Raw genomic sequence first — 72,089 nt, forward strand, 5'->3', positions numbered from 1 at the left:
GTGTGATAAGATATGAGGGTTTAAAATTAGTAATAACAAAAAGAGATGTAACCATGTCTTATCATTCATGTAATCCAAGGAAAGAGAACACATTAATTTATACAATACAATAAAATTGAGACTTTTCATTCATTAAATTGTGACGCTCTTAGATGAAAAAATTGGTTTTAGATGAAGATCAACACTCAAAAGTAAAGGAATAAATATGAGTTCTTCAAGATGTATGCCAAGGCCTTTGATGAGAAGATCTTAGCAGTTTAAAGTACTCAAGTCCTAAATTGACTGGTAAGCTGTTAGTAAAATTCAATTTTAATTGGGGGTAAATATATTTTAAACCATGGGAAGATCTCAGACTAGCTTAGTAGTTCAAAAAATTAAGATAAAATATTATTGGATTATAATGGATGAAGTAATCAGTATCTGCATTCTTGGATTGTAAAACCAAAGGCATGATTTTGGTACCTCCATCATCATTGGTTTTACATCAATCAGACCTTTTTTAATGAGCCAAACATCTCAAACCTCATTTCACATGAGCACTTCATGCCTTCTTACCCTCTAGCTCCGATTGGCTTGATAACAATCCACTACTTATACTATTCTCAACCCATCTCCTTAAATTACTACTACCTCTATCGTGATTGCTTTCTTCACCTATTTACTACCTTGTACATTGTACATAATCCTTCTCCCCTTCTCAAATTCACCTGATAGAGAGAGCTCTTTCCCTAATATCCATACCTTGTGGAGACAACCCTTGCCCAATACTAACTCATTAAATTATTTTATGAGTAAAAGTTCATAAACATTATTGATTAAATCCAATTTCACGATGACCTAATTTTTACCCTAGTTTTGAGGTTATCAATCCTCTATTGATGAGTCATTATTATTAAAGCTTTTAGTATAGGAGAAACAAACTAGAGACATCACTCATCAATGTCTTACATTTTTACTCTCTTTTTTTTGGCAAAAACATGGTGCCAAGTATGTCCAACCCAAGGGTTGTGCTCGTCGACCGATCAAGTTGTGCCCTAGATGCCACCTAGGGGGGTTTTATATATTAAGTGAAGTATTTATAAGCGTTTATAGGCATGAAGTGAGCATAAATGTCCCAATTACACATGGACCCTACTCGCCTACACCCATGGTGAAAAAAAAAAAGATACAAGAGATGATATCGAGCCTGCTCTTGGAGAAAAGGTAGTAAGCTTCCATGTCGTGCGTGTGTCCCTCGGAGTTGGTGCTACATTGAGTATGAAGGTCCTCATGCCATCTTCTGATATGAACATGGTGGTGCGCTGAGGGAAATCAATTTGGTAGAAGGTCACACACTCCCACCACTTGTGCTCCATGCGAAATGCCACCCCCCCCTATGTGATCTCTTAGAATACTACCCCCCCTTGGTCCCAAATTTCCTTTGGCCGTACCATCCACATTGAGCTTCAGAATACCGATTGGCGGTGGGTGCCAAAGGAAAATCTGTAGCCAAGTGGTGATGGGGTTAAAGGCCACCGGGATACCCTAGATGTGAAGTAAACCGTTGGTAACTGGGGAGCTCTATGCAATGGGCGGTATGAGTTGGTGTATGCGCCTAAACTGTTGCTTGATGTATTGCATAACATCAGGTGCTCACATGGGGGAACCTGCAAAACGAGAAGAGTTTTGCCCTTTCCATATTTCCTATAATAGGTAGGCTATGATGATGTGTAGAGGGGACCCACTTAGAGCATGTTAACACGATAAAGATCTTGTCAAAGCACTCTAGCAATGTTAGAGGATTGCAGGTGCGTAAGAGTGAGTACCAATGATGAGTAAATTGGCTCCAACATTCAATAGATCTCACAATAAAATAAAAGGTGTTCCATAGTCTTAAATTGAGGAGAGATGGGGCAACAATGGTAGCGAGAACTGATTGAGTACGGGTCACCCGATAATCATTAGGGAGGCCATGGTGCATGAACCTCCAAAGGAACAATGAGTCGCAAGTGATGATCGACAGATGCCATAAGCGACAACCCCAATTCTGTAAAGAGAATCTCTCTCGAAATGGTCCCGAGAGGACCAACAATAGAAATTTCCATGAATCGTGAGCATCCAAATAGGTTGATAGGTAGAGGGCCCTATGGAAGTAACCATTGCTTGCGGTAAGGCATCTAACGGGAGACCATGTTGCTCCCAAAGAAGTCACGCGTTTCCCGTTAGCAACTGTGTCACATTTAAATATGGTCGATGAGGGACAACATGAGGGTGGTGGGTTAATGGTGTGTTAGCGAGCCAGGTATCATACCACAGACTAATTGTGCTTGGGCCGACGTGCCAATGGGTCACATTGGATATCTCTAACCAATATTTTTGCCAAGTCTACCACCTTTTGTGGTCCTTATATTTGACTCCCTAGGAGCCCAATCACTGTACTTGGACGAGATGAAGCTCTCTAGTGGGGAGCTCGTGGTATGCATACGCCACATAAGCTTCTTTTGAAGAATGTCTTGGACATCCTAATGGCGTCTGATCCCTAGAACCCCCTCTTCCGTCGGCCAACATGTTTTCTGCTAAGAAACCCGATGGTGTCTTTGGCCTCCCTTGAGGTGAACCGACCATATGAAGTGCATTCATTGACGCTTTAAATGGCGAAGAACAATGAGCGATAACGAGTGTATCGTTAGGGTATGTAGCGGCATGCTCATTAGGACATGTCAGATTAGTTGGATGCGCACCCAAGGTCCTAATGAGCAGCGTCTATCCATCTAGTTTCTTTCTCAACTTGGCCAGCAAGGCATAAAAGTAATGATTTTGTGCTCGGTTGAGAAAGATGGAACATCCAAGATAGACGAAAGGAAGACATCCTCATGAATATCCCGTTTATTGCTGGATGACATATGAGTGCCGCATGGTGGTGGATATGCCAACTATAAAGTAACTCTTCAAGGCATTGACGAGCTGGCCAGAAGCTCGCTTGTATGCATTGATTACAACCATAAGTCCCTTAATGGAATTTTTAGATCCATTAAAGAAAATGATAACATCATCTGCGAGTAGAGAGTGCGAGATGATCGGGCAACCCCTTTTTTGAGAAATACGTTTGGATGAATCCCTGGGCGATTGCTTATGTTAGTGATCAATTAAAGACCTCCTCCATCAATATGAAAAGGATGGGTGATATAGGGTCACCTTGACGTAGACCTCATGTGCTAGGGAAGAAATGAGTGGAGTTTTCATCCACCAAGAGAGACAAGAGAATCTCTCTAATACAATCATCAACTACATTGATGAATGCATCAGTTAATCCTAAGCGACATAACATTATGGTAAGGAAATTCCACTCAACTCTATCAAAATCCTTCTCCATATCGAGTTTGCTAATAACGTTTGAACCCGGAATATGAATATCCATTGACTTTATCAACCCGTTAACTAGCATGATACTATCAAGGATATGTCGAACCTTGACAAAGCCACATTGTTAAAGAGATATGAGTCTATCAAGTAAGGTCTCTAGTCAAGTTGTAATGATTTTGGATTTAACTTTGTAGCATACATTACAACAACTAATGGAGCGCAATTTTCTAAAAGAAACTGGATTATCCACTTTTGGGATAGGTGCTAGAAAAGTGAATTTCCAACTTCTAGGAAAGACTTTACGTTTGAAGATCTCCTTGATGGCTCGTAATAAGGTTGTGCTTAGATCCAATATTTTCTGAATCAAATTGGATCAATATTTTTCTGACCTTCCTAAAATTATTGCAAATTTCTTGTCACTAGTTTGCTTTCATTAAATTAGATTGTTTCCTAAAATAAATATCAAAATCCTAAAAAATAGAAATCAAGTTAAAATTTTTTTATTCAATACTTGCTCTCTGTGGATTTGAACCTCGCTCTATGCTTTTAAGGAAATTGTAACTATTTTTGTGAACCTAGAAGCCTTACAATATTTTTAACCTAAATTTTTTGTTCACTAAGGGTATGAGAGAGGGCTTCCGTTAGAGAGGTGGGTTTGGAGGGGAATGGTTGATGTGAGGTGACAAGAGAGCGTTGATGGTGTAGCTGGAAGAGTTTTATGATATATACCAGACATTATACATAAACATTTTGGAGGTAGGAAGTTAGGTTTGGTAGGAGAATGTGATGGTTCACAATGGGTGAGCATGGCAGGGTCAGTAAGGTCATAACTGTAGGAATGTGTAATAGCAACAATTTGTTGTGTCAGAGGTGGTCCAAGATTTCTAGGTGGTGATGGGGTAGTTGAGATGATTGGTTAATCATGATGAGTGGTCCAAGATTGTTCATCAAACACGACATCACGAGAAATACAAATTTTATAAGAGACAAGTGAGTTGCATATTTAACCATGATGATATCTAGTGTACCCCATTATAACATAGGGCTCTGAGTGTTGCTTGAGCTTATGTTTGGTGTAGGACCTGAGATTTGAGAAACAAACACAACCAAATAATTTTCAAAGTGTATAATCAGGTTTGGTGGAATGAAATACCTCAAATGCCATTCTGTGTCATAGAATGGGACCATGCGGGGGACTGAGGATGTAGACAGGTGTCGTGGTTGCCTCATCCCAATATTGCTATGGAATGAAGGCAAAGTGCATCATGGGAGTGGCAATTTCCACAACGCAGTGATGCTTTCATTATGTTGTTCCATTCTATTAAGGTATATGAGGACAAGAGATATGATAAAGAATACCTTGAGATATAAGATGTTGTGTAGAGATTGATATTGGATGACCAAGTTTGAATACCTTGAATAGCTTGAATTTTGAAGTTGTGCTGATTCTCAACCATGTTTACATTATACACATGTACATAGCAGATCTCTTTCTCCTTTTAATGGGAAAAGCCAGGTATATGTGTTGTAGGCATCAATAAACAAGGCATTGTAGGAAAAGGCAAGATGAGATGCAATGGGTGTAGGTGGGGAACGACACGTCCCACATGGGACATCGAAGGCATGAAAGTATGGACAACAGTAATGACAGACATAACTGTGATGTATTGTTCATCATTTCTCCCATCTTATCACACATCCCTTGGTTTTGAGAAAATCCATCACACTCACATCACATGTCGCATGTCCACACATCCCATATGGATCTTATCACCGTAAGACATCCCAGTTACATGGGATCTAAGACGTCTCTCGGTCTCTTTCTCACACACACACAATTGATCGATCGATCTCTCATTGTGTCATCTCTCTCTCAATCTCTCTTTCTCTCCTCTCTCTCCCTCTCCCTCTTATCTGTCTTAGCATCTCTCGCACGGCCTCTCTTTCTCTCCTCTCTCTCTCTTGGTCTCTTTATCCCTCTTATTTCTCTTGGTTTCTTTCTCTCTCTTGGTCTTGTTAAGGAGATAACGATACACCAGTTTCAAGAATCAGATGTGAATATTCTGCTGATAAGGAAGCAATGGTCGACTACGTTTAAAGACTGGACGACTGTTGCTTCCAGCACACTGCCATTTCAAAATAGGGGGTACAACGGTCTACTAATGCAATCTTCAATAGAGGATGGATGACGATCAAGAACTCAATGGTCACATTAAGGCCTATAAATACATGTGTAATGCATTAGTTCACTGAGGCCTTTCTTACTCTATTATGTCTCCTAGGGCGGCGGCTCCACCCGTCGCCCTGTCCATCCTCTAATCTCTGTTTCTATCTTCTGTTCGGTACTGTTTCAGCCTAGATGGCTTCATGATTCAAGATTGTGAGATGCCCCTTCTCTCTTCTTCTTTACTTCCTCTTCTTGATCTCATATCGGCATCTCACTTTTCTTAACAGGTCTCTCTTTCTTTTGTCTCTCTCTCCCTCTCCTTTTTCTCTGTCTTAGTGTCTCTTGCACGGCCTCTCTTTCTCTCCTCTCTCTCTCCCACTTATCTCTCTTGGTTTCCCTCTCTCAACCTCTCTCTTTCTCTCCTATCTCTTGGTCTCTCTCTCTCTCTCTTATCTGTCTTAGTGTCTCTCGCACGGCCTCTCTTTCTCGCCTCTCTCTTGGTCTCTCTCTCCCTCTTATCTGTCTTAGTGTCTCTCGCACTGCCTCTCTTTCTCGCCTCTCTCTTGGTCTCTCTCTCCCTCTTATCTCTCTTGGTTTCTCTTTCTCTCACTATCTTTCTCTCCTCTCTCTCTCTCTCCCTTTTATCTGTCTTTGCATCTCTCGCACGGCCTCTATCTCTCTCCTCTCTATTGGTCTCTCTATCCCTTTTATTTATCTTGGTCTCTCTCTTTCGGTCTCCCTTTTTTTCATCCCTATTATCTCTCTTGGTTTCTCTCTTTCTCTCTCGGTCTCTCTTTCTCTCATCCCTCTGATCTGCCTCAGTCTTTCTTTCACTCTCTCTCTTATCTACCTCAATATCTCTCTCTCTCTTATCTGTCTCGATATCTCTCTCCCTCTTATCTCTCTCAGTCTTTCTTTCTCTCCTCTCTCTCTCAGTCTCTCGATCCCTCTTATCTCACTCAGTCACTCTCTCTCAATCTCTCTCTCCCTCTGATCTTACTAGGTCTATCTCTCTCTCCCTCTTCTTTCTCTCAGTCTCTCTCTTGGCCTCTATCTCCCTCTTATCTCTCTCGGTCTCTTTCACCTTCTTCTCTCTCCTGCTCTCATTTTCTATCTCTATCTCTTTCCCTCTTTCATGGTTTAAAATTCCATCACCACCATCAACCATGATGATTGTTCCATAAAGTCGCCCATCCGAGACCCTTACTCACCATCATATCATCTGCCACTAATATTTTTTCACATCATTTTCATCATCATGCCATTCGTCATGCCTTCATCATTGTGATGAATGACAAGCCACATGACATTTGTCATTCCCTAAGCATAGGCCCCCAAAGATGAGTTTAAGAGGTTTCCAAAGTAAATGATAAAAAAGATAGAATGGTAGTTGCTTGGCCTTAGATACACAACACAGTTCACAAATGGGCTATCTTGGCAGTTGATTTGGGGGAATACCAAAACCTGAAATCACAGGTATCAAAATATGGAATGAGGGATGTCCTAATCTGTGATGCCACCCATCAGGTGATGCTTGAGGGATGTCATATGTAGTTGGTCCTAGAGGTCATAGGCAATAGATACCAATGCTTGTGTCACCTTTGAGAGGTGTTTCCCTAGTTGTGTGTCCATGACAACACATACATGCAGGTGAAACTCAACAAACACACTGTTATTGAGTGTTAGTTGGCAAAAAGATGTAATATTTTTCATTATTAGGGGGACTTGAAGTATGATATGAAGAGCAATATTCTTTAATTATTCAAGGAAATGCACATACCTGATACATCGTCAAGGCATAATTTGTCTGTCCTATTATATGGGTTCATTGGATAAAGTAGATGAACATTTGAGGTTTGATGGTGGGTTGTGACACTATCTTGATACTAGTGAGGGGTAACAGGCGATGAAGTGCTCCTAGGGGAAATTGGTACTACGGAGGTGGAGTAGCTGTCATGAGGTTATGTCGGTTGAGTGGTGAACACTAGACTCTAGGCTGACGCATTTAGTCTTTGTTGTCCATGACTTATTCCTAATTAATCATGGTACCTATTGGTCATGTGGCAAATTCTTGAACAAATATATCATCTAGGATCTACCCATCCTTGTTGTCCTTGCATTTGAGGACCTCGACCATTAGGATTTCAGCCTCGTCCTTGAACTTACAACTGAGAGTTTTCTGCTACAATTTGTGCTTGGTTTGCCATAGGTGGAAGCTGTTCTTCATCATATGTTTCTCTATGGACAAGTATGTTTCCTTTGGATCAAAGCATGAAGTTGATGGCATCATCTAGTCTAGGGGCTCACATTGGTTTGGAATGCACAATACTTAGAGCCAAGCCCTCTAAGTAGGTCAAAATCTAGGGTCTGCTCATTGACTAAGCATCCCACAGTCCCAAACACATTTCCTGAACAAATTCATCAATGGTTCACATTATCAAGGTTAAGGAGATTATTTGTTAGCTTTGTTGAACTTGAATCTAAGATGAAGGAGAGTTCATTGTTTATTGTGAGCCATGCTTCGTGAGAAGTCACACATTTTTGGGTGATGGGCTAGATTTTGTCGTTTTTAGATGACATGATAGCAGCCATGAATACCGCATCTCTTTTCCCCCATGGGTGCTGTAAGTTTGGAAACATATGATTGAATGATAGTTATTCATGGCTAAGATGCTTACCCAAATCTTGAATGATAACATAGGCTTGAGTCCGATCCCTCTAGTGAGTTTTATGTCCATCAAAGGAATATGCCTTGTCAATCGCTTTGGCAACATTGTCCTTCGAGGATAATACATGAAGACTTCGATCCCTCTTTAGGCATGGAGAGGATGCACTCTGATTCTATGTTTTAAAAATTAATGAAAAAAATATAAAAATAATGAAGGTTCAAATAGAATCTAGAGAAAGAATGAAGGAATAAGAGGAGGACGAAGAAATATTAGATATAGAAGAATAGAAGCTAAAATTTCCGGTATAAAAGGTTTTGCATATGCATATTAATAGATACATATGTGATTTGAAACTATGTGGTTTATTTTTTAAGAGTATGTTTATGTCCACCAGGTTAGAATGTTCCTAAGGATGTCTTGTGAGAAGATGATAGGGCAGCTTTGTGATAACACATAAATTATTGGGTTATTTATATGAAATTTACACATGTTTATGCATTAAAACAGTTATACATGTGTTTTGTCAACCGTTAAATGAGTAAATCTATTTTTAGAGAGATCTTCTGATTTTTATGGATTTCATGGTATTTTAATGATTTTTCTGACATCATATTATTAAATAAATAAATTTTTTGATTCAGAATATATTTTTATGAATTTTCATGTATTTTATAATTCAATAAATATTATATTTTTATGGCTTAGTATTATTTTTATAATTAATTATCAACATATTTTTGCCTTAAAATCCACCCCACCATGTGTCACCATTTGATTCATCAAATGGAGGTCAATAAAAATTTTCTGCAGTTATTACCTCCGTTAACCATTGAAAATAGGCGCAATTATGGCATCACAAATCGTGATGCCATAATTCGCAATTACTATTTGACACTTTTATTTTTTATTCGTTGGGGCAATGTGAACCAAAAGAAAATTAATAAAAGTTATGGCGGTACACATGGCGTGCACGTCTACCACTAAAATTGATTAAAACAGAGACATTTCCTGACATGGCACACAGTAATGCACGCCACATCAAGCAATCATTGGGGAATCCTGCTTATTTTTATGTGAATGGCATGCAACCATCGTGTCATTAACTAGAAATTAGCAAAGAAGGGGAATATTGTGACGTGGTGCCACGTCACAAAGATTCAATAGTGATATTTAAAAACATTTCTTGTCCTTTTCTTTTGTAATATACATTGCATCTTTGGAGTCAATGTTTTTGGAAGACATGGAGACTCTGTCCATGGAATAAAAGGAAGCATTAGGACTAATGATGATGAGAGAGAAAAAAGGAACGACCAGGATTGATCCAACTTCAGAGCTTGATATTTAATAATCGAGATGTTTGATTGAGCTGAAATTTTGAGGGGTGCTTTGTATTCACCCCTCTTTCCATCCACATCCTCTGACCTATAAATAGAGGTATGTGTCCTTGTCAAACTTATCCTCAAACTTGCTTTCTACTAATGTGGGCTGATTGAAAAATAGTGAGTTTTTGAGATCCATGAAGTTTGTTATTAGTCTCTTCCATGTGTGAGAGGAGGCAACAGAGAAGAGGGAGAGCTTACCTACACTAGCATAGGTCCATGATCCTAGAGGAACATAAGGATCTACGGTAAGTATCCTCACCTTACATTTTTCCTTCTCAACCTCATCATTAGCTTAGTGATTTCACTAAAATGTCTTGTCATCACTTCACTTTTTTACATTCTCAAATAATATCTTACCACCTTCAAGTCACTGGCTATTATATTTTAAGAATCTTTAATCACCGGTCTCTTTGGAGATGACCCATACTCATCACTAGATAAAAATGCTAAGTGAGTTCATATTTATATTTTTATTGAATGATCTCAAAAATACAATCAATGAATTGAAACCCTAATTTTTGAGTTTATCACTTTGTCGTCACACTCTATAATCATGGGATGATGTTTGTCATTCCCTATCTCAGGCGGCGGCTGACCTCGGTACTTTAATGTCTTTGTAAGTGGTGGTTGATCTTTGTGCTTTGGTATCTTTAACACTTCTCTTTTGCTCACTCTTCTCTTACTCCCTCTCTATCACACTTTGGCTCTTTCTCTCTCACTCTCTCCTCTCCTCTCCATACTCTCTACATCACTCACTCCTCTCACTCTAGCTCTGTCTTGCTCTCTCTTCTCCTATCCCTTTTCTCTCTCACTCATTATCTCACTCGCTCCTCTTCTCTCGATCTCTCTCTTTCTCAATGGCTCCTCTCTCTTGGTCGCTCTTGATGGAAATATATGTGTCCTGCAAGCCAATCACACATTCCACATCTCGTTCCATGTTCATCAATAGAACATATTCATTATAGTGCACGTGTGATGCTTATAATGAAGTATGTGAACACATTATCAGAATTAGTGAATTATGATGAGATTGTAATACGGAGATCACTAGTCTTTAAGCATGTGTTCTAAACATTCCTATTTAAATGATACGCGTGAAGGACATCGAAGTATCCGGATAGATAAATGCTGACTATCTAGCCTCACTCATATGATGAGTATGGTCGTTCCCGTAGCCATTAGTGTGGAGACACTAAGGATACGTAGTGGGTGCTCTTTAGTGGAAAGAGTTCACTGAATTGATCTGTACAAATCCCTGAATGGTATTATGCCGAACTGTCAATCAGGTTGATTCACATCATGGTTGTGTAAGCGGTCCTTAGTCCTGAGACACCAAAGATGTCTTGTGGACAAACGGTTGTACTTTGGCTATGGCCAACGAGTCTCTAATCATGGGATTCTAAACGGTCTTAGTTCGGGTGCATCAAGAAGTACACGAAGGCAATTGAGTGGTCAAGATGGAATCGTCCACCCTTGGAATAAGAGGTGACAGCTCAAGGAAGACGATGCGATGAAGTCCTTGGACAAGGCAGGGAAATATCAGAGAAGAGTTCTCTGATGATTTCTGAATGCATCAGTACTAACTCGGATGATCGATTAGGGTTTGACAATTGACCTTACCCTAAGTCGTTCAAGGGGCATCAAGTGGATGAGAGATTATACATTCACGGTAACTGATGATGCACATGTTCCATGAGTCGATACACACTCCTTTGTATCTTCTAGAACACGAGGTGTAGCTTGGCACCCCACGTGTTGGAGACTCAACCTATCGATTAGGTTAAATTGATCTGACATTAATTAATCTATATGATGATATAGTTAATTAATTTGGAAGACCAATAAAGGTTATTGGGCCTCTGGAGTTATTACTTAGAGTAATACATGGGCCTAGAGAGTCACACGCAAATGGTCTTTTGGACGTCGGAAGATATACTTAAGTTTTGGGGGGTTTTATGAAAATACCCACTTAGCATAAATACGGGAAGGCCCTGAAAAAAATTTACCCAGGCCAGAATTGTTCAGGGGCCTTTCCCCTTCCTCTCCCTTCTCCCCGCACCCCCTCTCCATCCCTAATGCGATCGGGATGGCGTAACAATGACGATAGAGATTAAACGGGGCTCATGAATGAAACGGAGGAGATTTGACGTGCCGAGGATCTCGTGGATATGTCTAGAGGCTGCAAACTTGAGCAGCTCGACTCGTCTCACTCTGGGATCGAAGAAATCACGGATGAGATCCGTGCCAAGGTACTTTGTTTCAATGTTTTTGTTGATGTCGTTTGATTCGTTCAAGTATGCCACTACGAATCATTTTCATTTATTCATCCATGTCGAGGCCTATAGAACCCAACAACTCTTTCACTATCTCCCTAACTTTCTCTTCTTTCTCTCCCTCTCTCACTCGCTCCTCTCTCTCTCGATCACTTTTCTCTGTCTTTCTCTCATTCGCTTCACTCTTTGTATCTTGCTTGGTTTTCTCTCTGTTACATATTTGTTTATGTTGCGCATTGTGTGACACACAATGCAAATTTACACACAAATTCACATTACATCTCGCACGAGGGTTTTGGTGTAACCAAAATTTCTCACGTGTTGCAAAAATCTGGACTACACCATATGCCATTTTCTATCTAGGTCAGTCATTTGTCATTGAGTTTTTTCTTTCATACCATTTCCACCCAAAGGGTCTAACATAATAGGTGGCTTAACAAGCAATGGAAGGTTTTAAATCTAGAGTAAATCATCGACCCTGAGGTCAGGATGGAAAGGGAGGCACAAATGCTTCGTGGGGTCAGGATGACTGACCTATAATTGTGCCATGGGATCAGTATGGACGACTGATGACAATAAGGAAATAAAAGAATGATTCTTAGACATCATCCCTTGTCTGATGACATGGTTGAGCTAACCCTCCCCCACCTTCACTCGACGAAACCAGAGGGGTTGAATATCTTCTACACCCAACACATAACCCATTGATATATGATATAACAACTGGTAAACCCCATTAGACAATGATGTGTCATCTACCTACCCTAATTACTTCACCTTAAACTCCAATATTATTGCTAAAATATGTGAACCATAAGGACCTAGTGCAATATGTTGCGCCTCCTATCATATTCATACATTAAACCTGGTCGAGCCATCACCCCATGCAATGCCTGGCATTTGCAACTTCATTTGGATTGTAGAAAATTTATGTCTCATTTTTTCGATGCCATGTGTGCACGAGAGAACACTTGACACACCCCTTGTGCTCAGACCATCAATGTCTCATTGTATGAACAATGCACATGCATGTTTCACACAGTCTTCTTTATTGAGTCAAAGTCCTCACAATATTTGCCTCCATCATTTAAAATTTTGATGCCCCAACTGATGTTGAATGCTTCAAGAATTTGCATCACAATTATTAAAATTACCACAAGCTAACCTGACATCCCCATGTAGCATTGGAAGGAACCTTATGTTGCACTAACACTAAGTTATACCTTACAGTTAGTGTCATACCTGCCTTGACAATTTATCTTCGTGTGGCCTTAAAGTTCCTTTGCTATATTGATGGAGTGCATGAGACTTGTTGAGATGCACATTTAGGTGTTTTTCTAGGCATCCTCCTTCACCTTATATATTTTCACTTTCTTATCTCAACATCATTCATATTTCTCTCTATTTCTTACCTTATAAATTATGAATTTTCATCCCGTAATCACGTTAAGTGAAACTAAATTTCTTATCTCTATTCCTCGTGGATCTAGCCCTTTCTATATTTCACAAAGTAAACCTTACTATTTAATTATACCTTACTATTTAATTATATTTCACAGAGTAAAGCTTCATAAGAAATATTAATAAAATCAGTAATCAACTATTGAGTAAACACCAACAAAATTGAGATAATTAGTAATCATTTAGAGAAAGAGTCCACAAAAATAATACTGATGAATCCCTAGTTTTCTTTATATATAATTTTCAACATGTTATTCATGTCATGATTCTGTAAAGAGGTTATTAGATCCAAGATACCAATATCATCTTTTGAATGGAAGATTATGCTTTGACTATAAACTAAACTCTCTAATCATAATACTCAAAACAATCTTTGCTCAGATGCATCAATGAGTATAAGAAGGTGAACTTGTTGTCAATATGAGATCATGATACCTTAGTAGAAGAGGAAACACACTCAAATAATATACTACAGTTAAATCTTTTGCTAAGACGGTGGAAATGTCAGATAGGGGATTCTTTAATAATTTTTTATTACACTAGCCCTAACTTAGATGATTGATTAGGGTTTTCCAGTGATTGAATTATGTGGCTTACAAGCCAATCACAGTTATATATCTCATTAATTAATTGAAATACATAATATTCATTATTATTCACATGTGATGTTCATAATCAAGCCTTAAAACATGTGAAATGATTAAAAAATTATGATGAGATCATATATCTATGACCATTGATATTTTAAAAAATATTTTCTTAACATTATTATTCATAAGATATTCAAGGATGACACCAAAACACCATCTGCTCCCACTCATCTGATGCATTTTCTTGATCGGATAACCATTTGTGTAGCTACACTAAGGATACATATTGGGTGGTTTTGGTAGAAAGAGTTTGATGATCTGGTTTGTAAGAACCCTTTGAGATTACATCTAACAATTAAGATAGGTCAACTCATGTCACAGTTGTGTAAGTTGTCAAATCAAGGATGCAATTGTTTGTGTTTGTGTAAGTTGAGACACCAAGGATGCAATTGTTTGTGTTTTGACTATGATATTAGAGTGCGAAATTATAAGATTTCAAATACTTTCCAGCTTGGATGCACTTACAAGTCTATAAGGAAAATTGAGCCATCAATATAAGAGGAGATTGAGTTAATAAGAGTGATGTGATAAAGTCCTTGACTAAGGTAGTTGAAGTATCAAAGAAATAAATATCCGATTACTTTCCAATGAATCAGTCCTAACTAAGATGAATGATTGAGTTTTGATAGGAGTCTCCCAGAGATGGTCAATTACATGTGCATTATATATAATGACAAGAAGGCTATATGCAAGAGTTAGTAAACTCATTTTTACCGTCTAGAACATGTGGTGTACCTTTGCACCTCACATGTTGGTGACTTGACCTATCGATTGGGTTGAATTAATCCATGATTAATTAATGTGTACAATGGATATAAAAATTATGATGAGGCAATAAAGAGTTCCTGATCATTTGGCATTATTAACCATACTACTAGATGGGTCTAGAGGGCGACATACATGTGGCGCATTGGAGCAAGTACATACATATAACAAATGAATTTTAACAAAATACGCACATGATGGTCTTTCTTTGGGTTCCTTCCTTGTCCCCCTCTTCTTGGGTGCCCAAGGATCCAAAATAATTATGAATTCAAGCCAAGGTAATTTGATCATCAGCAAAATTTTAATTTATATTCAAGGCATGTTTTGATCTATTTTAATTTTTGTTATGTGAATCATCTTTTAATAATTAAGCGCGGTCACAGAACTCGACAATTCACCTCTCTTAGGTTTTTCTTTTCCATAAAAAACCAGGACTAATATTAGTGATATGCTCTAGGCGCACTAGTTAGCGCAATATAATTTTTTTATATGCTATTAATATGTGATGACAGATGGTTCCCTACCTGTGATAGTTATACTTTGTGACAAAGCATCCAAATAATATAGTTGAATTTCAACTAATTAGATATGAGATACATTGGGTCACAAAATTAGTGCTAGTGTAAATAATATATTTTCAATGAACTTAATCAAAAGATTTTCCATGAATACTATGAAAATTGATGTATTTATAATTTTCAGATTTACCTTTAAAGATTTTTTTCTGAAGTTGGCAAAAGATTATAAAATATAAAAATGAAGAGAGAGTTAATCTATTCTTTTAAAATTTCAACTATACTGATCGTTGCTAGGTTTGAAGGTGCTTTATGTAATCAACTAAAATATAAGTTTTGAATTAATTTCCTACCCTGTCTTATGACTTATGCTATGGATTTGAGAAAAAAAAACTCTTTTATTCAGGAAGGGGTTGACTCGGCCAGCAATTCAATGTGAAAAAATACATGCTTTGATTTTCCTACTACTTCGAAACTTCGAATACTGCTCTCAAACAAGCAGCGAGGATCAGCGTATCTACGATTCTTCCTTCGGTACGTTTTCACAGTCTCTTCGTTTCTTCCAAGAGTCCGGTAAACTCTCTCTCGATTTCTCTATCCCTGATTTGTCGTAAGTCGTTTTGAAATGTTTCAAGGTTAACGAAAATGGGTTCTGATATTTGACATTGAACGCTTGTTTTTTCCATCTGGGTTCTGGTTTTTTTCCCTAAAATTGCGACTTTCCGTCTTTTTCTTCTTTGAGCATAGTTTGTTTTTTTTGATGGTACGTTAAGAATTTCATACCTTTCATTCTGCAGGCTAGACGATGACGAGCATTGGCGGGCTTGGCTCTGCCGGCGCCAACCCCAACAAATCATACGAGGTCTTATTATTATTTTTCTTACGTTGTCACATTGTTAATATTGTAATCTAATCTTTTTAATTACTGTGAAATTATTCTTTTTCTTCTGCTAGGTTACTCCATCTCCTGGGGATTCTGTCTCCAGTCTTTGTTTTAGTCCGAAGGGGAATTACCTCATTGCCACCTCCTGGGATAATCAAGTATTCTCAAAACCTGCATTTCCACTCTTTATCTATATCTATTGACTTATCTTTCACTCTGAGATTTCATTTTTCTTATATGATCTTCTGGCACTGAGTTTCAGGTTAGATGCTGGGAGATTTTGGCTGGGAGCAGTCAAGCAAAAGCGTCGATTTCTCATGATCAGCCTGTGGGTTTATCTAGATTTTTATTTTTATTATTATTTAAAGAGCTAGTTTTTTATGGTTTCTGATATTTTTGGATCAGGTTTTGTGTTCTGCTTGGAAAGATGATGGGACGACAGTGTTCTCGGCGGGCTGCGATAAACAGGTGAAAATGTGGCCGTTGCTTTCTGGGGGACAGCCTGTCACTGTGGCCATGCATGAAGCTCCAATCAAAGAAGTTGCGTGGATCCAGCAAATGAATCTTCTTGTGACTGGGAGTTGGGATAAGACCATTAAGTATGCTCTCTGACTTATTCTATCCTCCAAAATTGCTGTAATGCAAACATTGTTGCATACCAAATAGATTTCCAAGGTCCTTTTTGTTGTTGCAAGGCTATTCTTTTCAATTATTAGTGTAGAATATGTTTGTAGTCAACCATAAGGTCTGAATTCAAACGTTTTCTAGGATATTTAATACACTATTACCGCTTGGCTTAGCTTCAACATCTCTTGGTTATTAAATTTGATAGGTTCAAGCTTTAAAATAACCAGATGCTTAACGATTGTGGAGTCACTCAACATACTGTGTCTTATCTTTTAATTCCTGGTTCATGACTCTATATTTCTAAATGATTTCCAATTTGATGGAACAAGGAAATTTATTCTGTCGGAAGGAGAGAATGGCGCTACTAGAAGTGTGATATAAATGACTTTTATGTTGGATCTCCTTTTTTGAACGTGTAGAGTTGTTTCTAAAGTGATTGGAGTTCGGTTGTTAACTACCCTGGAAATTGCACGAATGACTATTTTCCCAATTATTATTAAATTCTACTGAATTTATTGCATTACGATTTAGGGTTTCCTCATCCAGACATAAAATCGCTGTTTTTATTTGTTATCCGTTGAGCCAATTCCATACTTGCTTTTTATAAAATTCCTCTATCTAAGGAAACGCCACGATCTCATATTTTTTGAAGCCATAGAGGTAAGTTAAAAAGTCCGTAGCTCGTAAAGGTTTCAGATTGTATTCTTTTTGTCAATATTGTCTTTCTTCTGAATAGATTTGGTCCTTATTCCTCATTTGACTAGTGTTTCTCTCAACTCTCTTATATCATTGGTGATGCGACTTCACTTTCCTCTAGGTACTGGGATACTAGACAACCAAATCCAGTCCACACTCAGCAGCTTCCAGACCGCTGTTATGCACTTACAATCCAATACCCATTAATGGTTGTTGGGACTGCAGACCGTAATTTGGTGGTCTTTAATCTGCAAAATCCTCAGGTAATCGGGAGAAGGCTTCTATCTCCCTTGAACATCAGGATTAAGGTCTCTACTTTGTTAAAACTTGGCTGCATAATTGGAATCACAGAGGCTATGAAGATTTCCATTTTTATATTTGAGCCTTTTAAATTCTTGGGTTTGGAGGTTTATCCATTCATGGTTTTCTTTGAGCAGACTGAATTCAAGAGAATAATATCGCCTCTCAAATACCAGACGAGATGTGTTGCTGCGTTCCCTGATCAACAAGGATTCTTGGTATTGTTTTATTTCAAAGATTCTTAGGGTTCCGTAGAAGTATTTTATCGACAGGGGTTTATGGTATTTTATTTCGTTTGCTTTATTTCAATGGGATTCAGGTCGGATCCATAGAAGGGAGGGTCGGGGTGCAGCATTTGGATGATGCCCAACAAAGCAAAAACTTCACGTTCAAATGTCACAGAGAGGGGAATGACATCTACTCTGTGAATTCATTGAATTTTCATCCTGTAGGTTATTTCCCTGGAATAACTATGTTGATACTTTCTAATTTTTCGTTCATTTGCTTTGTCAATCTGTTGACATTAATGAATTTTTTTGATTTACTGTGGGTTTATTTCCCTCATTTACTTTTGGCTCGTATTTTCATCACTTTTAAAGGACTATCTCAGTTTGTTTTTCAAGCTTTGATCAATGTTCTGGATGGCTGCGTAATTTCTCGCATCTCATGTTTAGTTTTCTGCGGCTTCTTTCATTTCCGTTTCAGTTTTGTCAGGTACTTTGTCAAGTTATTTCCTTTGATGTGGAATTTGGATTCCCCTCCTGACTAACAGTTTGGGAAATTGGTGGTGGACGATTCATATGCATGAGAAGTAGGGGTATTATTTTCATTTTCCATTTTTAGGATTTGTATCTCAATATTTCTTTCAAATAAAAAAGGATTTGTATCTCAATATGAGGGTTGGGAACCCCCCATTTTAAATGATTGTTTTTGTGCCCTCCATCCCGCCCTATTTCTGGGGAGGTAGGGCTCCTTCCACTGCCCTGCTCTTTCCCCTCTCGTCTCTCTAGCTTCCACTCTGTACCTTCTCCCTATGGAGTTTAACGATAAGCTTGAGGCAGGAGAAAGTTTGATTCTCCGTCCTAAGACAAACTCGTTGTTAGAATCCTGATAAGATAACTGATTCTTGAAATTTGAAGGGTTATAAATACCCCCATGTAAGGTCATTAGAGGGACTCTGGATGAATGATCTTAACACTCGTCCTCTTCATCCAATAATCACCTTTGTTGCGCATATGTGATGATGACAATGGCGATTTGGTCATTATTATCTTATTCGCAAGCGAATCATATCTTCTGCATCATCATTGTTATCCTGGTGCAGATGAATGACGAGTATAATGACAACTCATTGTCACCATCATTCTTTCCTTGTCATCGTCTGCCGATGAGATAATTAGAATGTTATCAATTTCGTTGTTCCCTTCTTGTCATCATCGTCAAGGGGGGAAAACCTTGGCAGGAAGTAATATGCGGGTTAGATGGGAGGGATTATCAGTGACCTAGATCCAACAGAATTCAAGAAAATGAGTCTTATAGAATGAAATTTATTATATTGCTCGAATTACCAGGAATAGTTGACCAAGACTCAGGAATGCCATCAACAGCATAACAAAGTTGTGACATTTCCTCTGGAAGCCAGACGCATCCTCACCCTGACTCTGGTGATTGAAGCCTGATGGCTGCCTATCTGGAATTAGGAATGTGTAGGGAAAACCAATAAACAGAGGGAAGAAGAGAGAGAGAGAGAGGAGGATGATCTATAACTTGCCGGATGCAGCGATCTTGATCCTTCTATCAATCCCGATGCTGCCCCCAAGATTCCAAGAAAACCTCATGATGTCAGGGATAAAAAATGGTGTATTTATAGGCATATTAGCTCAAGAATGTTAGGGAACAGTCCAGAGCAAGACCCTGTCAGAGAATCTCTTGGATTTGTTATACGTCAAAAAAACGTATTTCTTCCTATCCTTTTGTGAATTCTGCCATCCTGCAGCCGCCGACTAGCTCTCCTGTAATTAGAGTTTTCATAAAGAACTTCTGGACTCATAGGTAAGATGGGCTCACAGAATGATACAGGTTATTCACGGAAATACTAGTCTAAAATACAAGTCTTAGGTAAGATGGGCTAATAGCCCAATTATCATTTGGTGGACCGTGGGCCCAAATAACTTGGTTTGTGATATGCTTCCCAGGGAGATATCTATGTGTCAATAACCAAAATGGGACTTGGTGTCGAGGTTTTTAAGAAGAATCAATAATTTCCAAATGAAGTAAGACTGTCTAAGAGTTGCCAACAAGGAGAACACATCACGGGAGGAATCGAGACAGAATGTGTTAGTGAGATAGTCAGCCTTATGGGCTAATGGGCCCTATTCTATAAGCCCATTAGCCCTCTTATCATTCTCTCTCTCCTAGGGTATATGTATACCCAGCCATGTACTCTATTGAGTTATGTCATTATCTTCTTCCTTCCTCTCTTAACATGGTATCAGAGCTCCAGAGCTCTTCCATCTAGGGTTTGACATCACCCTCTCGCTGTCTAACGAACCCGGAGCGTGACCGACGGATCAGCCACAGCGCGAGCTGTAGCCAGCCCGTGGAGCTTCCGGAGAACCAGCCGCAGCCAAAACCCTAGCCGCAGCCGCAGCCCTAGCCGGAACCGCAGCCGAGTGCCAGCCGCAGCCCTAGCCGGAACGCGGCGAGTGCCAGCCGCGGCAGCGCAGCCGCAGCGCGGCGCTGCAGCCGCCAGCAGCCACGCAGCCGCAGCGCGGCCGCGCAGCCGCAGCCGCAGCGCCGCGCACAGCCGCAGCCGCAGCAACCGCGCCAGCCGCCCGCAGCCGCGCACAGCCGCAACCGCAACGCGCGCCAGCCGTAGCGCGCACAGCCGCAGCGCAGCCGCGCGCAGCCGCAGCCGCAGCCGCGCGGCAGCCACAGCCGCAGCCGCAGCGGCAGCCAGCGCGCCAGCCACAGCGCGCGCGCTCACGGGCAGCCGCGCCAGCCGGCGCCGCGCAGCCGCAGCCAGCTGCCTCAGCCGCGCCGGCAGCAGCAGAAGCGCAGCAGCCGCCGAAGCAGCCGCGCGCCGCAGCCAGCAGCCGCAGCGCCCGCAGCAGCGCAGCCACGCGCCAGCCAGCAACCGCCGCGCGCAGCCGCAGCTTGCAGCCGCAGCCGCAGCCGCAGCACGGACCGCAACCTCAGTCACAACAGCCGTCTCCGTAGAGACCACGGCTCTGATGTCGGAGGAACTTTACTCCACGGGCCAGACGCGTCAACCGGCCGTCCCAGATGATGGCTTCACCGATGCAGACTTTCAACGAGAACCCTTGTCACACAAGGTTACTCATTCTCTGCCGGCGGTTCCCGACACGACGTGTCTCCAGGGCCCGAATTTGTTACAGTGGCGTCACTTTGTCGAGACTACTCTCAAGGCTCGCCAACTGTTCAAGCATTGCACACAAGCCCCGCTTCCATCGACCCATCCACACTATGCGGCGTGGGAAGCCGAGGAACACTTCGTCCTTGGATGGCTCTACACAACCTCCCTGGCACCCTCGTTCCGTGAAAGGTTCCCTCGCTGCTCCACCGTGAAGGGTTTTTGGGACCAGGCCAACAAATTTTGCGGCCGCGAAGGGGACAACTGGCGCCTCTTTATGCTCGTTGCCAAAGCCAGCAACTTTCGCCAAGGCGCACTGTCCATCTCGGACTATGCGCTGGAACACAAGAAGCTGTGGGACGAGGTGGACTACTACTTGCCGACGGATGATCCGACGTGCAAGTCATTCCAGAACACTCTTCGCCTACGCCTCTTGGGGTTTCTTTATGGCCTAAACAAGGAGTATGACGACACTCGGCGCCGTGCCCTCCATCGCAAGGAAGGCCTTCCTTCCATTGATGACTTGGTGAAGGAACTCCAGGAAGAGGAGAGTCATTTTCATGTCATTGGCACTCTCTCCTCGGAGACAGCTCGTGACTCGACTGCCCTCCTCGCCCGGCCTCCCTCGCCCGCTCCTGCTCCCCCCGCGGGCGTCCCTCCGGGCTGATTTGCTCCTACTGCAGCAAGCCTGGACATCTTCGCAAGTGGTGCAAGAAGCGTCAGTACGACAACCGGAAAAAGAAGGAGGCTACCGAAGGGAAAGCTATGGTTGCCTCCTCTACCTCTTCTACCAGCCCGGCGACTATTGAGCAGCTCCAAGCCAACTTGGCCCGTCTCCGTGACCAAGTGGCTACTATGCAGACTCCGACTCAGTCGACGGCACATTTTGGTGGATTTGGTGCGTTCTCTATCCCTCAGTCTGAACAGTGGTATTGTGGTACGGCTTCTTACTCGCCTCTCGTATCGGATACGAGCTGGGTTCTTGATTCGGGGGCAACCGAACACATGACCCCGTTCAATGACCGGTTTGTATCCTACGAAAGGCATAGTGGGGACCGTACAGTTCTTACAGCCGGTGGTGGACGGTTGCGTGTTGCTGGAATTGGGGCAGTTTTTGTAGACAGCCTCGGAGTGGTCAGCAATGTTCTTCATGTCCCCGCCCTGCGAGCTATACTTATGTCTCCTCAGCGTTTGGTTGACAGTTTGTCCTGTTCTTTTCACCTCCAGCCTGACGGGATGTTTCTGTCTGACAAGGTGGGTCGGACTACACCGATTAGGCGGGAGAACGGGTTGCTGTTGTTGGACGATGGGGGACGCTATCGGTGCTTCCTGCTTCACCGCCAACTCCGATCGGCGGATGTGCACCGTATGGGACGTCTCCAGGTGGCTCACCAACGGCTGGGTCACCCGCCATTTTCAGTTTTACAGCGTCTCTTTCCTTCGATGTGTACTGGATTGGACCTTCAGACTATCGTGTGTGATGCCTGTCAACTAGCAAAGCACCGTCGTTCATCATTCTCTCCGTCCACCTCGCACTCCTCCACTCCATTATTTCGCATCCATAGTGATGTTTGGGGACCCGCCCCGCAGGCTAGCCTAAAGGGCCACCGATACTTTCAGATCTTTGTTGACGAGGCCACCCGCTACACATGGGTCTACTTGTTGACCGCCAAATCTGAGGTTGCTCCGACGGTCCGTCACTTCTGCACCATGGTTCGTACTCAGTTTGGCCGAGGTATTCAGCGCTTCCGCTCCGGTAACGCCGGGACCGTCAACACCGAGCTGGCCACGCGTACTTTGCTGACCATGGGATTCTCCACGAGTCCTCTTGTGTGGCCACCCCGGAACAGAACGGTATGGCAGAACGTCGGATCGGGTATGTCACGTCGACCGCCCGTACCCTTCTACTGAACTATTCTGTTCCGTGGGCGTATTGGGGCGAGGCGGTCTTAACGAGTACCCATCTCGTAAACCGTCTCCTCCCAGCCCTCGGGTTTGTCAGCCCACTGGATCGCTCTCCACGGCGTTCCCCATCTCTCTGCGGACTGGACTCCTCCTCGCATCTTCGGTGCACGGCGACGTCCACGATCGGCTCCTCTCGCCTGGCTCGATGCTCGAGCTCTCGGTGCGTCTTCGCCGAATGCGCTTCTCTCCAGAAAGGTTACCGTTGCTACCACCCTCCGTCTCGGAGATTTTTCATCTCGGCAAACGTCACCTTTGCCGAGCATGAGTTTTACTTCGGTGATTCTACCTCGCCACGCCTTCCGCTGGCTGAGGCGTCTTCGACTCCTTCCTTGGAACCCTTTCCGTTTGTGGGACCCATTCCTCCACCGTCGCCGTCCCCAGCCACCTTCTCTCCCTTGCCTCCTACCGTCTCACCTCCCGGTGCACCGTATCCTCCCCCTAGGGCACCTCCTAACCCCGGGAAGTCCATCTCTCACCCCAGGGAGCTACCTCCTACTCTTGGTGCACCGTATCCTTCTCCTAGTGCACCACCTTCCCCTGGGGAGCCTCCCCCTACCCCCGGGGAGCTATCTTCTTCTCCCTCCTTTGCTTCCGCTCCTCCGTCGGACGATGCGTCACCCTCGTCTACTGATGATGATGCTCAGTTGGGATGGCCTATCGCCCTTCGGAAAGGGGTTCGTCAGTGCACTCGCACACCTCTCTACCCCTTATCTCACTATCTCTCTTTTGATCGGCTAAGCCCTTCCTACCGGTCCTTTCTCTCTCACATCGAGTCGCATCCCCTCCCTCGTCGCCTATCCGATGCTCTTGCTTCTCCTCATTGGAAAGCGGCGATGGATGAGGAGATGCAGTCCTTGCTCAAGAACCACACTTGGGAAGTCGTCCCACTTCCTCCTGGCAAGAGGGCGGTGGATTGCAAGTGGATTCATGCCAAGAAGCATCATGCTGATGGTACTCTCGAGCGCCTCAAGTCTCGACTTGTGGCTCGGGGGTTTACTCAATCATATGGCGTGGACTACTTCGAGACCTTCTCTCCTGTGGCGAAGATGGAAACAGTCCGTCTCCTCTTGGCGCTTGCGGCTCATTCCGACTGGCCGATACGACAGTTCGATGTGAAGAATGCTTTTCTCCACGGTGACTTGACAGAGGAGGTGTACATGCAGCCACCTCCCGGGTATACCCTTGGCCCTCCGGGCACCGTTTGCCGGCTGCGGAAGTCTTTCTATGGACTGAAACAGTCGCCGCGGATGTGGTTCGGTCGGTTCTCTTCGGTCATGAAGACCGAGGGCTACACTCAGAGCAATGGGGATGCCTCCCTATTCTTCCGTCACAGTTCCGCGGGTGTCTCCATCTTGGCTGTGTACGTCGACGACATCCTCATCACGGGGTCCGATTCTGCAGAGGCTGGCTACCTCAGCTCTTCGTTGGCCAAGGAGTTCGAAATCAAGGCCCTCGGGCCTCTTCGCTACTTCCTCGGCCTTGAGGTGGCCTACTCCCCCCGGGGGATCTTTGTGTCACAGCAGAAGTATGCCGTTGACCTACTGGCCTTGACCGGAATGACTGAGTGTGCACCGGTTACTACTCCCATCGACCCTAACGTCAAGTTGGGTAAGGGGGAGGACTCAGCACCGGTGAACGCATATCAGTACCAGCAGGTGGTGGGGAAACTCCTGTACTTGACCCACACCCGCCCCGACATCAGTTTCGCCGTCAACCTCCTCAGTCAGTTCATGCACTCTCCGCGGGAGATCCATCGTCAGGCGGCCAACCGGGTACTTGCGTACCTAAAGGGCTGCCCCGGGAAGGGCTTGTTCTTTCCTCGGAGTATGGAGCGGACCGTGAAGGTGTACACGGATGCGGACTTTGCCGGCTCAGTTGTGGACTGTCGTTCCACCACGGGGTACTGCACTTTTGTCTTCGGCAGTTTTGTCAGTTGGAAGAGCAGCAAGCAGGACAAAGTGTCCCGCTCCAGTGTTGAAGCCGAATACCGGGCACTTGCCGATGGGGCCTCTAAAGGCCAGTGGATATACGGAATTCTCCATGACCTTCGTGTGGAGTATTCCGGCCCGATCCACTTCTACTACGACAACAAGTCGGCAATCGCCTTGGCAAAGAACCCTGGCCAACAGGGACGGATCAAGCATATGGAACTCCACCGCTACTTCTTCAAGGAGCGCGTGGACGAGGGCATCTTTGACTTGGAATTTGTTCCATCTGCTGATCAATCTGCTGATGTCCTTACCAAAGGACTATCTCGACCTCTCCTGCAACGTGCAGTGTCCAAGCTCGGCATGGATGACATCCATACTTCGCTTGCGGGGGGGTGTTAGTGAGATAGTCAGCCTTATGGGCTAATGGGCCCTATTCTATAAGCCCATTAGCCCTCTTATCATTCTCTCTCTCCTAGGGTATATGTATACCCAGCCATGTACTCTATTGAGTTATGTCATTATCTTTTTCCTTCCTCTCTTAACAGAATGCGATCGAGAGAAAGAGGGAGGGGAAGGGGAGAAGAGATGGAGAAACGAGGCAGATCACCCTTGTCTTCTTCTGAGGAGGATCTCCCGCTCATCCCAGCCCCATTCATTTCTGTTAGCTTGCTCCATGGCTAGTCGGCATTTGACCTAGCCGCCAGTCAGAGCAAGAGAAAGAGGCGGGAGAGAAAAAGAAGACTTGTTGTGTATTCCTTGGGGTTTCTCTGGTTTAAACCCAGAGACATACAAGTAAACAGGCTGGGCCCACAAGTGAATGCGCTAGTGGATTGGAGAATTAGTGGGCCTCTTATACGTGGGTCCCACATTTACAGAAAACAAAGAAAGAAAGAGAGAAATAAAAAGAAACGCAAGACATAAATGTAAGTTCCTCTGCTAACACCCCCCCTCAAGCTGGTGCATAGATGCTGTCAATGCCCAGCTTGGAGGTCATCTGCTGGAAGTTATTGCTGGGAAGGCCTTTTGTCAGGATGTCAGCTAGTTGATCCGATGATGGAACGTACTTCATCTGGATGATTCTGGAGTCAATTTTTTCTCTAATAAAGTGTCTGTCGACCTCCACATGTTTTGTTCGATCATGTTGTACTGGATTATGTGCAATATCAATTGCGGATTTACTATCACAGTACAAGATGATTGGAGATTCTTGAGAGAAACCTAAATCTTCTAGGATCCCTTTGATCCACAATGCTTCACATATCCCTTTGGCAACCGATCTGAATTCTGCCTCTGCACTGGATCTGGCGACAACATCCTGCTTTTTACTTCTCCAGGTTATCAAATTCTTACCAATGAAGGAGCAATACCCGGATGTTGATCTACAGTCTATTACTGACCCTGCATAATCTGCATCAGTGTAGATCTTTACAGAGTAATCACTGTTTCTTCTGAATAACAAACCATGTCCAGCTGTCCCTTTCAAATAGGCTAGTACTCTATGAGCTACTTGCCAATGTGTTTCTCTTGGGTCATGCATAAACTGACCCAATACCCCAACGGCGAAGGCTATATCTGGTCCGGTATGGCTCAAGTAGATAAGTTTACCTGATATTGTTCCTTGCTGACTCGACTGTCATCCTCGCATGCCTAGCTTCAAGTTGGAATCAATTGGAGTACAGGCAGGCTTTAGGAGATCGAGTATATATTTGCGTTGAGAGATGAATATTCCTTCTCTTGAGTAAGCTACTTCAATTCCTAGGAAGTATCTCAAGTTCCCCAAGGCTTTGATAGCAAATAGCTGTGACAGCTGTCGACTCAGTTCCTGAATAGCTTTTCCATCACTTCCAGTGATTATGATGTCATCTACATAGACCAACAATGCCACGACCCCCCCTGACTTGGGAGTGTCTAACAAATAAGGTGTGATCCCAGTTACTCTGAGAGTACCCCATATTTCTCATGGCCAGTGAGAATTTCCCAAACCAAGCACGTGGTGATTGTTTCAACCCATAAAGTGTCTTCTTCAGCCGGCAGACTCTATTGCCCAACTCAGAAGAGTAGTATCCCGGAGGTGGTTGCATGTATATTTCTTCCTCCAGGTCGCCATGCAAGAAGGCATTCTTGACATCATACTGGTTCAGATCCCACCCGGAGTTTGCTGCAAGTGCAATTAGAATCCGAACCGTGTTGAGTTTCGCCACTGGTGCAAAGGTTTCTGTATAGTCAATGCCATATGACTGACTATACCCTTTAGCTACAAGCCTTGCCTTATACCTCTCCAGCGAGCCATCCGAATTGTATTTTATGGTGTAAACCCACTTACACCCCACACACTTCCTGCCCTGTGGAAGTTGTGTTAGCTCCCAGGTTTCATTTTTCCTGAGAGCCTCCATTTCTGCATCCATAGCTGACTTCCACTTAGGATCCTTTACAGCTTCTTCCACAGTCTGTGGTACACTTATCTCGTCCAATTTGGCAAGAAAAGTGTGGTATTCTGAAGACAACTTCTTATAGTTAGCCACGCTACATATAGGATATCTTGGACGTTGGGTGCAGGTTCTCTTCCCTTTCCTCAATGCAACTGGCCAACTCAAGTCTTCCATTTCCTGCATTAGGTCTTCTTGGTGTCTTAACTCCGTCTCCTCTGCTCTTGCTTCCAGTATCGTTTCAGGGGAGTCCTGTTGTTGGTGTTCCTCTGGTCTTTCCTCATTCTGACCTTCGCCGTCTCTGGTCTGCTCATGTTCTTCCACTGGAAACTCTCTCCTGGTGACAGTCTCTTCCCATATCTGACACTCAACATTTTCTCTACATTGTGTCCAATTATCATGAACTTTCTCTGTTGATTCAGCATAGAACATCTGCTGCTCATTAAACGTCAAATCGGCAGACACAATAATCTTTCTCTGACCAGGGAGAAAGCATCTGTATCCCTTTTGAGTTGAGGAATAGCCCACAAATACATATTTTTCTGCTCTTGGATTGAGTTTACTCCCTGGGCTGTGTACATGTGCAAATGCTACATACCCAAAAATTCTCATCGGCAATTCATTCTTTGTCCTTTGGTCAGGATAGAATGTTGACATCATCTCTATTTGACTGTGATAATTCAGTTTCCTGGCAGGCAATCGATTGATTAGATAGATAGCTGAAAGGAGTGCTTCTGCCCACAAGTATTGTGGTGCACGTGCATGGATAAGCAACATCCTTGTGGTGTCAACCACATGACCTATCTTCCTCTCTGCTACCCCATTTTGCTGTGGAGTGTTCACACATGATGACTCTTGGATTATGCCCTGATTGAGAAAGAATTTTGATAGTTCTTGATTGAAGAAATCTTTAGCATTGTCTGAACGAATTTTTTTTATGGCAACTCCATATTGATTCTTCACCATGTGGCAAAATCCCTGAATAATATCAGGCACTTCTGACTTATTTTTGAACAGATGTACCCACGTGCTTCTGGTGCAATCATCAATCAAGACAATGAACCATCTTTTTCCCGAAATGGATGGGATTCTACAGGGCCCCCACACATCGCTGTGAATCAATGTGAAGGGCAGTAAGCTTCTCTCACTAGCATTTTTAAGTGATGCCCGTTTGTGCTTCCCCAAGTGACATGAATCGCAAACTAGTTTAGAAACATCCAGATGTTCAACAAAAGTTGGGTACATTCTTCTCAAAACATCAAAAGAGGGGTGTCTATGTCGAGTATGCACCATCTTCAGCTGCTCCAGTTTGCTAGACGTTGTTGCTCCTGCCGTCATCATCATTTTTCCCGTGCCGTCATCCAGCTGGAGGAGCCCATCTTTCTCTCTAATTGATCCAATCTTCATATTTAGTACCTTGTCAAACACGAAACACCCATCAGATCTTAGAACAACTGAACTATTAATGTCTTTGATTAGTCGCTGCGGGGAGATCAGTTGTGCCTTTAACAGAGGCACATGAAGAACGTCTTTAAGAAGCCCCAATTCTCTAAGATCTGATGGATGTGCACCATAGCGATGCCTGCCACTTGGAGGATTTCCCCCCCAGCAGTAATCATTTTTCTCCCATTTTCACAGCAAGAATATGAGTAGAATTTTTGAGTGATAAGGGGTCATATGATCTGTTGCTCCTGTGTCAATAATCCAATTCATTCCCAGAACAGATGTATGAAAAGCATGAGAAATAAGATAATCACCTGATCTGGTCATGGAGGCAGATCCAAAGAGAGACTTGAGTCTTTCCACTTCTTCCCTAAGAGCAGACATTTCTTCCCCTGGGTTCTTGGGCACCATTTTTGATTCTTCAGAGACAACTGTTTCACAGCCTTCCTGGGCGCTGCCTTGGACTATTGCTGCATTTGCCTGACCCTGACGAGGAGGTCGATTCTGCAATTTCCAATATTGCTCGATATTGTGGTTTCGCTTCTTACAGTATTTGCAGAACATGCTCTCCCGTGGCTGGGACTGTGACCTGTGTCTGAGGCTGTGACTTCCAGTGCTGACTCCGCTGATCCCCTTGAGCTGCTTGAGACTTCTGAGACCTCTGTGACGCCGCCTTCACCAACAATCCGGCTCCACTTTCTCCTTGGGTAGATTCAGACATCACGCCCAGTCTTTCTTCTTCTTCTCTCGCCAGTCTGATGGCTTCCTCTAGGTCAGGTACTATTTCTCGATTCAACAGTTGACTCCGCATACTTTCATACTCCACATTAAGGCCCAATAGAAACTTGTAGAGTCTATCTTTCTTTGTGTATTGCCATTCATTCGATTCAGGGTCTTTGATAGGTTGGTAGTAGTCAATTTCTCGCCATATAGCTTGTAGTTCATTGGCGTATACAGTGACTGTCTTGTCCCCTTGAACCAGACTGGCTGCCTTAGCAATTAGGCTGTATATTCTCCAATCCTTCCCCTTTGAGCTGCCTTTGTGTGCATGATCCCAGGTGGCCTTGGCAGTCTTAAGAAGAAGGAAATTCTTGCATTCATTTCCAAGCATGCTTCCAAGAAGCCAAGCTCGGATTAGGGCATCATCCTGCTTCCAACTTTTGTATCCCGCACCACCAGGGTCCCCAGTGGTAAACAAATGGTCGGAAAGCCCTCTCCCTTCAAGGATAATCTCCACGTACTCACCTCAGTGGAGTGTATTCAACCCATCGTACTTGAGGGGTTCAGGAATACCTGGAAAGGTGTGTTGTACCATCCTTTCACGATCGGGGAGTAATGCAGGATCACTGGAGCTCCCCTTCGTCATCTCTGTAGCCATTGTCAAAGCCCAGAGATTCCACTGATCTATCTAGGAGACCCTTCTTGTTTCCTTGGAATAACCAGTTTCTTCTTCTTCCAGGATCGAGAGGTGATAAATCAGGCTTCTTCTTCCGTCGACTATGAGCTTCCCTTGTCTGGCTCTGATACCATGTTAGCTTGCTCCATGGCTGCTCGGCATTTGACCTAGCCGCCAGTCAGAGCAAGAGAAAGAGGCGGGAGAGAAAAAGAAGACTTGTTGTATATTCCTTAGGGTTTCTCTGGTTTAAACCCAGAGACATACAGGTAAACAGGCTGGGCCCACAAGTGAATGCGCTAGTGGATTGGAGAATTAGTGGGCCTCTTATACGTGGGTCCCACATTTACAGAAAACAAAGAAAGAAAGAGAGAAATAAAAAGAAACGCAAGACATAAATGTAAGTTCCTCTGCTAACAGGAACAAGGCAGATCACCCTTGTCTTCTTCTGAGGAGGATCTCCCATTCATTTCCTCATATGTGGCCTGACGTGGCACATGTTATACGACGCCTCTTATTCATTTTCTCCAAGTAGGTCTGAGTAAGACCCATATCAGTTAGTCCCACGCAGGAATAACCTGTATCATTCTGTGAGTGCCACTTATAAATTGAGGCCCTCTCGCACCTTAAGACGAGAAAAAACAATAATCTGTGAGCCACCTATAATACGTTGCCCACATTTAAAATTGAGGACTAATGAAAAATAATTGAAATGCCAGTCGATTAACACTTTCCATTATTTAAATTGTTCACATTTGGGCCGTTGGCCCTGTAGCTACTTGTCTTCTCTTCTCGTATATGTGGTTAAGAGGGGGACATTATCAAGGTGTGGATATTTAAATTAGCTGTGGTGTGGGTGTGATAGCGGGTTGAGAGTTATTACCTTTCTCTTTAATCACCACTGACCGGTATTTTCTGTTGGTTTATTTGAATTTTCGGATTAACTTCATTGATTTTCATCCTCATTTGCTAGGTGCACCATACTTTTGCAACGGCGGGATCTGATGGCGCTTTTAATTTTTGGGACAAAGACAGCAAACAAAGACTTAAAGTATGTTGTCCCTGCTAAGGATTTATTACATTCTAATGCCATCTCTTCTTTTGGTTTCAGTCGTGTTGTGGCTAATTATATTATGTTTAGAACACCTCCCTCTCTCCCGGCAACTCTCTCTTTCTCCCTTTTTCTCTCTTTCTCTCTTCCTGTCTCTCTCTCTCTCTTTCTTTCTGCATATTAACTTTTTTCTCTCTTTGCGTTCACCAAATCATATTTTGTCGGCATTTCTTTATTATTCTCATTTTCGCATAAACTCTTTCCATAACCCTTGATCTTTGTGATGAAAATTTTCTAATTCTTCCATATCTAGGTTGCGTTTCAGACATGCAAATAAGCATATAATTTATCCACATTTTTCAGGAAAGAATTATTGTGTCGTTTTTATCTTCCTCGTCTTCTATTTACTCGTTTTTTGTATTTCTTCTGCATCTCTATTGATCAAATCTAGTGAAATTCGATCGTCTTTATTTCACCTTTTAGGCTTTTTCAAGATGCGGCCTTCCCATCCCCTGCAGCACGTTCAACCACGATGGCTCGGTCTTTGCTTATGCGGTATTTTCTGGCACACCAAAACTTAGTTAAATGGAAAAAGATTATTGTTTTTGCTATATAATAATACCAATTAAAATATTAAACAGCAAATTATGTTCCATGCAAATATGTTTTTTACTAAGATAAATATGCTTGAAAATCTACAAAGTGGTATTGTGCAGGTGTGTTACGACTGGAGTAAGGGTGCGGAGAACCACAATCCGGCCACTGCAAAGACCCATATATATCTCCACACTCCCCAGGTATTTTAAGAAACTTCTCTCTCTCTCTCTCTCTCTCTTGCCACTCAGAGCTGGAATTAGTATTGTATTTGTAACTTGCTCTCACTAATCTCATCTCTGCTCTGAATCAAGATCTGCCTTCTGTTGGCGATCACATGAAGGCTGTTCTTATTCTCTCTCTACCCTCTTGGATTCTCATTTTGTTGAATGAGAAGATCTTGTGTCATTCATTCATCCTACACCGGAAATATTGCTAACCAAGCTATCTTTATCTCTCCTTTCTATCTAATGGCAGGCTGAATCTATCGTAATTTTCTATTTGTGATCTTGAGAAGACTGTTTCTCTTTATCCCTCTAGCCTCTTGCTTTCCCTTTCTGCAGGATCAGGGAGAATTATCATATGTTTTTTCTTCAGTAAAGATAGTCCTGACCCAGCTTTCTTTCTCTCACCTCTCGCGTATCAGCTTATCTTTTCTCTCATTTATCTTTTATCTGTCTCTTGTTTGTATTCACTAGAAGAATTTTTTAAAAAAATCTTATTCACTAGAAGATTATCTCATCTATCTAGTTCTCTCTATTTCTCTTTACGTCATGAGGAGCTATTATTCTCTGCAGATTTCTAATGTTGGACTATTTTTCTCCCCTTCTGATCTTTTCTCTCTCCTCTTTCTTCCTGATGAACAGGAGTCTGAGGTGAAGGCAAAGCCGCGCATAGGGACCGGGAGCAGGAAGTGAAGGCCTTTTCTCTGAACCTTGTAAATTTGTTGAATTTTCTCCCTTTGTCTGAGATTAATTGGCGATGATTTCCTAAAACAGTGCAAACTTTGTTTTTTTAAGTGGAATGCATTAGATTGTTGGTGGGATATTGCATTGAATTGTTTTTCTCTCTATCATTCCCTCTCTACAGCTTGTTTTTCTTCACCTCTATCACTTTCTAACTAGTCGAGCTGTATATCTATATTTTGGCTTAGCTGTAACTCTCTTTACATGCACTTCTCTCTACATTTGTGTATTTTTCTTTCATCCATGACATCAATCTCTCTCTATCTCTACCCTGATCTCTTTCCCTCTTTCTCTCTCAGTCATCATGGCTGCTTCTCTTTCTCCGTTTCTGTTCCTCATCTCTCTCTTCCCACTTATCCTTCTATAACCTCTGACTCAGTCACACGCCCATCTATCATCCATTATCTCTCTTTCTCTCTTCCATACTCAATCTTTGCCTCCATCTTCTTGTATCTCCCTTGATATTCTTTCATCCTCTGTTTCTCTAATAATGCTTGTCTCTGTCTCTCTATCTCCCCCTCTCTCTTTCTGAGTCTTAACTTCCATCTATTCACATTTCCCTGCATTTCTTTCCTTCATGCACTCATACACACACACACACATAAATATATATAAACATATTTGTATATATATACATATTCTCTAAGTCCAGCTCCCTGAGCTTTATTGTCTACTCAATTATCCTTTTGTCTCAAATATAAAACAGTATATCTGTCACTAATTCATGGATATGACACTTTTTATAATAATAGCTGCAGATCTCATTTAGACTTGCTTCTGAGATACAAATAATATACATGGATATTCTCAAATTTAAGAGGTTAAATTGATATGTGGTTTGTAAATATGCCATGTATATATCTTTTATGAATTTCAAATACAGACCCGATAACATATTGTAAATCAATTATCCATGGCCGGGAAGTCATGTGTCAGTTTGTATTCAACAAATAATATTGTGGAGTATGTGGGTTCCACTAGAGGCACTGTCCTATCTGAATTGTCAGTATTTCAGTGCAGAACACAGTAGGAGCACAAGCCCCAGAGCACACAATCTTGATCAAAAGTTCCATATTGTTTGCATTTCAAAATATTTCATGCATGAAAATTGTGAAGTGTGTACCATTAATCCATTTTCAGTCATTCATGTAAAAATTAAATGAAATACCTGATCTTTGATTGAGTTGAAACTCTGGTCCCAAAGTCATCTAGGAAAATTAAAGTCATTGAACATTTATTTCACACTGGGCCTGATGCCATGCAACGTGAACCTTAGTTTCAAACTTAAAGATGTCTTATGATTCTCTCAATCTTTAAACTTTGATGTTTGTTAAAATATGATTTACTATGCACATAAAATTTTGATTGTACTTTTTTGTGAAATTCCCTTCTAAATTAGAGTTCAAATAAAGTTTTAGAATACTTCGATTATTTGAGATGTTTATTTATGTACAAAAAAATACCAAAGGAATTCTTTTCAGGGAGAATCATATTTATATCTTCTAACTCAAATTACCAGAATGAATAATAGTTATCAATTTACATTCAATTACCAGATTATTCTAATTATTTATAAAATCATATTCAATAATTGGAAAATTTTAAATTTTAAACAGGTCAGTTTGAGTGCCTTCCTAGTATAGTGCCATGAATGTATCATTCTTCCTATTTATTATAAAAAAAGTGCAGCATCAATCATGTCCTTTTTGACCTTGCACTCTAAACAACTTAAAAAGTATTTAATCTTGATGTAAACGTTAAAATTATCATGTCAAGTTTCTCTGAATTCATTAAGATGTAGTGCAGAACAGTATGGTTCATCATTGCTTTGATAAAATCCAAATAATAACATAATGGAAAGAAACCGTAAAAAAATTACCAACAAATATTGTGCATCTTCTGCTAGTGTTTATATACATCTCCCTGTATGTTACTGTCATATGAAACCAACTCTCTGTCCCTCAGCTTGATCAAATTAAATAATTTTAATAAAAATTTTGTTTGAAATAATTCATAAAAGTTTCATTAACTACAAATATTTTGCACTTAATAACTTCAAATGTTTATATTGATTGGAAGACAAGGTATGCAGCTACATACAATGATAGGTTCCATCATAGCTTTAAAACAAAGTTTATTGTTTTCCAGATATCTCCCTAAGTTATCCAAAATTGAACCTAGCAAAAGAATGAAATATGTTGATAATATTTAATAGAATATCTAAACACCAAGGCAGTAGTAATGAGGATATGTTACTATTCTAAATTTTGCAACCAATTTATCATATTTATCATTGACTTATGTTCTTTCTGAGATATCTGCATTGTGCTAATGTTCATTTTTTCAATAAAGAATGTCCACAATAAAAGTCAAAAACTTATCCTTTGCAAGGGTGCTAAATTTTATCAGAACCTTATAGTTGTTTCATAGTTCGTACAAAATTATTACCTTTTCATATTTAAATCTAGGAATTTTTAATATTTAAGGCCTTATTTTGCCCCCAAAATCAATGCAGCGTATAGAACGCAAGGGCAGAAATAAATAGCCATTGTATCAACATTTTGCTGGATTATTTTAGTACTGCACAGTATCCTATGAAATCTCAATTAGATACTAAACTATGATAAGTTTAGTTTTAAAAAATCAACTGCTTGCTCAGGTAGATTTTTAAGTAATCTTATTCTATTAATCATCATGAACTAGAAAGTAAGAACTTGAAAAAAAAACAGACAAGATTTTCTAACCACAACAAATTTGAAAACAAGTTCCCATTTTGAAAAGGTCGACATCTAAAGATTCATGCTTTGGAGAATTAATGTCTATAATCTTCATGTTTGAATAAATTATTGTTGATTTAAAAGACTATTAATCAGAAGCGTGGCAGTGCGCATCTTAGAATCTGATCTTTAGACAAACTAATCATGTTAAGACATACATCAAGTTAAAAAATCTTTATGGATTTCCTAACGCTTATCTCTCTATATATATTAACTGCACCTTTACAGGATACAATTATACCTTACTAGACATCACAGGACTACCCAATGAAATTTCAAGGAGACAAAAACTAAAACAGGATGAGCCAGGGATAAACAGAATATCCTGGCATGGGATTTATTTAAACCCTTTAACAACATTTTCTTTCAGTTTGTTTATACCCTCTCAGATAACCAGATTCTTATTTTCTAAGTCAATGTAGTTGGAGTGGTGGTCAACGAGAAGGTCGACCAGCTTTTTCTCCACCTCTTCATTTGAATCTTTTATTCTCAGCTTGACTTTTGATCCTTCTGTCACAACGATGACTTCTTTTTTACGTGTCGACAGCTCATTGGCCACGACTACGTGCATTCCATACTTTCTCAGTGCCATGTCAGCCTTCTTGAGCAGGATTTCTGAGTCTGTCTCCAGCTGCCACCAGAAGAAAGATATCACAATCCTCATGAAGATTAAAAAGAAAAAATCAAGAAAAAGATGGCGAAGATAGGAGGAAGAGAGAAGAAGAAGAAGATGAGCAGTTATAATGGCCTAGGCCTCAAGAACTTCCAAATCAGGAGTTCTTGCCCTCACGATACCCCGATACAGCTACTCGTGCCAAGAAAGCACAAAATGATCATTCATCAAAAGTCGTGTCTAATGAACTTACAAGGCGGTATTTATAACCCTAGGATTTTCAAGAATCAGGTATTTCCCCTCCTAGGCTCAGTCGTTGGCTGATCCTTATTGACGGGGCGTTCTGTGATAAGTCCCCATAGGGACTCTTTACAAAAGATCCCCCCCATTTCAGAAAAATGAAACATCTTCCATTGAAAAAGTAAAACCTGCCCTTTAATTTGAGATATTAGTTTGTTTTAATTACACCAAAACTGGGAGGGAAATACATATATGGCTGATTAACTTTCAAAACTTTGGGTGGTTACCGAACTTTTCTGGTGACCGCCTATATGTTTTGAAAAAAAAAACTTTCAAAACTTCGAAACTTTTCAATTTTTAGAAAAATGCATGTGATGTGGATGAAAGAGCTTTTCTTGAATTTTCTGGTTCAGAATTTATTTATGATTTGTAATAAGGAAGATTATCCTTTTCTGGTTAGAGAAAAATTAACAAGGACCTGTCAAGTAATAAGCCTTTAATTCTAACTAAATGTGATAATGAATAAGAATTACCATGAACTTAACGTTCTTTTGAAAGAAGTAGGCTTCATCACAGATAGATATCACTTATATCAATAAAGAAACGTAAATAAAACGATAGTCACAAAAACTAAAATGAGAATCGATTTAAGACAATGCCCAGAATGCAATTAGGAATTAAAACAGAAAATAAGATTGAAGAAGTGAATGAGAAGAAAACCTTAAATGATATGCAGAAGGCCATCGGAGCCCATTCTTTCCTGAGCAGGGAGAGCATCTTCGGCACAGGCGCAAGCCTCATATCAAGAGGGCCGCCTGCTGATTGGATCTTATGCACTGCCTTCATCATATTTTTAAAAAGTAAGAGTTTCAAAAATCCAAGAAAATAAGCACCCGCTCAAGATCATAATTCATATTTGTTGAAACTATTTTATTGATATAAACAGAGAAATAATCAGTAGTTGAAAAACACTATTTTATCGATGAGTTTGCTGTTGTTTGACTTCTCCAGATAACTGGATAAAGATAAAAGCGAAAGGGTCTGAGAGATCAGACCTCAGAAATCTTGTAAGAGAGAGAAATGATCGAAAAGTAAGAAGAAACTCATTATCTTTTTGTTTTTGCCGCTATTTCACAATTGAAATCATTCATCTAAAATTTGGAGAGTTGAATGGGGAGATTCATAACTAAGGGATGCTAAAGATATTTCCCAAAGCTATACTTGCCCAAAAACTTGAATTTGTAAAATCTGTCAGGGGAATTTCTGTCAATTGCCTTCAGGGTAGATTTTCTCTTCCTTTCCAAGATCCTTCATCAGTGGAAGCTACACCTAGGTCTCTATCAACTTCATATATTGATTATTAAGGTTCTACTTGTTAGCAATTTTAATCTGTCACTCTCTTTCTGAGATCAAGCACACAACTATGTGATAATGAAAAATTTTTAATGCCGGAAAATTATTTCGTAGAAGAAAAAATAACATATTTCTTACCATACTCTCCCATGGAACGTAGAAATCAGATACTGCAGCAGCAAGATAGAACATCGCAGAAGATTCCAATGACTTCATTGACCCAGCGACAATCCTCAGTACCTGGTTAAAGTCAAGGTCTACTATCTAAATCCCGAGCACAAAAATTTCCTACGTAATTGTAGGATCTAAATTCTGTTACATTGGAGGAAATTCTTATTTAACTATCTACTTTAAAAACTAAAGAAAATAGTTTCTGTTTTCTTCATTTTGCTTATCCAGCTACAGTTTTCTCCCAATTCCAATTTTGAAAATAAATTAGAAATTAACATAGTAATCTTTCATAAAACGAATACAGCTCTTTTTGACAGCGCGAGAAGATCTCAAAGTTTTGTAGCCAATCATTAAACAGTTAACTTATCTCTCTATGAGACCTCTAACCGAAATTTAAAGAATTCACCTACTAACTTAAAAACTGGTAAATGATTTCTGCTAATTGTATTTCGCTTATCCAGTTGGAATGTTCTCAGAATTTCAAATTTAAAAAGTAAACTAGAAATTTAGCATACGAAGCTTTCATAAAAAATAAATTGTTACCCGTCATTAAAGAGTTGCTTATCTCGTCATTTCACCAATGATCCAAATCTAAATAACTTACCTAAATGAACAATTTATCTCTTGGATTTTAGCATGAGGCAATATTCATTGACGCGGCTAGGAGAAACAAACTTATACCCTTCTTCATTTTTGGTGTCTATAGAGATATCAATTAAGAACAATTAAAAGAGAGAAATAGACAGCAGATTAAAAAATGCTGAAATTCTAATGCATTTTGATAATATTAAACCTGCAGATACTCAAAAATTGATGTGAAGGGTATTTTCAACAGCTGTCCTCTCTCCACCGCCTGCAGTGGAAAAGAAGATAATCTGAGTCTTCTATTCTCAAAATCTGAAAAACAAAAAAAGACGACATTTTTTATTGAACAGATGTACCGATCGATAATTTCTAATCGCTTGGTTGACCTCTTTGGCATGTTCTTCGCAAACTAATAATAACATTTTAAAACAAACAAAAACATTACCAGATAATTCAGAAAATAACCCATAAACGGGAAAATTATATCAAAATTCATCTGGCGAACCCCGAATGGTAGAATCTTCTGTGACCTCGAAGAAATCGAGGAAAGAATCTTCTGGAAGGTATCTACAGTACGGCTGGTAGGTTCCCCTGTGAACGCACAAAGAGAACACTGCTCAAGAACATGATGACGTCATTTAGATGATTTCCAAGTTATATTACCGTCGATGGAGGAAGATGACGGCATACCCAGCTTTAATAAAATACCTGCATCAATTTGCATAGCAAAAATGAAAATCCATCAACCCAATAACAAGATTTTACCAATTCAAGAAGGGTAATTCAATACTCGGTTGATGTAGCTCCTCTATGGCCAGAGCTGAAATTATCAATGTAACGAACGCAGCGCTGTTCTAGAGGAACAGTCGTGCCTCCTGAGGAAACGCAGACGACCCGGATCGGCTTCCCCTCTGATTACCATTAAATCAGCAATTAGAGATCAAAATTGCGAGATGGGTACGATAAAAATAAAATATTTATGCATTTTTTTAACGCGTAATTACCAGAAGAACGCTGGTTGCGGGCTATGAAATCTGCAAGCCTTTTCGAGATGTTCTCTCCGTCGGGCAGCGGCGGTGCTGAGTCGAAGAAGGAATCTACCTCAGCAGAGAAGGATTCATCCATGAAGAACAGATTCAGCGGCAGATGCTGCGATGAACTGGGTAGAATAGGAAGAAGAGGACGTGTTTAATGATTCTGATCAAGTGGGTTTTTCGGTTCAATGGGCGGATGGGATATTGAATTCGAGATGGACAAGTTTAATGGTGGATAAGAAGAAATTGAATTTGTAGACGATTTCTATCTGCAACGCCGACTAAGATGAGATTGAATTTGTAGACGATTCCGAGTCTGCCCGATTCTCAAAAATCGTTCGACTTCTTCAATTCAATCGTGGAGTTTCGTGTTCAATTGAAGAATTGAAATGTTTGGTGATCTTCCAACGGCTTGTCTGAATATATATATATATATATATATATATATATATATATATATCTATATTTAGATGTCCGGTTTTACCTAAAACCTAAGCCTAGACCTGAAGTTGACTAGTCAATGTTAAGTTGACTTGGTCTTCTCCCTGCATCTAAAGTCACCTGTGATGCTGAAGCAGTGTTGAATAATGAGAGAGTGAGAGGGGGATGGTGAAAGAGTGTGAGAGTGAGAGAGGGAGAGAGTGACACCGAGAGAGTGTAAAGGCAGAGAGAATACCATAGGAAGAGTGTGAGAGAGAGAGGGAGAGAGGGAGCGGGTAAGAAGGAAAGTACAAGAGAGAAAGATGAAGAGAGTGAGAGATGGAGAGGGGGGGAACAAGAGGGGGAGAGCCTGAGAGGGAAGTGAGAGGGAGAGAGGGAGAGGGAGCAGGCGAGAGGGAGGGAGTTCAATAGAGAGAGATTGCGAGAGGGAGAGAGTGTGAGAGAGAATGAGAGAGGGAGAGAGCAGGAGAGAGGGTGACAGAGATAGGGAGAGAGGGGGTGACAGTGAGCGGGAGAGAGAATGAGAGGGCTTGAGAGAGAGGAGAGGGAGAGCAGGTGAGAGTTTGAGAGGGAAGGGGAGAGAGGGAGAGAGGGCGAGAGAGATTTCCTTGAAAGAGAGGAGAGGGAGAGCAGGAGAGAGGGAGAGAGGAGAGGGCGAGAGAGAGATGGCCTTGAGAGAGAGGGAGAGCGGGGTGAAAGAGTGAGAGAGAGAGGAGGGGGATAGGGGGAGAGAGGGTGAGAGAGAGAGAGAGAGATCAGGTGAGAGAGAGAGTAACGGTCTTCGGTTTGGGTTCCACGTGCAAACCGGACCTGGACTGGAAGGTTCAGTCCGGTCTGACCGAAGTTTGGTCAGACCGTGTCCTTCCATCTATTTTTTGCGAGAGAGGCTCTTATTGTATTGAATTGAAATCTGTATGTACATGTGTTATGCCCCTAATTAGGCGGCATTCCCTACCCAGAGGCCTGCGTGCTTATTGGGAGGGCGTGTCCGCGTATTGGGTTCACGACATTAAAGGACTTAGTTATTATTGGTAGCGATGCCCAAAACCTGATCTTTCAGGCCATTGCCCTTGTACGTGGTGATACACTACAGATGGTGCGCGTGCCCGTCCTCGCCCAAGGCGGAATGGATCATGTGAAGCCCGCGCGTGCTGGGCGCACAGGATGACAGGCGTGTGAGCACATGCGCGCCAAGCGCCACGTGCCAACGCCAAGCACCGTGCACGGGTGCCAACGCTATGCGCGGGCGCCAAGCGCTGTGCAAGAGCGAGAAGTGCGTGCCGCGGGTGCCGCGCAGCGCCCGGGGCACGTGTAGCGGCAGAGCGCGCGCGCGGAGTGGCGGCCTCGAGGCGGTGTGGCAACACTACCCTGGCGCAAGGCGCCTTGTCTTGTTCGTTGTATCACCCCTCATCCTCCCCCATGTAATGGTCCCAACGATGATGTACTCTTTTACGATATTAATGCAATGACCCTATTCCTTGATGGGGCTGCGTCCCCACCATCTCCTCTAGCCCCTTCTATGCAATCCTAAGCATTTGCAAAGACTTCTGCTACAAGAGATCAAGGCTGCTCAGTGTTTTGCTCCGAGCACTAAGGCCGGCAAACGCTAGATTTGGGCAAGAGACCTAGCTCGAGATTTGACCGTGTGACAATTGGTATCAAAGCCATGTTGGATTGCTTCCCCCTATGCTTTTGACCTTGGTTGAGGAGATGGAGTCCTTTGATACAAGACGTCGTCGGGACATTGTTGGGACGTCGTCCGGTCGACACCGAATATGATGGTTCGGTGCCAATAAGGGATGATGGTATCGAACGTCGACGGTGTCGTCGTCCGACGGTTACCCTAATGGGTATGTAACCACGAGATGCTGAATGCCTTACGTGTCGTACGTGCAGGCTCCGACTCGAGGGCGGCGCTGAGCTCCAAGCTTGGATGGGATTCGCCGAGTGGTGGCGATGGTGTCCTCTCGAACCTCGTTGGAGCGACGAGGACGTTTATGGCCGAACGGACTCAATCCGATGGGCTCGCACGTAACAGACGTACTCGTCCGTACCGGTAAGACACTCAAAGACATAGTTATCTCTCATTTAGCCTCTCTCACCTACCTAGCCCGAGCGCGGTGGAGTCGAGACGAACTATACTGCAAGCGATAATTAAATGAGCGATGGGAGGGTACAGCGTACCTCGTCAGTGTGGCTCATGGTGCACGGAGTCATCGACAGTCGGCGGTCGGAGTGGGTTCGATGAAGGGGCTTCGGAGAGGTCACGGCAGTGGCTCGACAAGCGATGCGAAGATGCTGGATGTAAAGGGTTGGAGAAAGAGGAGGAAATGATAGAGCATCCGACAATGGCGACACAGCTTGAGCAATTCTGTCGGGCCCATCCAAACAAATGTAGGATAGACAGCCCGAGCAGATCGTGCCAATTGCGAGTGACAAAGCTATCCACCAATCAACTGGGCCAAGTCTGGAAGCGTCCGACAACCATGGGCAGGCCAACCGCCGAATATCGACCGCTGGCAGCTCATACACCAGGAAACCGTCCCTAGTATGATGGTAAATGGTACAGTTTTCGCACAGAAGGCGGGGCTTCGGCAACGGCCAGACTCCAGAGGGAGAGCCAAGCACAACTCCGTGGACTCTCATACACTCTCGGCCAGGAGTCTGCGGCTACTCGGGGATTCCCTGTGGCTATCTGGAATTTTCCGCAGTGGTATGCTTCCCTTGCGAGAAAGGGACCAGAATACTGTGAAAGAATACGGTCGGCCTTGGCTCAAACAAATGGTATTCAGGAGGTTGGCTCAAGTGGTGGAGTAGGCAAACGATGGCGTCGGCGTCTCACTGTCAGGGGAGATCCCCGGTCGGTAAATTCAACCTCGTCGGGGCCTTCAATCCAGAAGAGAAATTCCCCTAGTTGGGAGTTCCAGTATCGTCATCAAAGCTCATCAAATCATGTTCCTGTTGGTCGTGATGAGTAGGCGGGCACAAAAGGGAGCCCAACGACTAGGAAATGCCAAAGGAGGGCTACCACGGCTGTGGACGATGGAGCAGCGAATTTCTATTCGGGAGGGAATTTGGGTAGGATGACTTACGGGGGAGGCAGAAGGGAGGGGGGTGAGACCAGACGAACAACGCGAAATTTCCCTTTTCCTTGTTTCTGGTCTGCGTTCTTAGGGCGCCCTCTCTTCCCTTATAAAGGGGGAAGAGATGGGCCCTAACATGGGCCATAAAGGGGGAGTCCATTAGGGGAGCCCTTATAAATGGGCTCCATTCATTAAAAACAAAGATAAAGACATAAAAACAAGGGGAGATGAGGGAATGGGAAAAGACATGGGAGGGAGAGGCAAGGAGGAAGGGTCAACGGAAGGTCCCTCCCCTTGACGGTAAAACGACGGATGAACAAATGTGTCGCAGACGCGACAAACACATGACGAAAATGAAACGACCGAGAATGGAGAAAAAGACAAAAACATGAGAGAGATGCGAAGAAAACAAAAGATAAATGAGCGTCTATCACCCGGTCTTTGACGTCAAGGGCGGGCGACGCGGATGACGTCGTTGACGAACTTCGATTGCGTGCGCCATCATCCTTTCGCGCACAATTACGTAAAGAATGACGACAAAAGGAGAAACAGTAGAGGCTGAATTCCCGTGTGCTCTAGAAGAACGTGTTGGGTCAGAAGACCCAAGTTGATAGGAATTACGATGAAGGAAAGTCGGACATAAGAGAATTGTGGGTTGAGACCCGCCAAAGGCTAGAAGTCCTCGAAGAAACTGTGAGACAGCTTGAGGACATGACCCGCCAGCTAACTGAGATGGTCCTGACCCTAAAACTGAAGGTGGAGAAGCTAGAAGAGGGCCCCAATACCCGTTCCAGCAATGACGATGGAGAAAAGCATACAATCCCTCCACCGAGGTTTGAAGGGTCCTGCAGGGAAGCCGTAGTGGCAGATTTCCTTTACGACTGTGACTGATATTTCAGGGCCAGAGAACTTTCAGATGAAAACAAAGTGCTGCATGCTAGCTACTTCCTCACGGATGAGGAGAAGTTGTGGCGGCGTCAGTGAGACGAGTGTGGGAACTGGCCACCTCCTACATACAAAGATTTTGTGTGGGAGATAAAGGAAAGTTTCATGCCGCACAACACGACGTGGATCACAAGGGGAGAACTTGAAAACCTCAGGATGATGGGTAATCCAAGAGAATATGTGGGCCAATTTGTGTCCATAATTAGGAGGATCACCGACATGTCTGAGGCGGACAAGCTCTACCGCTTCGCTAAGGGTCTTCCCCGTTGGCTCCAAACAGAGCTTGAGAGGAGACATTGTAGAGACCTGAATTCGGCCTACAAAGTGTTGGAAGGAACAGAGCTCCGCCCCACTAGACTTGCCAAATCAGAAGAGAAATTTTGGAAGGGGAACAAGCCGCGCCAAGAACGTGCTAAGGCATCAACAAGGGCAAGAGCCTGAGACTTTAGAGACAGACTCCACGCGGTGGGGGCAATTAGTTGTCTTCTTTCGCTTATAGAGGCCCCCATTTCATGAAGGATTGCCTGAGGGGTACGGCGGCGGCCACCAACGTCAATGCGATGGTTGTGCTGCCGGCCCAACCGGATGTTCGGGGGGGTAGCAGTACGGTGACCTTGAACTACCTCCAATGCTTGGCGGCACTACAGGGGGGGTGCCCCAGTCCGGTTCGAGGGTCTAAACCTCTTGCACGTCCCGGTACTGATAAAAGATAAACCCTCCACGGCCATGGTCGACACGGGGGTGACGCACAACGTCCTCGCAGAGCAGGAAGCAAAAAAGCTTGGCTTGAAGCTTTCCACAAGCACGGGGAAGATTAAGGCCGTCAATTTAGAAGCCTGAGATATTGTTGGCGTGGTCAAGGGGGTGTTGCTGTAGGTGGGAACGTGGGAGGGCTGAACCAACTTCATGGTGTCCCTCATGGATGACTTCACGGTCGTCCTAGGTCTCGATCTACTAATGGGATGATGCACAGTTGTGTTTCCCCAGTACCGGGGCGTGCTGTTCCTGGAGGGATCTCACCCATGTTTCGTGAGGGGCCAAGGGGCCTAGAAAGCCATGGAACACCGCTCTCCTGTCCGCCATGCAAGTCAAGGATGGATTGAGGAAGGGGGAAGAGACCTTCCTCGTCACCATACGAGGGCCGACACCCCAAAAAAAGGATGAAAGGAAGGGGTGCACACCAGCCTGTTTGGCTGCACTTAGTTGGGGTGACGATGACGACAACTCCAGTGCCACCACGGGTGGACTACCGGGGGCCAATTGCAGATGTACTGCGGGAGTTTGCAAGGGTGATGCCCGCGCAACTCTCCGCGAAGCTGCCGCCTAGGCGGGATGTGGACCACGAGATCAAATTATTCCCCGGTACACGTCCCCCTGCGCGGCCACCCTACAAGATGCCCCCTGCTTACCGTTAGGAGCTGAGGAAACAACTTCAAGAATTGCTGGAGAGCAAGCTCATCTGGCCGTCCAAGGCTCCCTTCGGCGCCCCAGTTCTCTTCCAGAGGAAGGACTGGTCGCTCCGACTTTGTGTGGACTACCGAGCGCTAAACAAGGTAACAGTGAAAAATAAATATCCTGCACCCAACACTGAAGAGTTGTTTGACAGGCTCGATGAGGCTCGCTACTTCTCACGATGGACTTGAAGAGCGGGTACCACCAATTGTGGATCAAGGAGGGGGATGAACCGAAGACGGCATGCGTGACGCGCTATGGATCTTTCAAATTTACGTGATGCCTTTCAGGCTCACGAACGCTCCTACTACCTTTTGTTGCCTCATGAACACTATTTCGGGATTATATCGATGTTTTTGTTGTAGTGGACTTGGATGACATTCTCGTATACAACCAAAGCTTGGATGCCCATGTGAGGCACCTGAGAAGGTAGTGGCCAAGCTGAAGGAGCACGAGCTCTACCTCAACCCGAAAAAGTGTGAGTTCGCCTTGCAGGAGATTGAGTTCCTCGGGCACCTGGTCAGGAAGGGAAGTGTGCACATGGATCCCTCGAAGGTGAAGGCCATCAGGAATTGGACAAAGCCGAAAGGAGTGCCACAGTTGAGATCTTTCCCTGGGTTGGTTAACTACTATCGGAAGTTTATCAAAGGCTTCTCACGACTAGCCGCCCCTCTAACGGATCTATTGAGGAAAGATGTGAAGTGGTAGAGGAAAGACCGGTGTCAAAGAGCATTTGACAAGCTGAAGGGTGTAGTCTCTAGTGAGTTGGTGCTCCGATTGCCCAAGTTCAACAGACCATATGAGGTACATACTAATGCTTTTGATTTCGCACTTTGAGGTATCTTGATGTAGGACAGACACCCCGTGGCTTATGAGAGCCGCAAGCTGAATGACGCAAAAAGAAGATACTCAGTACACGAAAAGGAGATGACAGCGGTGGTACATTGCCTGAGAGTTTGGCGCCACTACCTCCTCGGAGGGAAATTCGTGGTCTACACCGACAATCTGGCCACCAATTGCTTCGAGTCCCATAAGAAGCTGACCCGTAAGCAAGCAAGATGGTAGGATTTCTTGGCGGAGTTTGACTTTGTCTTGAAGTACAAGCCGGGGTGTGCCAATCAAGTGGCTGACGCCTTAAGCCGCAAAGAACCAGAAGTGTTTGTGGCCGCACTTTCAGCAGTCCAAGGAAGCATTCTTGATGAAATCAAGTTGGCGTTGAAAGATGATCCAGAAACTGTTCGCCTGATGAAGCGCATTTGACGTAGGACGACTAAGGATAAAGGGCGACTGAGGAGATGGATGGATGACGACGGGTTTGTAGGGAAGGATAAAACAACCCACAGAATTCACACGGTCGGATTCAGACTTTAAAACTGATGAAAATCTGGTGGTGCAGCTCCGACCCTTATTGAGGGCGGGAGTACTGTCTTCCCCCACCGCGACGATGCCTAAGCACCGAAATCAATATCCGAATTCGTGTCGCGAAGAAACACTCGAGAAAGAGAGAGAAGAAGTGGAAATCTAAACCAAATCTAATTCTGACGACGGTGGAGACTTCTCGAGAAAACACTGGACAGAGAACACTTTCGACACCAAAGGGTTCAGGCATACCTCGGCACCGTAGTGCGTGAAGAGGGTGCGAGAAATTCCGATCGTGACGAGGCTGGACATATCCGGGCGTTGTGCGGCCCACAAGACGGATAGTCTGGGCGTTCCGGGCGTTCCGGGCGTTCCGGGCGTTGTATGGCCCTAGTGGAGAGTGTGGAGGTTGAATGGGCACAGGTGGAGCGAGCGAACGAGGACTCCAGTCTCGGGCGGTCTGGGGCAAACCGCTCTGGGCAGCCTGGGCGGCCGGGAGGGGCAGCCAAGGGGCGGCCTAGGGCGGCCTTGGTTGGGCGGCCCTTGGGGCGCCTGGGCGGGTGGCCCTGAAGGGGCAGCGCGGGCGGCCCTTGGGGCGGCCTGAATGGGGGGCCCTAAACGGGCAGCGCGGGCGGCCCTTAGGGCGGCCTGGACGGGCGGCCAAGGGGCTGCCTTGGGCGGCCCTGAGGGGCAGTGCAGGCAGTCCTTGGGCGGCCTGGACGGACGGCCAAGGGCTGCCTTGGGGCGGCCCTGCTTGGGCAGCCCTGGTGCGGCCTTGGGCGGCAACGGTGGTAGGCTAGAGCGGCCCTTGGGTAGCCTGGATGGCGGCCTTGGGCGGTGACGGAGGTAGGCTAGAGCGGCCCTTGGGTAGCCTGGATGGCGGCCAAGGGAGGGCGAGAGAGAGAGAGAAGGGGAGAGAGAAAAGAGAGTGATGAGAGAGGGAGGAAGGTCGAAGGGGTGGAAGGCTGGCGACGCGAGGCGGTGGCGACAGTGGCGGTGGTGGCGGCAGTGGCGGCGGTGGCGGCGGTGGCGGCGGTGGCGGCGGCGGAGGTAGGGTTGACGAGGAGATAGGGAGGCTTGGGCAGTCCTCCAAGAAGAGTTAAACAAAAACTCAATTCTTGAATTATGACTGCCTAAGTGTTTCTTGAAAACAATGGCCTATATATAGGCCTTGGAGGAAAGAGAAAATGATGAGAAATTAGAGACGAGAAATTAAAGACGTGCGCCGTGTCACGCCAAAGGGCAGTTGTGGATTTGCCTCTGGCATCGTGTCATGACGCGCATAGGGACGTGCGCGGGTGGAGACGTGCTTGTCGACGATCGCGGCGTGTTGACTTCGGTTGATCGTGGTGGGTTGACTTCGATGGAATTCGCCGTTGGGTCCATAGCAGGCGTGTTGACTCCGGTTGACCGTGGCGATGCGTTCGACGGTGATGTTGGTGCGTCCTCGCCATCAGCATTACTGAGGGTGAGACAAGGAGATTCTGGATAGAAGATGGCATTATCTATGCAAATGGGAACATGCCGTATGTGCTGCGTGCGGGTGGGCTGCGCCAGAAGCTCCTTTACGAAGCACACGACGCACCCCACGTCGGACACCCAGGGTAGGCGCAGACACTTGCACTCTTGTCCAGTAGCTATCACTGACCGGGAATGGAATGAGATGTGGAGGCTTATGTTCATTCATGCCTGGTGTGTCAACAAGACAAGACGGAGAAGGCAAAGGGAGCTAGAACACTAGAATCTCTCCCGAGGGCGAGCAGACAGTGGGAGTCTATTTCAATAGATTTCATCACTTGCCTTCCGCGTGTGGGTGGGCACGATGCCATTTTGGTTATCGTGGATCGTTTCTCTATATATGTGACGTTCATTCCCACCACGTCGGAGGTGCACGCAGGTGGCGTGGCTTGTATAGTGCAGGGACGTGGACGAACAAATTTTTCATCCTCTGGGATGAAATTCGTCCCGTCCGCAAGTGACGGATGATTTTGTGGACAGAAATTCATCCAGAGGTCTTACGGACGAAACGAATTTTGTCCCAAGTGACGAAAAATTCGTTCGTCCGAAAGCTGTGGACGTGGGACGGATGAATTGGGATGAAAAAATGCAAAAATTTTGTTGAATCCCATACGAAATTTAAGTCTTAAAATTGGAATTGCATTCAGTTCCATTGTAGGATTGTAGTTAAATCTAAGAAATTGCACTATTACATATTATTCTCAACCTATTAAGAAATTACGTTAATGAGATCAATTTTTATTACTATAGTTAAACATTACAGATAAGCAGTACCTTTAACGGTAGTTCCCTAATTTTTTTTTTCTTCTCCTCCTCCAGTTTAAGGCCTCGGGCTGAGTACGTAAATAAATATAAAAACGGCAAACCTTTACTTTCTCCAAAACAGAAAAGTGGTAGACAGTAACTGAAGTGTTCAAAAGGTATTTCTAGTATTTTCTGTGTGAAGGAAGTCGATAACTAATACGACGCCGAAGATTGGTAAGCACCGAAGCCGCACTGTAGCCGCGCCGAGGTCGCTTCGTACCCACACCATATCCGCTTCCTCTGACGAAACGACCGGCCACTTCTTGAAAGTAAATGGACTGATAATTGTGAGCTATAAATGAATGTTCAGTGAGAGTTGAATTATATGACAGAATAATTTTGATGCACATTATATCTAAACAGTTTGGAGTTTGTTCATCAGAGTGACGCACATTGGTGGGTGTGACGGTGAGCATCGTAGAATTGGAAAGTGTGAAATTCCTGTGACGATAAATTAATGCTAGAATATCTCCACGAAAATGCACATGTCATGTAGTCAAGCCGATGAATGGCAACTTTGAGCATTAAGACGAATCAACAAATGTCAATTAATTGTCAAGGAAAAATTAAACTCCACGTTCCACAGCTGTACACCGCAGATGTTCAGGAATAAGCAGAATACACGTACGTCAAAACTCGCAGAGTAGATCGAAGGAGAATTTAACTCAGTAATTGTTTTCAGTCATCATTGAAATTGTAACCGGTAGAGAGTGAGGGATTGAATTAGTTTCCAGCTAGGCAGACTGTACTTACAATGACGATATGTGTCATGCGTGAATGCCACACCGCGATCATAGCGTCTCTCCCGTTACTCTGTAACATGAAACGTAGAGAGTTAATAAAAGAGAAACATGTTTACGAAAACAATGAAAGAGATAGAGCATAACCCACCATCGGTCGAGCTGTCATCATCGTCGGAGTCATCATCGGAGTCGTCGGAGTCCCGCTCTTCACGACGGAACCATGCGCGAAGCATCATCAACATTTCAATGCTCTCCACATCAAGCCTTGATCTTCGGTACGTTGTGATGCCTCGGCCAACTGAAAAAAGTCGCTCCACCGGAGCACTGGTCAGACTGACGGCAAGGAATTGACGAGCAATTACTGTCAGATTTGGCAAGTACCGCATCCCAACATCCTTCCACCAACCTAGGGGGCTGTCTTCCTCCTCACTGCATGGGATGTTAATATACGTTTCTAGCTCTTGCCGCGGCGTTGACCGTGGACGTTGACGGCTACACGGACATGTATATTGGCGCTTGGATGAATATTGCTTTGGACGCCGACTTAGCGACAACATGACCCGCTCCGTGTCGCTTCCATCTCCTTTTGCCATAGCCGTAGACTCCAATAGGCTGTGTTGGAAGCTAAGAGGGGGGGTGAATTAGCTTTTCTGATTTTATATTATCTAAATACCTTTTAATGATTCCTTGTTTGAACTCTCACCTCCTTTCTCTAAGACACCAAGTTTACTTGGTTCCTCGATCCGCTAAGTGATCGAGTCAATCCAAGGTCCCCCTTCGAGTCCAAACTACGACTCAGGATATCCTTCTCAAGGATCCTCCCTTGTAAGGTACCCTCACCCAACTTACAGAGTTGCTGAGGAGTCTTCCGATGGCACTTCTCGTTCCTTGGTGCACGAGCTTCAACCCGAGCGCCGGGTGGGCCGTCACGAGCACTTCCTCGTACGCCTACTTCTCTCGTCACCGTCACGTCCTTGATGCCACCCACATCACCTCCCCGCCTTCTGAATCTTCTTCACCTGCTCAGATTAGTAAAAAGGAAAACAATGCCACTCCCCGTTATTGATTCAACAGTCAATCACCGCACTCAATGATGGATGAGTATATGATAATATCACAAGCACAAGAATCAAATCTTCTTTCAATCTCAGATCAAATTACTATAAAAAATCTCTTTCAGATCACAGAAATCAACTTCAAATATTTCTTTCAAAAGATCAAGATCAAAATTCCACTATCCTTCACAATACTATATGAAAAATCACCACTAAGACTATGATTGTGAAGGAATCTATCAACCTTTTCACTAAATGAGTGAATGATCAAAATGAAAAACTTCCCTTATGAGTAGAGAAGCACAGCCACACCAATTCCAGGGGAAGAACTTCACAAAGAGGAGCACTTTCTTCACACACAAAGAGCTCAAGAGAGATGGTTTTCAAAGAGGATGCATCAACCCTTGCTCTGAAGGGGTATTTATAGTAGAGGGGTAGATTTTAATTTCTGAGAATTAAAAAAAAAATTCGAGCTCAAAAGGAGCTGTAATTAATTTTTTATGATTTTTTCAAAGTTTTATAGAAAGTTTCCTTAATTAAAAAATTAATTATAGTAATTAATGCTAATTAAAGTAGTTAGGTTTAATATAGGAATTTCAAAAGTCGAAAAAAATACGATTTTTAGAAATAAGAAATGATTTTGGAAAGTCAACCGTCGGACCCGACCTTTGGAATAAATCGAATTTCCTAATTCGATTTTTCGGGTCCAAAGTACATTATATATAAATAATTTATTTCTACACTAAGAGATGACTTCTGGCGCAGTGGTAAATCGCTTCATTACTGAGGTGGAGGTCTTGGGTTCAAATCTCGTTCTCCCTATATATATATATATTTTTTTAATTCAAACTTTAGTAGCGGACCCGACCTCGGATTTAACTGGTTAAATTCGCCCGTCGGGTCCGCCACTAAGGCTAATGGGCTCCGCCCATTTAGGCCTTATTGGGCCCTTCTTAAATGAACTAAAATGCCAGAAATTTACTTAGGAGTCAATTTTGCACTATTTAAAATACTTTTAATTGTTTAAAAAATTCAGAAAAATGTTTATAATATTTTTAAAGTATTTAAAAATATTTCTAAGGCTTCTGAAAATAATTTCAACGTACGTTAAATATGAAATGACCTTTTAAAATATTTTAAAGTATTAAAATAACATTTTAATACTTTAAAACTATTTTCAGAAACTTTAAAAAACATTTTTCATTCTCCCAAGTACTTTATGATTATTCTAGTTTATTTTATAGTTTTAACACATTTAAAAAACATAATCTTAAAATATTTTAAGCTCTAATTATAAATTAGTTTCTTAATTATAAATTCATGATGTTTATGTAATTTAGTGTACATTAAAGCACAAAAACCTCAATGGACTGCCAAGATAGGAAAGCACATTCTGTCTACACGAAGGATGCACCACATCTAATTTTGCAAAAGGATCTAATGTTGTGGCTGTTGCGACGGTTGTGTTGGCCCAAAGTACCGTTGCATACTGCATCAATTTGTTACGCATAGCACCGCACGCTGACCGCAGGGCACTCCGGCGATTGGCATCCAAAGTTGGCCCTGCATTATTCGTGGCATGCTCAAGGTGCGTCGTGATCTCTGCCACTAATGAGGTTACTTCAGTTATCGACAATTTCTTCGTCGAGCACACAAAGTCAGTTCTCTGGCATATTGGCCCAAGGACGCATAGGTATTCGTCTATCATCTCCCAGTCCTCCTGACACAATCCGTAATCTCTGCTGGGCGTCGAGAGGAACCGCATAGCCAAGTGGTCCAGGACTTCTTTCTTACCAAAAGCACGCTCTAACATCGTGAAGGTTGAGTTCCAATGCGTTGGGCAGTCGATCTTTATCCTGTTCGAATCCGGCAAATCAAACATCCTGCACATGTCAACTATTTTTCTATACGCTGCGTGGATCCTTGAATGGCATTCACAATGGCTCTCACGCGTGAAACGGCTTCCCCCAAAGGTGCAACTACTGCTGCTATATCTTCCTCAACATTTGAATTAGTCGGGTCTTCCGTGTCCAATGGTGCTATTGGGCGAATATCTCGGATAGGTAGTAATTTAGTTTTAGGGGGTTCTGGATTGCGAATTACTTTGAGCCAGGCCTGGACGACGAGGTTCAGGATATGGGCAAAGCACGATACATGTCGGTCCATCGTGAAGTGGGTGTTTACTGTCTTCAAGTGATCCACAATGGAAGCAATCATTGTTCTGTTGTTCGACGCATTGTCCGTGGTGATGGCACATATCTTCGACTCAATGCTGTAATGATATGCCACTTCTACGACGATTGTCGCTAAGTTCGAGCCGCTATGTGATCCCTTGATCTGTCGCAGTCCTAGAAGAAGCTCACATATCTTCCAGTTGTTGTCGATCCAGTGAGCAGTGATTCCTAAAAGGGCGATGTTATTTTGGGATGTCCAAGCGTCCACGGTAAGTGATACACTAGAGACCTCCGCAAACATCTCCACCAGCTTCCCTTGGACATTGGCGTACATCCTTTCGGCTGTCGCCTTGACCGCATCGGGACCGGGAATGTCGTCCACCACCTGTGTGCCATAGAACCACAGCCTTCGGAACGACTTCTTCTTGACAAGTCGCCAAGGAAGATCGTTGTCGCAGATGAACCTAACGAACTCTTCTTTTGTCTGCTCCATGTTGATGCCGCGTAAGTACAACTTACGTGAGAGTAATTCGTAATGTAGTATGGTTCTCTACTTCAGTTTGTGCCCACTAATTTCATCATGAACTCTGTGGTGCACCTTCTCTAGATGTCGCCAAAAATATTTGTGCTCTTGTCTTTATTCCTCCTGATGACGACCTTACAGATGGGGTTCTCCGATTGACAAAGCGTGCACTGATACTCGTCTGGACCAGTTTCAACAAAATAATCTAAAACTTTTGACCGATTCCATCTGCCGCTGTGAGTCCATAGGTTATCATCAACCTCGACTGCGTTGCAAATCTGTGGACATCGACGGCGTTGCCTTTGCCGTCGATTTTGGGGTGGTGGCGGAAGTGGATTCCATTGCTCTACCTGAGCAGTTAATAAGACAATATCATTTCTAAATAATGAAGAGTGACTTACAGTATCTAGTAAATTCAGTAAAAAAACACAATCACAAATTGAGATGGGCAAAAACATAGGAAAAGGCCACATAGTGAGAGAAGAGATAACGCTACACATAAGAAAAAAGTTTCACTTCACCAATAAGTGTGTTCTTCCCAGTTACAGGAGATATCAAAAGAAACAGTAGACTTAAAAATTTGTAAACAACTATGCTTGGTTTTGCACATGCCATGGTCGTTACTTGACTAGCCACCCATTCTCGCCGCTATCTGCCAAGGGGACTTGAGTTGTATGTGCACCGGGGCTGACGTGGTCGTTGCAAAAAGGATGGGCTACTATAATTTGTATGATGGCGATCATATCCGGCGAAAAGTTATGGGCTTCCCAAAAATCTGTATCCATTAAACAATTTCTTGGTCTCTTTTGGGGGGGATCCGGAATCCCAAAAAGGAAGGGACGCAGACGAGATAGAAGGCGGTGTGAACTTTCAATGATAAGGGCGTGCTGTCGGGCCGCGCCATGTGGAAGCAGGAATGTTGGGGATGGAAGGCAAAGTTCAGCCGGTAGTGGATCTGAGGAAGGCTTCGGGTTGTCGGTGTCTGAATCCGAATCCGAGGAAATGTCGATGACGTCTTCATTAGGCAAGGCGTTGGAGGAGCAGACAAACACTACGGCGCGGAACGGGATGACTACGGTGCAGGGTACCCTCGCATGGCTCCATCTAGTGCTTAGTTGTCGATGATGTTTGAGGCATTGGCATAGCCCGCGACTCCCATGTACCTGGAAAATACTAGAGAGAAGAGTGGGAGATGTAGAAGGAGGTGAGAGAAGCTAGAATGATGAAGAAAGGGAGGGATGCGATGGAGGAGGGGACACAAGAAAGACTGTGAAGACAGAGGAAACCATCGCAAATACTACTGCCTTGGAATAACCGATATGATATACCAGCCTTGGGAATAACTGAGAGTAGAGAAAGTTCGTCTGGCAAGGATTAAATACTCCTCTACCCCTTGCGTTCGATCTACGCAGAAGACATATCTCCTGAGGATACCAATATTGCAAAAGGATTTTTAAGCAGCATACGTGAATCTTATCCAAAGGAGTAAGGACAAGAAGATCTCTACACTGGTAGAGAGTAAAGACTAGACTGGGTTGTAAAAATAAGATTTAGGATATTTAAGTGAAGTTTAGAATACACTTCAAGTACCCAATTGTCTTTATTATCCTCTAAAGGGAATCTGCTCTGCTGGGATCAGATATGGACGAGAGGAAAAAAGAGTGGTTACGAACAAGATCACAGACAGTTATATCCACAGCGAAGATAGTGGGACGGAGCTGATGACCATAGAAGATAAGCTGTTTTGATCAGCTAAGTAACAATGCTTATAATAAACAATCTCATAACTGGCTGTTAAAGAGAATATAAATTGCTCTGTACAGAAACGTCAAGCATAAGCCACGGCTAAAATTCATAACAACGCATGCGTATGACTCCTTAGCGGAACATATATGAGGGGATATAAAATTTGATTTCCATCAGCGCAAAATAGAATTCAGACACAGGTGGTGGGTGTTTAAGTACATTGGCTCTAAGATCAAATTTTCTATGAGCTTCAGCCCTCGGACAGATGGTCAAATGGAACGTGTTAACTCCATGCTCGAAGAATACCTACGGCATTACGTTTCGGTCAATCAAGAGAATTGGGTGGAGCTGTTGGACGCAACACAATTTTTACATAACATCAACCAGAGCTCAGCTACAAGTCACTCGCCATTTGAGATTGCAACGGGAAGACAACCACTAACTCCTCCAAAAGTGGTGAAGAGAAAGGGGAACTGACATTTCCCCGCGGCCTTCCACTTTGCACGCGACGATCATGTCCGCATTGAGGAAGCCCGCGAGGCATTGGAACGTGCCGCTCAGAGAATGAAGAAGTATGCCGATCAACACGGAGGGGACGTAGAGTTCCAAGTCGGCGACCTGGTTTTATTGAAGACCAATGCGCAGATGTTGATGATGAAGCAAGCAAAGCAACATCCCAAGGGTCTGGTACCCCGCTATGATGGAACTTTCGAGGTGGTAGCAAAGATCAGACGGGTTGCCTACCGGCTCAACATTCCCCATCGGCTGGCGGTCCATCTGGTCTTCCATGTGTCGGTTATGAAGGAATATATACCAGATCCTAAGGACGCGGCGATGAACCAGCCTTAGTGTGCATCGCCAAATGTGTAGGCGCATTTCGATCAGGAAACAGAAGCGGTCCTAGCGAAGCGGGAAATTGACTGGGGACGTCATGGTTGCTATCACAAGATTGAGTACCTAATCAAGTGGAAGAACATGCCAATGGAATCAGCCACCTGGGAGCGTGACTCAGACTTATGGCAATTCCAGGACCTACTGTGGGCATATGAAGCATAGCAGTAGGCGTCGACGAGGGCGTCGACAAGTTCAGATGGCGAGGGCGTGTTAGGCCCCTAACTAGGTGGCATTCCCTACCTAGAGGCCTGTGTACTTATTGGGAGGGCGTGTCCACGTATTAGGCTCATGACATTAAAGGATTGAGTCATTATCAGTAGCGATGCCCAAAACCTGATCTTTCAGGCCATTGCCCCTGTATGTAGTGATACACTATAGACAGTGTGCGTGCCCGTCCTCGCCCAAGGCGGAACGGATCAGGAGAAGCCCGCGCGTGCTGGGCGCGTGGGTTGACAGGCGTGTGAGCGCACACGCACCAAGCGCCGCGCACCAACGCCAAGCGCCACGTGCGGGCGCCAACGCTACGCGCGAGCACCAAGCATTGCACGAGAGCAAGAAGTGCTGTGCGCGGGCACGGGACGCGCAAGCTGAGTGGAGTGCTGCAGGTGCATCGCGTGGAGTTGTGCGGGGTGCCGCGCAGGGGTCGCGTGGGCAGCGCACACATTGCGTGTGCAGGGCGCGGGGCCAGGAGACATCCCGTCAGGAGACTAAGGCATGAGGCGTGATGAGAGCGCCGAGGCGGCATAGAGGGTGTGAAATGCTCTTGCGGGTAGTGCTGGCCGCGCAGCGCCCAGCTTGAGGCATCGAATGCAGCGGTGTCGCGTAGACTGCGCACGAAGGTGTTGACACGGGTGCTGGTGGCATGTGTGGTTGTCAAGATAGGGGTGGCATGTGTGATCACGGTGCCCCGTCCCTGGGCACTTGTGTAGCGATAGAGCGGGCGCGCGCGCACGGAGCGACGGCCTCGAGGCGGTGTGGCGACACTACCCTAGCGCAAGGTGCCTCGTCTCGTTCGTTGTATCACCCCTCGTTTTCCCCCATGTAATGGTCCCAACGATGATGTACTCTTTTACGATATTAATGCAATGACCCTTTTCCTGACGGGGCTGCATCCCCACCATCTCCTCTAACCCCTTCTATGCGATCCTAAGTATTTTCAAAGACTTCCGCTGCAAGAGATCAAGGCTATTGAGGCCAGCACATGCCAGATTCGAGCAAGAGACCTAGCTCGAGATTTGACCATGTGACAAAATGAAACAGATGATTTATTCTATTCAGTTATTTTAGGAACCGATTTTTTGATTTTTTAATATTCTTCAAGGTTATTAATGAAACAACAAAATCAAATATTGAACTTGAGATAGATAGACAAATATATGGATAAGTACAGAGAGATTAATGCCACCTATTTCTTAGGAAAGGTTCTCATTTTACGTAAGTGGATAAAATATGCTATTAAGTATATTTTGTTATGCAAGTGTTAGATTTTTTGAATTCTTAATATTATGTGAGGATTATAGTATTTAAATTCATTATATTTGCCAAAGCACAAAATTGAATCTTGAATTTTTTTCTTCATTATCTATTTTGGTCCAGAACATTTGAATGTTTAAATGCCATAAAGGAACAATGGACATCAAAGCCAAACATACTATTTTTGTGTTCAAAGAATATCAAGAAGAGTGTCAAATCTATGTGATTCCAGGTCATTTAAATGTTGTACTAGCTGAGTACATCAGTATATTATATGTTCTTTTGAAGAGAAATTTGAAGTTTGCAATGTTGAGTTTTGCCACGACCAGGATTCAAAGCCAAGAATCACACAATGAAAGAAATGTGATAGAAACAAACATTCATTGATTCAAACCACCTTGTGCAGTGTTCAATCCGCTAATGTTTGATTCCATAAATGAGTCATCTCAACTCGCATAGATATTCGGCCCAAAATGTGTCCACTCAGTCCTAGTCACATCAAATCTTCTAATCTTCTTTGTAACTAACACCACTAGAAAGAGATCTTAGAAGATCTTCATCATTTTAGTCACACTGGGAGGGGAGGAGCCTGAAGAAGAAAAATAAAAGAAGGGGGCATCAAAGGAAATACTTTAGTGGCTGTTTCTCACTTAGGGCCTTTGTATCATTTTATATCTTATTTGTTCATTCTTTGACTTATTTCTATTACTCGGACATATTCGTATATTTGATCATGAGTTTAAACCAGTCAACTTTCATAGGCCAATAGTTAAGAACTTCATTTAGACACAAACCTTAAATCTTCAACTCTCCCATGGTCCCATCAGCTTGTACATTAATACCTACCACTGTGTATAAATTCAAAAGATTGGATCATATATATTTTTAAGATAAGAATATTGAAAGATTAAATGGAATTACATTATAATTTTTAAATGGTATTAAATTTATCGTAAATTGATTTTCCCCCTTAGTAAGAACTCCTTTGTAATAGAATAAAAGTACTACACTTAATCTAACTTGAATTCATTTTATTTAAACCCACTGTAACTTATCAGGAATTAGGCCAAATTTTGATGTGTGTATTTCTTAATATACTTATTGTAATGCTTTCCACCCATAATATTTCTCTGAAGAAATGTCTTGTTCTTTTAAATATCCTTTATAAGAAATTTCTTATAAATTTCTTGGCCAATGTTTGATGGTCCTAACAAGGATGGCCAATTAACTCTTGACCAAAGTCATGGAAATATTAGAGGAATCTGAAAATTTCCTAATGTATCAGTCCTAACTATGATGAAGAATTAGGGTTCAATAGTCGACCATGCCTAACTATGAGTGTCACGCAGATAAGGAGTTATATGTACAAGATAACTGATGACAGAAAGGTTCCATGAAAGGGATGATGAACCCCTTCTACCTTCTTGAGCATGACAATGTAGCTCGGGACCTCACATGTTGAGATTATACCTATGGATTGGGTAAAATCCGTCCATGGTTTATTATGGAGCCCTTAACTTGACAAGTATATGAGCTTAGAGGATCACATACATAAGCTTTATTGTGCAATAGAAGATGTACCTTAAGTGCAAGGGTTTTAATGAAAAGTTATGTTAAAATCTCCTTGAACTTTGATTGAAAAAACCAGTGTTAAACACCCTCATCAAATGAATTGTGACATTTAACCTTAAGGCTTAATGGATAAATATATGACTTTGGATTTGGAAATTCATAATATTAATGGCAATAAGCATCCTATCATTAGTTATAATTTAAGATAAATTGGACCTGAAATAGCATTTTTCCTCTAGTTTAAAATGAATGCAATAATATTTATTTTAGACCACAATTTTGGAATTTCTTTCAAGTTTAATTTGAGGTGAACTTGAGGTTATGTACTTAGCTTTGTAAGGTTGTAAATTTCTATTTATTTATTAAAATTATAGAATTTTGGAATTTTACCCAGCTCAACATGTTCTCTATGAGAATTCTTGAAGATAAAAAATAAAATACATGGCCTGATTGTGGAAGATAATTAATCATTGTCTTTAGGACGTATTAAAGCATGCTAGAAGGACTGAGAAACCTCACTAGCTGTCCTCTGTGAGAATTTTCCTGAAATCATGGCTCTCTTTGTTTTTAGTTTCTGTCCATAGCTGTGATATTGCTTCATAAATTACTTGACTAAATATTTCTCCCTATGGAAGAAGCAGGGCCAAATCAGTAACACAAATTGAAGGAAAAAGTTATTTCTAACATTCTTCCTGTTCTGTTGATAGTTTTGTGTTTTTATAAATAAATGGATGAATATAGTGGAAAGAGTGGCAGTGATATGTGTTATCGGGGTTGAACAAACAATAGTTGTTACTGATTGTTTGATACTTTTCACACCCCATATCGCATTGTGATCTCCTGTATCAGAATATCTACCGCAAGGTAAAGAACATAAGGAAAAAAGAAATGAAAGAGAAATGAGATTTATCATGTACTTCTTTTTCGTGTCTGCGTGAGTTACATGGACATGGATGAACCTGGAAAATACAGCTAGGCATGAACGAAATTATAGGAGAGATAAATCAAACGTATAAAGAAGAATGAAGTAATAAGAAAGCCATTAAACATTATAAGGTAAATAGTTATTTATTTTGTCTCTTACTTTCATACTTTGGTCTTTGTCACTACATGAAATTGGGATCTGGAATTATGAGTTAAATTTATGATTCATCAGAAAATAATTAGCTAAGAATATTGAGAGATCAGATTGCACAGATAAATATGGAGTACTGCGTTTGAGAAGAATAAAGAATGACCAAAATGTGGTTGTAAGATTGGTTTTCTATTTAGATAGATTAAAATGAAAGAGAGATATCTGATTAAAATTATATATATATATATATATATATATATATATATATAATGAAACATATTTAGTATTTTATTGAGATGTGATAAATTCGAAATGTACGTGTTTTTATGTCGTTATTAAGGGTTTTTGAACTTAAGCAATAATATTTATATATCCCTTAATGCTTGAGTAAGGGGTCGAACCCTAGAGAGGAGATCGGGAAAAATTCAGTTTTTATCAACGTAGGGTTTAGAATTTTAATTTTGGTTAAGATGATATCTCTTTTTTACCAAAGTAAAAAACAATGCCTGTAAAATGTCTTCAACCTTCTACATTTTAAACTCAAAACATGTCAATTAACATAGATTCAATTTCTAAATTTTTTTATCAATAAGCCTCGGATTTATGATTTGTTAGCAATTCTTGGTAAGAATTGCTAACTAATCTTATAATTAGGTTGACTATGTGTTGATTGGATATTAAATTCTCATAATTTTTACCCAACAATTAGTCACTGTTCTCGCGGATTAAAATATCAAAATTTAATGTATAATTTCAAAATCTATTATTTTACCCAGTTAATTTGGAATTGTAAACATGTCCCAAGTCCACATAGTGGCTATGATTTGTTGATTCGGGAGTAATCTAAGCAAACATAATGGCGCACCAATTGAGCTCAAATAAATTGTAGATTGCTACACTGAGTAATTGTTACCAGGTAAATGTTAATTTTCATGCATTGAACTCTTAGTCTCCGTTCTTTTTGTTTGAAATTAGAAGCTACCGTAAATTGGCAAAGCATGACACGATTTGCCAATTATGGTATTTCAAATCGAATTTTGGTGAATTAATGGTCAATTTTGATTACCAGCTACTCAACAAGGACTACTGAAATTTAAATGATTCTAAAATAAGAGTAATTCAAGAATGAATAAAACTAAAATCTGAAATTCATCAACAAAATTTGCACGTAACTTTGAACTCAGAAATTGCTAAAATTAAATGCAAAATCAAGTGGAAAATAAATTTGGAATGAGCCTTGGAATACCTGGGATGATCTAAGAGCTAACTTGAGAAAAATCCGCGCACAAACAGCCGAATTTCCATGATTGTATGCTTGAATTTTGGAAATATGTGCGGCACTGGATCGTCGAGTTTCTCTCAAAATTTACGCCTCAAATCACGCCGAGCTGTCCTTGAGTCTTCGAGGAGGCTAGGCGATCAATCCTCGAGCTTAAAAATCAAGAAGAGGAGCTTCATTTTTTTATTTGCCCCTTTTATCGCCGCGGAATCGGAGGAACAGCTTCTTCCGATTCTGTTAGTCTTTTCATCATTTGCGCGTTGTACGCAAGGTGCGCGATGCAACGCGATTGGGCCATTTGGCACCACGTGTGCGTCGCACCCTTGTACGCACAGCGTGATGTGCACTTGTGCTTCGCATGAACTTGGCTTGCATGGACCTGGCGATCTGTCAACTCATTGGTCCACGCAAGCTTAAGGAGACTTAACTCGCTGCATTGCACGCAGCGAGTTAGGTCGCACAGGATTGGTCCGTGCGGCACTGCGTGTGGTGCGTGATATGTACGAAGCTATGTATGTGTGTGTCGCACACCAAAGATGCCACTGGCTGCTCTGATTGGCTTGGGTGACATGGCGTGAGGTGCGCGACCCGCACGATGTTGTGTATGTGCATGTTGCGCACCGAAGACATCTACGACTCTCCTGATTGGCCCCCTCGCTTCTTGGTGTGTTTCCTTCACATTTAGCGCCCGATTAGCACTTAAACTGGCCCAATAAGGGCCACTTTCATAAAAAAAGGTTCTAAATAAAAAACACCTAAAATAAATCCTAAGAAATATGTATTAATACCAAAAAATGATTTTATTATTTTCTAAAGTTTATTTATTTATTTTCTTTTTATTTATAGAAATAGGTCAATTAACCATTTAATTTCGTTTTAAAAATACTTAAAATGTAAAAATTACTAAATATTTATTAAAGGTATTATTTAACTTTAAATTTGAGGAAATTCTTATTTTAACAGAAAATCACGATAACATGCATTAAAAGTTAATGTTTTGAAGCATTAAGAGCCCAAAAATAGGTTAAAATTAGCACTTATTTAGCTCATATATGCATGTTATCATAACCCCTTTCTCTACCTATTGCTAGTCCCTTAGCAATAACTGGAATATCAATGATGAGACAAGTCTAAATTTCCCTCAATGCATCATAATATTGGGTAGTTTAAGTTTTCCCCTTTAAGAGCCATGCGAATTGTTCTTATAAAGAACAGACATTATAAGGAAAAGATCAAGTAGCTCATTAAAGGTCCTCGTTTTTCTCAACAATAATTATTGAATCTTTCTGCCCAAAGAGTAAACTAAAATAGAACAATTCTTCTTTTTACATGATTTTTTGCCATTATCCTTTGGTGTTTGTATCTAGGGTTTAAAATGGACTCCTTTATCTAGTGCCCATGTGAAAAAATTATTTTTCCTCTAGATCGGCTTATTGCCGTATGTGGTTTAAGCCACTTATTATGTGTAGGGCACTGGATTCCTCACTACTACTAATGACTTTTGTGCAGAGCACTTATTTGCGGCTGACACCACTTATTGGGTACATCGTAGTGTAGCTTATTTCATTCTTCTCTTTTTTTTTTTGGTTCTTGCACATGGACACAAAGAGATTTGGAGTGATAATACCCGTAACATTCACCATTGGTTATGGGCTACTCCCATGTTAGAAGAACGATTGGATTGGGGAGAGAATTTCGGACTAATAAGAAGATGTGGGCAAAGAAATTCTCTGACTATGCTGAACTTAAACCCTGAAGGGACTCACCTACAGAGCCACTCCTTATAATGGTATTCGACGGCACAAAAAGGTTACCCAATCTATCATTTAGCAAAACTTGGAGGATCATCTCAGTTTATCAACCTCAATTATTCCTAATGTATAGCAAGGTAAAGTTTTGCTTATTTATCCCAAATTCTTTAGTGACAAAGAAAATATACTCCTATGGCTTCTACCCCCCACTTATGTTTGTTCATGGGTGTCACTAAAGAATGAAGCTACATGCTTAATGGAAACAACATAAAAATTCAAGCATAGGAAGAAATGAAAGCAAACCGTGGATGTCGGAACGTTCTTCCACCTTGCCTGGATATAGTGCTTTTCTTCCCTCGTGCTGTTGAACAATTTGCCTTCTTACTTATTTAACTGCAATTAATAAAACAAAAGCTAAAGTTATGCCTAACTTGGCTCTCCTATTTTTCTTTTCTTTTTTTGACTAGGAAATTTATGAAAAATAACTAGAGAACATGCCACTCATAGCTAGATCTTATGCTGGAAGTAATGATACTGCTATACAACACAAGTATTTCTATTCCTACATGGATGAATTTGTATTTCATGGTGGTTTTCATGCCTAGGTGACTCCATATATTTTTGATAGAGAGTGGAATTTTCAGCATATGGATACCAAAGCAATAAAATTTTGATTTAACCCAAATAAAATAATCCATGAAATACCCATATGATCCCCTAAAAAATATTCAAAGATGTTTTCCTGACATGATATATCAAGTTGTTTAGATGGGATATTATAGTCAATAACCATATGGGAAAGACTTTTATTTTCCACAAAATGATCATGCCAATCTGAAAATAAAATATTTTTTAACAGAAATTACAAATTGATTAAGCATGATTGATCAATCTGAAAAGACTTTTATGAAATTACAGATTGATTAAGCATGATTATTTGAAAGAAATGAGCTTGAAAACTCATTTTCTCATTATTGAAAAGATGATTATGCCAATCAGTATAAAAAAAAATTAGTTAAAATTGGCATAAGATTCACTCCCCTAGTTATTTTCTTTCTGAAAAATTTGACACGAAGAGGAAAATATGTAACATTTAAATGCTCATTCATGGAAATTTTTTCAACTATTTTAATATCATGAATGAAATCTATTTCTTGCTCTTCATGATAATCATATATACTCATACTTTTATTCTCATGTAACTCCTTTCTATCCTCAATTAAATATTTTTCAAGCAATTGTTCATCTTCATCCTCAAAGATTCTTGCAAAATCTTCAAATATCATATGCATATCAGCAAGAATTTCCTCCAACTCCATTATATCACCTTTATCCTCCATAATAAAATCAACTTGTCTCCTTGGAGCTCTGGAATAAAGTGATTGTGGGAAAGGGATTGGTGGATGATAATCATCCAAATCTAAAATATCTTCAATCACTAAGCCATTCTTCTTCTTATTCTCATCTCCATTAATCAAATCTTTGAAATCATTATTCAAACCAGAAGATGATTCTTCCTCTACCTCATTTGCATTTCTATCAAGCATGATATCATTATCTTTGTTATTATATTCATGAACTTTGTCAATGAAATTAAATGGTACCCCTCTAGGTTCAAGTTCATTTTCACGGTATGAAGATGATGAATTAGAAATTTGAAAACTCGTATAAGATTTGAGTGAAGATTGATCTTCCCTTTCATTAGCAGGTTGTATGGATTGGAGTTGGGCTGAATCTTCTGAAAACTCATTGCTCATCCTGGTTTGTGTTGATTTTAGCATGTCGATCTGCATCGTAATGAGCTTCTTATCTTCTTCCCAAGCTTTTTCCTTTTCCTGCAATCTTATATACCCTTCCCATAGTTTGTTTTCATCAATAAAATCCAACATACTTTGGTTAGTTTGATCATGAGAAATAGATGAAAAAGCTTTTGAAGATTCAGAATTCCCAAAGGCATATGGATTACACTTGTTAGCTAAAATAAGTGATATTCGAAGCACTTTGCATTTCTTTCTCTATCATCAAATCAAACAAAGTTTTATCACCAATATCGGAAGTTAATGGGAAGAATAATTTGAAGATTGAATATCATAGGAAGTAGATATGTCAGGAACTTTTGAATTCGCATATACGTTTTCTCGCATATTTTTATGGTTTTCTCAATCATCAGTTCAAACAAAGTTTTATCACCAGAATCAGAGGTGGACGAAGAATAACACTTTGAAGATTCAAAATTAGCATGTGCATATGCATCACAATTGTCAGAAACATGAGTGATATTTGAAGTATTTTGCATGTTTTTTTCAATCATTAGTTCAAGCAAAGTTTTCTTACCGGGATCAGCAGTAGGAGGAGAATAATAATTTGAAGATCGGGATTCATAGGAAGCATATGTGTCAGAAATTCTAGAATTATTACGTTCATTTTCTTGAAATTAATTCCTATTCCTTGAAGTATGATTATTATCATGAAAATTAGGAGGAATAGGATGAAAATTAGAAGAATCCCCAGCAACGGCGCCAAATGATAAGCTCGAAATGTACGTATTTATATGTCGTTATTTAGGGGGGTTTTGGAACTTAAGCAATACTATTTATCTTATCCCTTAGTGTTTAAGTAAGGGGTTGAATCCTAGGGAGGCAATAGGGAAAATTCACTTTTGAGTAACGCAGGGTTTAAATTCAGATTTTGGTTAAGATAATAGCTTCTTAGATATATTTACCCTTATACCCTTTTTAGCTGAAAACATATCGAATTGCTGAAATTAATTTTCTATAATATTCTATCATCAAGATTAGGATGTATGATTAGTGAACTATTTTTGTAAGACTTAGTAGGTAAGTGTACAATTGTTAGCTAATTTGATTTAGCGGGATTAATATGTTTTGGTGAGTTTAAATTGACATGGAAAGTCAAATTAGTATGATTTAGTTGAAGCAATTGAGGTTAATTCAGATTGATTTATGAAATTCTCTGGTAAAATGCAAATTAAATTCTCACGGATTTGGGACAATAGGAAGGGTTTTATTCAATTTTTTATTTATCCTAATTGACTCAAAATTGTAGAAATGACCAAAATTCGCAATTCGTGAATTGGATTCACGATTTTCTAATTTAAGAATACGAGATCAATTTGGATGATTTAAGAGATGAATACAATTCGGAATTATCACTTTCTTTTCTAAGAATATCAATTGGATTAAAAAAACAAGCTAAGACTTACGATTAACTATGATTAAAACCAAAAATTAAGAAAAAACGACGGAGATGAATGAACAACGAAATTGAAAAGTTGAACAAGTAATTAATTGCAGAATCAATTCAAATTGAACCGAGAAGTACCAGAAGTAATTTCAGGGTGATATGAAAGAAATTTGTGCAACGAGCTAACCGAATTTGTGGTTGATTTTAAGGCAGAATGCGGCGCTGGATCGTCAAATTTCCAGTCCAATTTCAGGTCCAAAAGCACTCCAGGCTGCTCTTGAGTCAAAGAGCGAGCTCGGGACTTCTCCTCTTGCTTCCAGATCATTAACGACCTGAAGTTTTCATTTTTCCCCCCTTTATTGCCGCAGAATCGGAAGAACAGCTTCTTCCAATTCCTTTAGAACTATGATCTTTTTCGCTTTGTATGCTGGGCTTACAACGCGACGCGACTGGATCTTTGTGCCTTCGCGTGTCTCCCTTCAGTGCGCGACACACACGAAATCGCGTACGTGTGTGTCGCGCACTGACGACGCGAATTCGTCTTAGGATTTGCTTATCTGGCATTGCATGTGGAGTGTTCCATTCATGCGCCCTGCGCTCCTTATCATAGTTAGCACCCAAAACGGGTCCAATAAGGGCCAGTTTAAATAAAAAAAACATTTGTAAAAGAAAACAATTGAAATAAAATGAAAGAAAAAAGGTTATTAATGCGAAAAAATGTGCTACTAGCTTCTAAAATAAGTTTTATTACTATTTTTATTTTATTTATAGAAATAGGTCAATTTAAAAGCATTGAAATTCTTATAATGATCATTTTAAAACCATTAAAAATGTATAAATTGACCTAATTATTTATCAAATGTATCATTTAACTTGAAATTTAAGGAAATTCTTGTTTTAACCTAAAATCATGATAACATGCATTAAAAATTAATGTTTTAACGCATTAAGAGCCCAAAATATGATGAAATTAGCACTTATTTAGCTTTTATTTGCATCTTACCAAGATGGATAGATAACAATGGCCTAAGAAGCTAAATAAGTGTTTCCAAGGTCTTGCCTATTTGCATGGATTACATCTTTCCAAGGATTTACATAGTAGAATAATGAAATGGGATGAGGATATGAGACACATTTTTTGTATTCATAAAATAAAATTTCTAGACGTGGGAGTTGACCTTAGGAAGGCAATTAAAAAAGGCAAGTAATTATTTCAAATTAAGTATCTTAGATGGATGATGGCCATCCTCCATTTTGTCCCTTAACGTCATTAATAATATGTTCTAACCTCTGAATGGGAATGGGAAAAAGCTGACATGGCTTTCCATGTCATTCCATCCTGTCCTACATAGGTTTATCCTACAAAGGGATTGGGCTTTCTAGACAGAGATGGATAGAGAGAGGAAGAGACAGCAACCCTGGTTGGTTTTTTATCAATGGAAGTGAGAGAGAGGGATTTTAGAAATGGATTGGGCTTTCCAGAATAAATAGATAGAAAGATAAGAAGATAGAAGGGTACATATATAGATAGAAAAAATAGACAGATAGTCATATATATCAGTTGATAGATGATTCACTTTGCTTGCCAGAGCATATACTACAAGATGATCAATATGTAGTTAAAGGGAAAGATAGACAGATCAAACAATGTATTAATCCATTTAAGAATCATGGCCATAAATTAGTATCTTTAAGAAAAAAAGATAGCTAAATTGGTGGATAGATATATAGATAGAGAGAGATGTATGGATATATAAAGAGAGAGACATTTAAATAGATATAGAGAGGTTGAGATGTAGATATATTAGAAGGTGAGAGAGGGATAGGGGAACAGATGATCAGATAGAGATACAAAATAGAGGCAAACTAAAAGTAAAGACTTTTTCTGAAGGCCTTGGTCAATGTCAATGCTTCCTCAGGAGAGATCAATAGACACAATGTACAATTGGTCCAGATGCACAATTAGGACTTGGTGTGAATGTAGAAAGCTACTTTTATCAGCTTCAGTGACAGGTTGGAGTAAAAAAGATAGCTCATGATTCAGATTGGGGTAAAAACTAATCAGCAGTGATACCTGGTTGAGAGATCTAGACTTCAAGAGTCATTCTAGACTTCAAGAGTCATTCAGATTAATCAACCTACCATTGACAACCCATTGTATTTTGTGGTATCTAGTCTTTCAAAGGCTCTCTGGGTTTTTGACCATAGGTCACAGAATGCAGGGTATCTTTGTTGAGGAGTCAGCATCTGGGAAAACTATACAGGTAATATGTAAAAAGAGGCAAGAGTTAGGTATAAGTTAGGATGATACAAAACCATATGTAATAATATGTAGAATCAGGGAGAACTAAAAAAAGGTAGAGGTAAGATATATAGAAGATAATATATTATTATTATTAGGATTAATATTTTTTATTGATATTAGAGGTAGTGAGTAAGTGATATGATTAAACTGATCTACACTCATAATAAAAGGACATATTAAGGGATCTAGTCGAAGAGTTACTTGTAGATTTTTACTTAAGAGATAAGAGAAATAATCTAGGGAGAGGTTAATTACGATACTATTCTTGGTAGAATAAATTTTAAGTATGATTATTTATTTTAGTTAATATTTTGGTTATATGTAAGATGGAAGAGATAGATATAGTGAGTAGAGATTTATCGAGATACTCAATGGGGGTAATTTATTTTTAACTAGATATATGAGGAAAGATGTAGAGAAAAGGGGATAACAATAAGATAGGAGAAAGTGGATTTTAATTTTTAGGAGAAATGATGGTTTTAGATAAAGAGAGATATAAGTATAAGATAGTAGAAAATAATAAAATTAAGTAAGAGTTAATAATGTGTATTAATAGAATAAAATTAGGGAGTAGGTTATATCAATAAAGTATCAAGGAACTTTTGGTATTTTTTATAAAATAAAATATAAATTGGGATAAAGTTAGAGAAAATTTGAATGAGAACCATGTGTTGGATAAAATGGCTGTATGAAATCAATCTAAGACATGAGATTCAAAATTCAATTTCATACTGAATTTAGATAAAATGTAAGCATTTGTATATGTTGATCAACTAAATATCAACCATAATGAATTCAGGAATGCACCATATCACCTTGATTCAGGCAAACAAAGGCTGGTGGTGCAGATTACTTCCCCGTAACGTCGGTGCACAGCACGCTCATCTTGCTCCATGCTGGTGTGCTTCCTGGGTGTTTTAGAGCTCCTCCAGCATGTTCTTGAGCTAGCTGAGACATTCTATAGCTTTTTTGGATTGAATTTAACTAGAAGAACTCCTGATGGATCTCCCCCACCACTCTACAGATCCATTGAAAGATACTAAAAATATAGTAAAAGAAACACTATGAAAAAAATACACAATATAAATGCTGAACCCAAATCCTTATCGAACTAAATCATTACTTAATTGGGGGTTCGTATTGCCTATGTATTGCGCCTTATGTGGGGCATTGGATTTTATTCACTCGGGTCCTTTATGTGCTGCTTCTGAAATTATTGGATGAATAAAATAGTTTTAAAAGTCAGAAAAGTTTATTTGGATTTATTTAAATATTTTAAGGGTTTATTATATTTTAAAATAATATTTGTGATTTTCTCAATTTTCTAGTTTTTATCAAATTTTCTGACAATAAATTTTCTTAAAAAATATAATTTTGACATTTTTCTCCAGAACTGCATGTCATGCTAGAAATCCTCCATACAAATCAGAGGAGAGAGAAAACTAGATGGCTCAAATTGCTGTAAATTGAAATGACGATATCTAATGATCAAAAATGATTTTCGAGCTGACATTTTGAGGGTAATTTCATATTTCCCTTCTCTAGACATCCACCATCTTGGATCTATAAATACAGCCCCCATCATTTTAAAAAAGACACCCTTATATTTTTGTTCCTAATTACGATTAATAGAGTGAGTTGCTCATTCAAAATTTTAATTGGTTTTTTTCTTGTACTCTAATAGTGAAGGATTGAAGGGGTGACATTCAGAACTGTACACATGAACAAAAAGTACCACTTGGTCGATTGGCCACGTGACAATGAGGTTAGTGTGATCATAGTCTTTTATAACTCATGTCTTCGTCCTTTTCCTAGGCTATCATTGTAGATAGCATATGTTTCCACTATCACACCTACCATCTCTTGCCTTGCTAGTCATTGGTGGCTACATGCCTCCTTCTCTGTTGCACCCGTTGGGGCCATAAAGCCAATTACATATTCCATATCTTATCATATGTTCATTAATTGAATGTATTCACTATAGTGCATGTGTGATGCTTGATAAACTCAAAATTAGGGGTGAAATTATGCCATTGAGAATTTGAGTTTGATCAATAAAATTCATAAACCTATACTTGTAAAATAATTAGTTATCTAGTGACGAGTAAGGGTCGTCTTCACAAGGAACGGAAGTTAGGGAAGAAACTCTCTTAATTGGGTAAATTATAGAGGATGTGAATAAAGACATGCTAATTCTAGTAGTAATGGTTGAGTTAGATGAGATGGTCAAGATGGGTGTGAAAGGTGGCATGACATGAGATGGATCGTGAAGATGGCAGTGGTTGTAATGTAAAAAAGTAGTGGATACGATGATGGAGAACGTAACAATAAGGTAGAATGATGGTAGAAATGAAGAGATGGTTATATATGTTGTCTAAAAAGGAAAGAGTGATATCGGAGACTAGATCGGATTGGTTTAGGAGGGAGAGTGAAATGGGTGAGAGTGGATGTTGGATAAGGATGGTAATGGGTGCTAATGGAAGAGGATGAGTGATGGTGATAGGTTGAGATGATGGATGATGAAGATGAATGCACTAACTAAGAGTGTTGGAGAAAACCAAATGTAAGGCACGAGGCTAACCTTAGATCCCTATTTTCTGCCGAGATCAAGGCATATTCCTGATGTAGATCAACCTCCACACTTCTTTGTTGAACCTCTCCAAGTACTAGAGACACCAAGGAACACTTAACAGACCTTCAAACCTTCACTTTGTTTCAATCATACTCTCTAGGAGGAAGTGAGCTTAAAGATGTATTTTACAAAGATCGGGGGCCCACTTTATAGATTCAACTATGATGGATAGAGAGTGAAAATACAAAGGTGCCCTAAAAATTTTGGCTCAATCTGAGTTCTGGATCGTCGTATATCAAGTTTGGAAGTTGGATGATTCCAAGCTGTTGATTTAATTCAAATATTTATCTGTCCGCATCCTCATCAGTGCCATCACGTCATTCTGTTAGGTTTATTCTCATCCAAGCAATTAATACAATCAATGACTGAGATTCTTTCTTGTCATCTGCGATCAATGGCTCTTGTTGCGCTATGTGG

The 72,089-nt window shown here is 41.6% G+C and overlaps 3 protein-coding genes across 4 annotated transcripts; 2 read left to right on the forward strand and 1 right to left on the reverse strand.

Annotated features, from left to right (window-relative positions):
* Positions 1-15,607: 15,607 nt before the first annotated feature.
* RAE1 (Transducin/WD40 repeat-like superfamily protein) lies at positions 15,608-32,951 on the forward strand. 2 transcript variants are annotated; one of them, XM_078588226.1, is made up of 12 exons: positions 15,608-15,758; positions 16,022-16,086; positions 16,179-16,265; positions 16,370-16,435; positions 16,513-16,706; positions 17,552-17,693; positions 17,868-17,948; positions 18,050-18,178; positions 31,235-31,312; positions 31,796-31,867; positions 32,029-32,109; positions 32,773-32,951. In XM_078588226.1, the coding sequence occupies exons 2-12, from the start codon at positions 16,030-16,032 to the stop codon at positions 32,821-32,823; spliced, it is 1,038 nt and encodes a 345-aa protein (XP_078444352.1). In that variant the 5' UTR covers positions 15,608-15,758; positions 16,022-16,029; the 3' UTR covers positions 32,824-32,951. The 2 variants fall into 2 exon arrangements, with proteins under 2 accessions (XP_078444352.1, XP_078444353.1); XM_078588227.1 differs by having other exon boundaries at positions 15,690-15,797.
* Positions 32,952-35,939: 2,988 nt separating this feature from the next.
* On the reverse strand, positions 35,940-40,033 carry LOC144713771 (phosphopantothenate--cysteine ligase 2-like). Its single transcript, XM_078588451.1, has 9 exons — positions 39,615-40,033; positions 39,401-39,521; positions 39,274-39,318; positions 39,116-39,201; positions 38,967-39,019; positions 38,819-38,878; positions 37,993-38,094; positions 37,222-37,341; positions 35,940-36,279 (listed from the first exon to the last, which is right to left on the reverse strand). Exons 1-9 carry the CDS (start codon positions 39,733-39,735, stop codon positions 36,034-36,036), a joined length of 954 nt encoding a protein of 317 aa, XP_078444577.1. The 5' UTR covers positions 39,736-40,033; the 3' UTR covers positions 35,940-36,033.
* Positions 40,034-56,051: 16,018 nt separating this feature from the next.
* Positions 56,052-56,543, forward strand: LOC144713516 (uncharacterized). Its single transcript, XM_078588110.1, has 2 exons — positions 56,052-56,282; positions 56,373-56,543. Exons 1-2 carry the CDS (start codon positions 56,052-56,054, stop codon positions 56,541-56,543), a joined length of 402 nt encoding a protein of 133 aa, XP_078444236.1.
* Positions 56,544-72,089: the final 15,546 nt, after the last annotated feature.

This window comes from Wolffia australiana, chromosome 16 (genome assembly GCF_029677425.1).
Source record: "Wolffia australiana isolate 7733 chromosome 16, ASM2967742v1".
NCBI lineage: Eukaryota > Viridiplantae > Streptophyta > Magnoliopsida > Alismatales > Araceae > Wolffia > Wolffia australiana.

Excerpts from the sequence above, each read along its gene's own strand:
- RAE1 (XM_078588226.1), top strand. The coding sequence starts at position 16,030 with ATGACGAGCATTGGCGGGCTTGGCTCTGCCGGCGCCAACCCCAACAAA. Across the intron at positions 16,266-16,369 it reads CCACCTCCTGGGATAATCAA|GTTAGATGCTGGGAGATTTT; the intron begins GTATTCTCAAAA and ends ACTGAGTTTCAG. Across the intron at positions 32,110-32,772 it reads TATATCTCCACACTCCCCAG|GAGTCTGAGGTGAAGGCAAA; the intron begins GTATTTTAAGAA and ends CCTGATGAACAG.
- LOC144713771 (XM_078588451.1), bottom strand. The coding sequence starts at position 39,735 with ATGGATGAATCCTTCTCTGCTGAGGTAGATTCCTTCTTCGACTCAGCA. Across the intron at positions 39,319-39,400 it reads AGAGGAGCTACATCAACCGA|GTATTTTATTAAAGCTGGGT; the intron begins GTATTGAATTAC and ends AAATTGATGCAG. Across the intron at positions 38,879-38,966 it reads CGATTAGAAATTATCGATCG|GCGGTGGAGAGAGGACAGCT; the intron begins GTACATCTGTTC and ends TTTCCACTGCAG.
- LOC144713516 (XM_078588110.1), top strand. The coding sequence starts at position 56,052 with ATGAAGAAGTATGCCGATCAACACGGAGGGGACGTAGAGTTCCAAGTC. Across the intron at positions 56,283-56,372 it reads ATCTGGTCTTCCATGTGTCG|GAAACAGAAGCGGTCCTAGC; the intron begins GTTATGAAGGAA and ends CATTTCGATCAG.